The sequence below is a fragment of the Triticum aestivum genome, chromosome 6D, assembly GCF_018294505.1.
Source record: "Triticum aestivum cultivar Chinese Spring chromosome 6D, IWGSC CS RefSeq v2.1, whole genome shotgun sequence".
Lineage (NCBI taxonomy): Eukaryota > Viridiplantae > Streptophyta > Magnoliopsida > Poales > Poaceae > Triticum > Triticum aestivum.
Genome location: NC_057811.1, coordinates 216,915,022 through 216,987,110, shown reverse-complemented (window position 1 = coordinate 216,987,110; position 72,089 = coordinate 216,915,022). Strand labels below are relative to the sequence as shown.

At 45.2% G+C, this 72,089-nt stretch overlaps 1 protein-coding gene across 2 annotated transcripts; it reads left to right on the top strand.

The window, feature by feature from the left end:
* The first annotated feature begins 16,612 nt into the window (after nt 1-16,612).
* LOC123144492 (ubiquitin carboxyl-terminal hydrolase 15) lies at nt 16,613-25,579 on the top strand. Of its 2 annotated transcripts, XM_044563661.1 has the most exons (14): nt 16,613-16,869; nt 17,993-18,394; nt 18,966-19,356; nt 19,428-19,815; nt 19,898-20,052; nt 20,141-20,229; nt 20,869-20,954; nt 21,069-21,231; nt 22,640-22,763; nt 22,978-23,135; nt 23,213-23,297; nt 23,617-23,829; nt 24,503-24,564; nt 24,645-25,579. In XM_044563661.1, the coding sequence occupies exons 2-14, from the start codon at nt 18,072-18,074 to the stop codon at nt 25,339-25,341; spliced, it is 2,934 nt and encodes a 977-aa protein (XP_044419596.1). In that variant the 5' UTR covers nt 16,613-16,869; nt 17,993-18,071; the 3' UTR covers nt 25,342-25,579. The 2 variants fall into 2 exon arrangements, with proteins under 2 accessions (XP_044419596.1, XP_044419595.1); XM_044563660.1 differs by having other exon boundaries at nt 20,869-21,231.
* The last annotated feature ends 46,510 nt before the right edge of the window (nt 25,580-72,089 follow it).

Sequence of the window (72,089 nt, the reverse complement as noted above, 5' to 3'; positions counted from 1 at the left end):
AAATATGGAAAGTTACATCCGGGGTGTTACAGAAACTCAATGCTGATGGTACATATTGGAAGCCTGAGCAGTACCCCAAAACCTCATGGGTTGCGGCAAAGGGACCTCCAGTTGATCCATCTAATCTATCTGGCTTTACATGTGAATCTCCTCATTCTTTTGATGAGTCATTTGACTCCAGCTATAAACTGTTCAAAAATCAGAATGGTGAAGTATTTGCTAGATATGTTGGCACTAACTGCAGGAGCGGTTCCCCTATGAAGAAAATCTGGGTTCCCAAAAGATGCCTTGAAAGTCTTCAGGTGAACGTCCTCATGACACCACCTGTGAGAATAGGAACCCCAGATCAAATTCTTCATGTGGATCCAAGTCCTCATACGGACCAAATTCCTCACATGGATCAAATACCTCAAAAGGATCAAAGTCCTCATATGATTATCATCGTGCTAACAACTTTGTTTCACAGGGAAGAGCTAAGGGCTATGAATATGAGCATTATTCTTCTAACCATTATGTTCATAAGTCCTCGAAGAATTTCTCTACTTATTCATATGCTTATCCTAGCTCCTCTTATGTGAAACGAAATGGATTGGCTTCTATGCCGCCTTTCTCGTATGGAGCTCGCAGAGTGATGAACTCTTTGCCACCCCTTCAGATGTGGGTGGTGAAGAAAAAGAACTAATCTCTTATGCAAGGTTAGGTCTCCAGACGTGCGTAAACGTCTGAAGAATTTGCTGGAGACCTGAAAAGTGTGTGAAAGGACGCAGGCTAATCATGAAGAAATGAACTTTCATTTCTCACGTCCTCATACTGCTTTATCTGTTCTATTGCTTGATGAAATTGATCTGATGAATTGATGTCATATTCTTCACTGATGAAGTATATGAGTTCGTAAGCTGCACTAATTCATCTGCAGGATGATCAACCCAAAGCCATTGAGTGGGTCCTCGATAGTGGATGTACAAATCACATGACTGGTGACAAGAATCTATTGATGGATGCTCCCTTATCTCCATCGCATCTGAAGCATATCATCTTCGCTGACAAACGCAAAAGTCAGGTATTGGGTCTAGGTAAGGTTGCGATCTCAAAGGATCAACACATGGACAAAGTCATGCTTGTCGAGTCCTTAGGATACAACCTCATGTCTGTCTCAATGTTTTGCGATCTTGATATGGTTGTTGTCTTTGGCAAGTATCGTTGTGTTGTGATCATGGAAGCTGACAATTCCAAAGTCTTCAAAGGCTTTAGGAGAGGAGACTTGTATATTGTTGATTTCTCTACAGGACCACAACCGGCCGTGTGCCTACTTGCAAAAGCTTCAGAAGGCTGGCTATGGCATCGACGACTTGGTCATGCAGGCATGAGGAATTTGCACACGCTTGCGAAGAAGAAGCACGTCATTGGCATTGAGAATGTCAAATTCCTCAAGGATCACTTATGCGGAGCCTGTGAAGCTGGAAAGATGACAAAGGCTAAGCATCCAGCGAAGACCATTTGAATTGCTTCACATGGATCTCTTCGGTCCTAACCATTATTCTGCAGTTTCAAATGATGCATCTCAATATGGCTTTGTTATTGTTGGTGATTACTCTCGTTACACATGGGTACACATTGTTACTTACAAACATGAAGTGCAGGAAGTCTTCAAATGATTTTCCTCGAGGGCTTCAACCAACTTTGGTGTGAAGATCAAGCACATCAGAAGTGACAATGGAACTGAGTTCAAGAATTCTAGTCTTGATGACTATCTTGATGAACTTGGTATTACTCATGAGTTATCTCCTTCTTATACTCCTCAGCAGAATGGCGTCGCGGAGCGCAAGAACAGGACTCTTGCTGAGATGGCTCGCACTATGCTTGATGAATACAAAATGCCTCGTCGTTTCTGGATTGATGCAATTGATACTGCGTGCCACATCATCAACAGAGTATATCTTCACAAATTCTTCAAGAAGACTGCCTATGAACTCCTCACTGACAAGAAACCAAATGTGAGTTATTTCAAAGTCTTCGGTGCTAAATGTTGGATTAGAGATCCTCATCACAACTCAAAATTTGCACCGAAAGCACATGAAGGTTTTATGCTTGGTTACGGAAAGGACTCGCACACCTACAGAGTCTTCAACAACATTCTTCACAAGGTTGTTGAAACTGTAGATGTGCGGTTCGATGAAACTAATGGCTCGCAAAGAGAGCACCTACCTTCTGTGATAGATGAACCAGCACCTGAGGAAACTATCAAGTTCAAGGCTACTGAGGATGTCATTCCTACCGAAGAATCCGCTGAAGAATTCATTCCAGAACATGAAGAACGTCAAGCTAATGCACCTGAAGAAAATGCTGAAGAACATGGTGCTGAAGAAAATGCTGAGCAAATAACTCGACGACAACCAGCTCATCCTCGTGTTGCAAGAGAAGTGCAAATTGAGAAGATCATCGATGACATTGAAGCACCAGGTCCTCTCACACGCTCAAAAGCTTCACAGTTATCTAACTTTTGTGGGCACTTTGCTTTTGTCTCTATCACAGAGCCCGCTAAGGTAGATGAAGCATTTCTGGAACCTGAGTGGATTCAGGCTATGCAAGAAGAATTACATCAGTTCGAGCTCAACAACGTCTGGGAACTGGTCAAACATCTAGATCCTCGCAAGCACAATATCATTGGCACAAAGTGGATCTACCGCAACAAGCAAGATGAAAATGGCCTTATGGTGAGGAATAAGGCACGGCTTGTAGCTCAAGGCTACACACAGGTTGAAGGAATTGATTTCGATGAAACTTTTGCACCTGTTGCTAGACTTGAGGCTATTCGCATATTACTTGCTTATGCTAACCATCATGATATCACTATATATCAAATGGATGTGAAAAGTGCATTCCTCAATGGTAAGCTTGAGGAAGAAGTATATGTTGCTCAACCCCCAGGTTTTGAAGATCCAAAGCATCCTGACAAAGTCTTCAGACTCAATAAAGCCCTCTATGGCCTCAAGCAGGCCCCACGGGCATGGTATGATACTTTGAAGGAATTCCTCATGAAGAAAGGCTTCAAACCCGGTTCACTTGACCCTACCCTTTTCACTAAATCTTATGATGGTGAACTGTTTGTGTGCCAAATATAGGTTGATGATATTATCTTTGGTTGTACTGACCAACGTTATAGTGATGAATTTGCCTATATGATGAGTGAAGAATATCAAATGTCTATGATGGGAGAATTGAAATTCTTCTTAGGTCTTCAAATTCGTCAACAGCGCAATGGCATATTCATATCTCAGGAGAAATACCTCAAGGATGTACTGAGGAAATTCGGCATGCAAGATTGCAAAGGCGTCAAAATTCCTATGCCCACAAATGGCCATCTATGCACTGATGAAAATGGTATTGACTTCGATCAAAAGGTATACCGCTCCATGATTGGCTCTTTATTGTACTTATGTGCATCTAGGCCAGATATTATGCTTAGTGTTTGCATGTGTGCCCGATTTCAAGCTACTCCGAAGGAATCACACCATAAGGCTGTGAAGCATATTCTTCGATATCTAGCTCACACACCAACACTTGGATAATGGTACCCCAAGGGCTCGGCTTTTGATCTCATTGGATATTCTGACTCTGACTATGCTGGTGATCGTGTGGACCGCAAGTCAACATCTGGTATATGTCATTTCCTCGGACGATCTTTGGTCTGTTGGTCCTCAAAGAAACAGAACTGCGTATCACTGTCTACTGCTGAAGCTGAGTACATTGCTGCTGGTTCTTGTTGTGCTCAATTGCTGTGGATGAAGTACACTCTCAAGGACTACGGCGTCAATGTGAAGAATGTGCCTCTCTACTGTGACAATGAGAGTGCCATCAAGATTGCTCACAATCCAGTTCAGCACTCGAAGATAAAGCACATTCAGATTCGTCATCATTTTCTTCGTGTTCATGTGTTGAAGGGCGACATTTCTATTGAGCATGTGAAGACTGAAGAACAGCTAGCCGATATCTTCACAAAGCCCTTGGATGAGAAGAGATTTAGCAAGTTGCGGTGTGAGCTAAATATCCTAATATCTTCGAATGTTCTTTGAGAAGGACACTCATCCTAACACTTATGCAAAATTGATGACTTAGATGTGCAACACATGAAGAAACGTTTTTCTTCAATCAATGAAGACTAACACTCTAAGTGTGAAGAAATTAAAGAAGAATTTGATTCTCAGAACCCTACGACAATTGTACGCGGTGTCTGAAATCATCATTCTTATACGGTGGGTCATGCCACCACCAAAGTTGAAAATCTTCAATTTGAGTTTTTCCTCAGTTTTGAAATTCCTCAGTTGTTCATTTTCTTCAACTTTGCATTGTCTTCACCATTTTCGTCGTTTTTCTTCATTGGTTATATATATATATATATATATATATATATATATATATATATATGAGTTTATGTCCTCTACAACATTCACTTATTGCTATTTCTTCAATTGCTTATTCTGCTAAGTGAATGTGATCGGACCCTTCCCCCTCTATGCTAAACTCAACCCAATCTATTCACAAATTCTTCATGTGCGTTCTATTTGAAACTCATTCAAAATCTTCACTATGTCCTTGTCAGCTGAAGAATTTGCGAACGGAACTTTTAACTTATCTTATCCAAAATTTTCATTTTGCCGCTCAAACCGTTCCGCATCCCACGAAAATACTTATCTATTCACCCACGATCTCACATGATCTCCACTTCTCAGTACGTGGGTGACACATGTCAAGCGAATGAGAAGGGTCAGGGGCACGTTCGTCCAATTTCTCCGGGCGAACAGTTTTTCACCATGGCTATAAATACCCCTCCCCTTCCTCACTTCTCTTTTACTCCGCTCGACCTCACTCCAGCTTGAGCTTCTCAAACCCTAGCGCCGTCGCTACTTCATCGTCGCCGGTGAGCAAGAGCTTCACTGCCTCGACCTCGTCGTCGTCGTACTCGCGTCGGCAGCGGATTTCTTCCCTCCGCCCCCGTCGTAGCTGTCTTCCTTTGCCGAGTTAGGGCGTGGAAGATGTGCACTGACGAACTTCACATCTCCACATCCCAGTTCGTCGTGTTCTTCGTCAAGGGTAATTAAAAGTTACTTTTACTGCCCTCTTTGATTCAAATGATTTCTACAAAATCCTCAAAGGTGTTTATTCTTCAAATTCTTCACACACTAAACACCTCACATGTCATCTGTTCTTGATTCATTTCTCTAAGCTATATTTTTTCTTCAAGATTCCTCAATTGTGTGGATTTCTGATCTATACAACTTTGGAACCTAAGACAAAGAACGCTTAGTGAAATTCTTCAAGACTCATCTGGTCAAAATCCTCAAACTTGCTCTTTTTACAAAACCTTCTGAGAACGCATATGACCTCTCCAAATTCCTCGCAACTATACTTTGTTCACAGGTACACATGTCCGCTGCTGAATCACTAGGTTCTCATCAACTTAACTCATTTGCAGCGTTCCTCGAAGAAAAGTTGCATACTTCTTCAGAGAATTCCATTGTTTAAATTCCTCATCTGAAGAAAATGGCTGATGGAAAGAAGCCACAGAAGGGAGGAAAGAGGCCTGAAATCAATACTGTCTTTGAGATCCCCGATGACATATACAAAGATTGTTGCACTCCTGATGAGGCCAAGTTTGGAAAAGAGGACAAAAATCAGCGCAAGGTGCGTATACAGAGGATAGAAAGGAGATGGGCAAGAGAGTGGAGGGAGTACATATATGTTACTCCAAAATACATGAAGAAATTTGCACTCAATCCTCCATGCCCAAGACCTCCATTGGCACCTGGCCAAGAAGCTGATCCCACCAGCCTCAAGCGCGGTGAGGATTATCATGATGAATGGGCCAAGCGCCAGGCCAAGCTGGCCAGACAAGCCAGAGAAGCAGTGAGGAAATTCAACGAGGACTATGCTGCTGCTGCCTCTGCTGAGGCCTCTGCTATCAAGCCGAAGAATGCCATGGCAAAGAAGCCTGCGCATAAGCCAAGTGCTTCACCTTCAATGCCCTCAAGGCCAAGTTCCTCAGCAATGCCCTCACGGCCAGATTCCTCAAAGCCCTCACAACCAACTCCTCAAGCTGCTCCTGCTACTCCAAAGTCCTCAGCTCATCCGCTCAAGTCCTCAGCTGCTCTGACCAAATCCTCGGCACTTGTGCATCTTGCCACGTGCCAAAGGACGACAGGCATCTCTATTGCCTCAGGAGCTTCTGCTAGTTCCTCAGCTGCACCAAATTCTTCAACGGGACCCTCTCTGCTGAAGACAAAGGCCACTGCTGGACGAGGTTCTCGCCCAAGTCCTCACAAGAAGCAGGTCGCTTTCCAAGTGCCGTCTGATGAAGACAAAGCTGATGATGATGAACTTGCAGAAATCATCAGAGATAGGCAGGTCAAGGCCGCTAGAGCCAAGGGCACAAATATGCCTCTGCTTTTGGATCCAAAGTTGATCCTCGAATACATTGATCTCTGGCACAAGGACCCCAACACTCCTATGCCTGATTTCAAGCCGACTCCTGGCCAAAGTCATATGCTGACTGCCTTCATCCAAGAAGAAAAATGGAAATATGAGAAGGCCAGGCAGCTCAAGAAAGCACAATACAGGAAGGAGCGCCTCCTGAAGAAAAACGTTGTCTCTATGACAACTGAAGAACTTGTCACAATTCAATCTAAGATCAAGAAACTCAGTGATGAATTTGACGCATACCGTGCTGACTGGCTTGGAGCCAAAGTCAGATTTGTGAAATTGATTGATAAATTCACCTCCAATGTTGCAGCCCCAACGCAACAAGAAAATCCTCAGGCTGAAGCATCTGCTCAGCCTACTGAAGAAAATGCCAGCACCGCTGATGACAATCAGGCTGCTGAAGAAAATGTGAGTTCCAGGGCTGATGACTGCATTCCAGCTGCTGAAGATGTTACAAGGGCAACCTCTGGTGTTGCGGATGAAGAACAAGCCAGACCATCTGAAGGTTCAGTTGATGTGCCTGAAGAAACTGAAATTGCCAGGGCATCCACTAGTGGTGCGCCTGAAGAAAATGAAGAAGTCAGGGCAACTGCATCAGTTGTGCCTGAAGAAATTCAACCAAATTCCTCTGCTCCTCCTGCGCCTACCCCAACTTTGATCCTTCCATCTGCATCAGATGTGAAGAAGACCAAGGCTGCAGAGCGTGCAACAGTGAAGAAAAGGAAGGCATCAACTTCATCAGATTCTTCAGCCCCGAAGAAGATGAAGCCTTTGACTAGCTCGTTTGCAAACCCCATTGATGCTGTTCCTATCTCAACCATGCCATCAAAGGACCTTGTTCCTTATGATGAAGAATACGTGATTCCTAGCAAATTCGATGAAGACATTCCCTCTGCTGCTTCCTCAGAGCAGATGGATGAAGAAATTGAAGCGGGCGCAATCCCTTCAACTCCAATTGTCTCCTCGCCCATGCCTCAGTTCACTGCTGAAGAGGCTGGTGTTGAGGAATTGGATGAGCAAAATTCTGACGTGGACATTGGGAGTACTACTCCATTAATGAATGATGACTTTTGGGGAAGTCAGCACCCCAACTCTCCACTGTTCACACCGTTGCAACAAATTCCTCAGTCCCCAGTCACTACAGTACAAATGGGCTCTGATGAACCACATGCCACACCGTCTGTCCATGAAGAAATTTCAGCCACTAGTGCTGAAGAAAATGAAAATGAAGAATTGAAGACCCAAGCTGTCACTGAAGAAGAAGCTGAAATTCCTCAGCCTATGCAACATGAGATTGCGATTCCTGAGGTGATAATGCAATTGACTGACACTCCTCAGCCCAAGCCAAAGGATCCATTCTCAAAGAAGCAAAAATTCAAGGCTGATGATTTCTTCGGCGAGCCTCAGTTGCAGGGTTTGGTGGCCCGAAATTGACTTGGCTTCGCCAAAAGGCCTCATCTCCAAAGCCCGGCTACGTGTTCTTCACAGACTACAATCCCTATGATTCTGCTCGTCTTAGAAGGAAGCGCTTCTGGACCGCCAGCCAGGCCAACTTATATTCCTCAGTGCTCTTCAACAAGGACAAAGTCTTCGACCACGAGCATATTCCTCATGTGGACATGGAATCACTGCCATGCTTCACACCTGTCCTCAGTGTGCTTCATGACACAGGCCTCCTCAACTTTTGCACAGACATAGTTGATTGGAATGAAGAACTCATTCTTCAATTCTACGCAACACTGCACATCACAGGAGATGCTGATGATGTAAACTCCTGGGTTTTGGACTGGATGACCGAAAACACTCACTACAAAGCACCGGCCTCTGAATTACTTCACGCCATGCCCATCAGTCCTCCACCTGAAGGAGCCCATTGCCTGTACCAAGAGCCTGAGCTCACTGCTCATTATATGCAAGTTCTTATGAAGCCTCTGAAACCTAGTCAAGCCTCAAGGACCAAATTCCTCGTGAAGGAATTGCAGTATGTACCAAGGACAGTCTACCGCATTCTGACGAAGACTATGAGTCCAATCAAAGGCCACGACTCCTCTGATGAGGAAATTGTTGGCATCATGAAGAATCTGGTATTCAACATCATTCATGGCATCTCTGTCAACTATCATGATTTCTTCATGAGGACTCTGGCAAATGTTGCTCTTTCTCCATTTGAGCTGAAGCCTTATGCACCGTGGATTATGAGATTCCTCAGGACAAGGTCTTCACTCAACTACAGAGCTGATTTTCAGAATCACCTCAGCTACTTGCCCCCGATTGAAGTCCTCAAGCGGACCTATTCCTCGGCTGGTGAAAAGGGCAAGGCACCAACTGTTATTGATGAAGGCGTTCATCCATTGGATGGTCAATTTCGCAAAGCTACATCTTATTCCACCAATGATGACTCTGCCACTCATGATTCTGGTGCCCATGCATCCAAGCCAAATCCTCAAGCCACTGCTCCTCGTGTGATGACTGACCGTGAGCTTCTACTTAGTCTTCACCAGAAGGTGGATCGAAACCATAAATGGGTTAAGCGCCAGTTTGGTTCAATTCTTCATAACATGACTGCTACACACGATGCAGTGAAGAAAAACCATTACTACCTCCATGAGGTCTTCGGTCGCACCTGGGCTATTCTGTCACATGTATATGGTGAAGAAGAGCTGAAGAAGATGGGTCTCAAGGAAGATTTTGACTGGTCTGCACCTCCACCGAAGAAATATAAGAAGGTCAATGTTCCTTCCTTGGTGGCCAGCTCATATTCTTCATCGCGCGAAACCGACGAGCATGAAGACTTGGACGACACTACAGGAGGCCTTACATCGACAAACGACCCCAACAACGCTGGCGCTCCTTCATCAACTTGAGATTCTTCAGGGGCGTTAGTCCTCATTTTTCGATCCTTTTGGTCATTCGATGACAAAGGGGGAGACATTTGAGTTAGTCTTCAAGCGGGTCTACTTATATGGGCGTTTTTTCCTAAGTTACAACTCTCGTTCTTCTGATGACTTTGCTGGATCGAGTTGTAAACTTAAACTCTATGGTGGCATGATACTTTTGTTGTGGTTTTCTGCATGCTTATTCCTCATTAATGTTTATGCACGCATGCTGAATTACTTCAGTCACCATATTCCATCATGCATTTCAAATTCTTCATATTATATGTTAAATGCGTGTATGAATTACAAGATATAGGGGGAGATCTCCATGATTCAACTCTTCAAGTGTGCATTGCTTCAAAAGCAAATTCCTCACTATGCACATCTTCAGGGGGAGTTCTTATATATCTTGCAATCAAATTCCTCAATATCAGTATTTACACTTCATATGTTTATCCCCGTTGAAAACTTAACCTATGTTGTCATCAATCACCAAAAAGGGGGAGATTGTAAGTGCATCTAGTGCCCCTTAGTGATTTTGGTGTATTGAAGACTTGTAGGTTAAGGGACTAATGCGTTTGTGAGTGTACACGGGTCTATAAGTCTATGGGGAGTTTGATATTTACAGAGAAAGTCGACCCCTAAAAATGAAGTTCTTCGACTGAAGACTTTGGATTTCTGAAGACTTTCTGAAGACTTTGAAAGTGAAGAAATTGGTGTGACCTTGATGACTTGGTATTCATTCGAGGAACATGAAGTGTGAAGACTTTTGTTTTCGTAGTTTCATTTTCTCTTTCTTGAGTCATAGGAAACACCGTACTGTTAAACAGGGTCGAGGAAATACTAAGGAAAAATTTCCATGTGATGCTCAACTCAAAATCCTACACCTACCAATCCCTTTGAGTGAAGCCATTGGAAATCTCATACAGTTCAGTCATATTCTTCAGTGACAGAGATGAAGTTCTTCTGGTCTCTTAGGAATTTGTTCTGACTGAGGAGTTAGGAATTCGCCAGTGCGGATTGCCTACGCAGTGAGGAACATGATAGCCCTGAGGAATTTGAGCCTTAAATTTCTGACCGTTGTTGTGCCTTGTGCCAGCTGTCCCAAAATATCTACCCACCTAACGGTCATATCATTGAAGGGCATTTATGTCTTATCACGTCGGGCTGCTCCCTAGGCTATAAATAGCCGCCCCCTACAACCACTAGCTGGTTGGCTGCTCCGAGAGAAACTGACACTTGTCATTTGAGAGCATCCCATCCTCCGAGGACTTTGAGCGAAAATCATCGAGTGAGGAAAACCCAAACCCAAACACCTACAAACCCAAAGTGATTGAGCATCACTGAAGAGATTGATCCTGCGTGGATTCGACGCTTGTTACCTTTGAAGACTGTGCTTCTTCCAGACGGTTAGGCGTCATGGTCTAGAGCATCCAAGAGGAATTGTGGATCGCCGAGTGAGCGAGTTTGTGAAGGTTCGGAAGTCACCTGAAGACTTACCCCGAGTGATTGGGCGAGGTCTATGTGACCTTAGCTCAAGGAGAATACGATGAGGACTGTGTGTCCTCATGTTTAAATACCTAGCCGCTCCAACCAGATGTACAACTGAGATAGCAGTTGGATCTGGTCTACCAAATCATTGTCTTCACCAAGCTTACTAGTTCTATTTCCTCAACTCTTTCATTTCCTCATTACTGTTGTTGTGTCATTGTGTGCTTGTTCATATCTGTTTGAAGACTTTGACTGAAGACATTCTCAATTTCCTCAGTTCAATTTCTTCAGTCTGTTTTTCTTCATCCTGTGTTATCATGTGATTACGCTTTCTGTACTCTGTGCTTGTCTTCATTTCATCATGATGACCATGCTTGTGTTCTGTTATGTTTACTTTTGAGTACTTATTCCGCTGCTAGTAGTTCTTCGCTAAGGAATTTCCTCACCCGCAAATTCCTCAGTGAAGAATTCATAAAAATCGCCTATTCACCCCCCTCTAGTCGATATAACGCACTTTCACCACCCAAATCACCGACCCCTCCACCAAATAAGCGCCGGCCTAAGCCATGGTGCACGCAGTATAGCCAGGATCTCAAGGAGCATTTGGCAGCGGAGAAGCAAATCGCAGTCGCACGCGCGGATGAGGTCGCGATGGCTGCCATTCGTGCTGACCCCCGAATCTTGGAGGAGCACCTCGTCGTCGAGGCCACCAATGATGCCTCGTGCACCGATGCCCGACGCGGTTGGATGCTTTAAACGACAGTTCATGGCGTTTTCTTGAAGCCACCGTCGGTGCCTTTGTTGAAGACTACGAGGTGTTTTCTCAGCGTCCACGTGCTTACCTCATCTCGAGAGCCAGCAGGTTGGTGCCCGGAGCGGCTCAGGCAACTCACCACTACAACGAGGGCACCCACGATGCGAAGGCTTCACCCTCTTCCATGTCCAAGGAGCCAATCGTCATCGATATCTCCGACAATGAGGAGTAGTTTGTCTTATTAGCTCACTATAAGGACCCATGTTCAGTTTGCTAGCTACTGCCTTTCCTTAACAAATTCTAGTGAATTGTGCTATCTACTTTTACCATGCAATCTTCTGCTATAGTGTATATGTTCTATATGTCGTGCAATGTGGTGTTCAGTTAACTGCTTGGTTCAATCTGCAAATATGATGTTCAATTCTTCAGGGTGCAATATTTCCAAGTTGTTACGCATGCTTGGTTTGGTTAACTATCTGATCTTCTATTATGAGTATGCTATATTGTGCAATGTGGTGCTCAGTTAATGTTTGGTTCATTTGTTGTGGTGTTTAGTTAACTGCTTGGTTCAATTCTGCAATGCGATGTTCAATTGTTGTGGCTGCATTCTGTTATTGTAAACCATGTGAGAAATAAATCGAATTTGGCTGTACTAAATACATGAGAAACAAAACAATTGCTATATTTCCAAGTTGTTAAGCATGCTTGGTTTGGTTAACTGTCTGATCTTCTATTAGAAGTATGTTATATTGTGCAATGTGGTGCTCAGTTAACGTTTGGTTCATTTGTTGTGGTGTTTAGTTAACTGCTTGGTTCAATTCTGCAATGCGATGTTCAATTGATGTGGCTGCATTCTGTTATTGTATACCATGTAAGGAATAACTCGAATTTGGATGCACTTAATACATGAGAAACATATACAAGTGCTATATTTCCTAGTTCTTAATCATGCTTGGTTTGGATAAATGGGTTTTCCATGTGGCTTGAATAATCTGATGAATCTGCAATGTGCTTATTTTTCATCAACATATTTTACTGATAGCATGCGAACCCTTACTTAACCTGATGACTAACTACCTTATATGTGTTGCAGGGAAACAATGGGAAGCACTGAGGTTTACAAGATGGTACTAACTATTATACCTTGCCTTTTTTATTCCTTTGCCCCATTTCCAATATAGAGAAGATATTTATGCACATCCTTGTTTTCAGGGTTCACTGATGATTACCTCTCAAACCACCTCTGTGGTCAGGAGGCGAGGAAAGTTTTCATACAACACCCATGGTTCAATATTGAAGTGTTCCTGAAGAGGTCGAAGGATGGACGGTCAATCATCCACAGGCACTGGCCTAAAATTGCAAAGACCTTCAACATGAATGAAGGTTCAATATGCGCCTTCCGCTTCAGCAGTTTTTCAGATGAGATGCATCTCCCTATGTACCATCTATGATGCTAATTTCGAAAGGTTCTAGGTGTTGCATGTGAAACTTGCTGCTGGTGCAGTTGTGTAATGGGGTAGCTGGGTGCTGAAGCTATATCATGTTGTACTCTGATGTATTTCAATTATGAAATACTACTTCCTTAATATGGAAATGGAATATATTATGTGCTTAATATGAATGTCAATTAGATTAGTGAATGGATTATTAATAATAGGGCAATTAGCCCACTAATTGGCCAATTAGCTTGCTAATTGGGTTTTCCTATTGCAAACGACTATTGAGAAAACACCATGGACGATGACCTCAGGCAACGCACACAGATTCTAGGAATAAACCGTGTTGGATCAATGAACAATCACACACGACATTCTCTTGAAAACTGTTTGCTTACGCCACCTTGTGCAAACGTTTTCCTTGGAGTGACTGTGTGGTGTGTATATACGAACGGAAACATTTAGCGGTGACTGACTGTGTGGGATGTACTTACGACCGAAAATGATTTCGCATAGGGCTCGCCGGTCGCACACGACCTTATTTTGCCGAGCGTGTGTGCAAGGAGGGCATATCCCCGACGGTTTCCGGGTCGTGTGGGAAGGACCCCCCTATCGCCCACACTCACTAGGTGACGGTTCCGAACACCGTCGCGGAAAGGGGTTAAAAACCATTTGTATATCACCGACGTGTACCAGTGTTTGTCTGTTCAATTCTGAGATCTTTACTGCAATTGCAGAGAGCAGGGTAAAACCGTTAGTCAGGTTTTAGATAACAATGTGATAAAACTCACATTTAGAAGGGCTTTCTCCCCTTTGATGAATATGTGATATGAACTGGAAGTTGTGGCCTCGAGTATTACTTTTTCTGGTGATATAGATGCCCTGGTCTGGCAATACACTGCATCTGGGTCATATTCTACCAGTTCTCTATATACTATCATCAACTATAGAGGAGTAACTCCAAGTTTTATTCATGCTATCTGGAAATTGATTGTACCACCTAGGATTCACATCTTTCTATGGTTGTTTGCCTACAACAAACTTATGACCAGAGATAATCTGCTGAAAAGGAACTTACATAAATTCGTGGATTGTGTGTTCTATTCTAAGCTTGAAAGTATCCAACATCTTTTATTTGAGTGTGTGGTTGCCCAACATATTTGGCAGGAGATTAGCTCTTTCTTTAATATGCAGCTGGGAGATTCTGTCACTAGTATTTCCTCTCTTTGGGTGGTTGGAAAAAGATTAGATGCTTCAAATACTGTCTTTGTTGTTGCTCTTTGGGCTTTACGGAAGCACATAAACAGTTTGGTGTTTAATGGTGTGCCTTGGCTGTCTCTTGAACAGATTTGGTCGCTTCTTTCAAGAACAATCAAGAAATTGCGCGTGCTCTACAAGGATCACATGTTGAAGATGATAGACTCGTTCTGTCTCCACCTCCAAAATCTGCTGTGAGGGACAATGGTGATCAGGATGGGGTAGACACCTTCAAGGAGATCACGTCTCCACTCAAGCTGAGGGGAGGAGGTGTTGTTGCTGGGCAGAGCCCCGTCTCTGTTCTGGAGGTCCTGAGATCTCCAACATCCCTCCTATCATGAAAGTGAAAGTGGAAAGTGGTCCTATTAAGTTGTCACTTATCTCAATTTAATTGTCTTGTGGTGTCAGCCGTGAGGGTGCCTACTGTTATCAGCATTTTCGCTGTTTTAGCCATTACACTCTTTTCTTCTACTATCTTTTCATAATGTAGCAGACCTGTTTTTGCGGGCTTCTTTCTAAGTAATGGAGCCAGTGAACCCCTCTCAGTTGATCTAAGAAACCTAAATGCCCCTGACCCCGTACATATAGCGGCGGAGAGGCGCATATCCGGGTCCCTTCATATTTTTTTACACGACGACGAGCTTTTAGTGGATCTATTCGGACCGTAAAACAGTCAAAACCCGCATATTGTCTGAAAATTTCCGGACAGATGAACTTTTAGCGGATACTAACGGTAGAGATGCTCTTAATGAAAAAGCAGCAACTTGCCATGTTTCGTCAATTTTCTTTTCTACATCAAACATATTATCTTATATAAGAGTGTCTCCTAACTTCATGTTAAAAAAAGTCTCTTAATAAGCACCGTTCCTTATCTGATCGAACGATCAGAAGGAAAAACGCAGTCCATCCGTGGATCTAAATCCTGTTTTCGACGAGGGCCAAGGACGGGCCAGAAACAAACAACACATTTGGCAATATTTGGGAAGGGGATTGGAAGTTTAGCATAGGGAGTTATATTAAGATTAGACATGTGATGAGCCATTTTATTCCCAATCCCTATGTGGTGCATGATAGGAATTATGTGTGGAAATTTAAGGAGAATTTTTATTCCTTTGTTTGGTTCATGGGAATTGACGAGAGATTAGACCAGGGAAGTGAACATAAAGGAAAAACTAACGCCCACACGTGTGACATCTTGCATATCGCCCACACGCCTCCTTTACCACTCATTTTGCCACATTTGAACAGATGACATCAGCAGGAATCTTTTTTGTTTTCGGCTAAAAAATGTTTTATCTCCTAATTAAAAAATCAAATTAAAATCCGTTTTCATCATTAAATCTGTCTCGACGAGATCTTCAAAACTAGACCCCATGTTGATATGTTCCGACAAAATTTTTTTGCCCAAAAGTTGCCATAGTGGTTAAACTAAAGTTGCCATGTGGCAATTTTAGTTTGTAGAGCATGGCATTTTTAGCATTTTGATTATGGCAACTCCAGTACTTTGACCATGAGAATTATTTTTTGTATGAACCATGGCAATTTTAAGTGCATGTATCATGGCAATTTTAGTTTATGGTTCATGGCAAGTCTAGTTTTAATTCCTCGTTTTATAAATGTCAAAATTTACTTTTAAACGTAAAAGAAAATAGCTGAAATATATCATGACAACTCAGTGTAAACGCCATGGCAATTCATGTGCAATAGACATGACAACTTTTAAACAAAGAAATCGCTGAAATATATTGATATGAGATCTAGTTTCGAAGATCTCGTCGCGAGGGATTTAATGATGAAAATGGATCTTCAATCGGATTTTTCATTGAAGAGATAAAACATTTTAAAAACTGAAAATCCAAAAAAATTCGTACATGCATGCGGTGACGTGGCGCAGTCTCTGTGTTATAGGGCGTGTGGACGGGTTTCGCTCCACCGCATGTGTGGGCGTTAGCATTGTCCAACATAAATTATGACGAAGGGTTAAGATTGACTCACTAAAACGGTGAAAGCTGGAGTCTCAAATCCAATCCTATTCCTTTATAAATTTACAGCCCCCTAACCAAATACTCCCTCCGTTCGGAATTACTTGTCTCGGAAATGGATGTATTTAGAACTAAAATACATCTAGATACATCCATTTCTGGGACAAGGAAATCCGAACGGAGGGAGTAGTAATAATAGATTAACCAAATAGTAATAATAAATTTAAAGTCTCGTACCGCTTTAATTCCCATTCCGTCACTCTAATTGACCAAACCAATATTTTCAAAAAATAAATAAAATTTGACCAACCAAACACGCTGAAAAGAGCCAAGCTAACCGAGACCGAGCACAACCAAAGCAAAAACGCGCACACATGAGCAGAGCACAGTAGCCAAGCAACAGCGAGCGAGCCACGGTCACTCCCACCGCCGCTCCCGATTCCTTCAGCCGCCGGCACCGCTGCCATCCTCGGCTAGAGCTTCTCCATCCCCTACCCCTATATACCGCGATCTCCTCCAGAACCACCGGCCAGGACTGCTGCTCCGCTTGCTCGCCCCCGTTGGAGATCCGCCCGGAGCGACATTTGTCTTTCTGGGTAAACCCTAGTCTCAATTGATTTGTGTTTTTCTTTCGTCCGTTCTGCGAAAATTCGAGGCTTTTAGAAGCACTCCGTGCGCCTCTTACGCAGTCTGCTGTTCCTAGTGTCTGGGATTTTTTCCCGTCCGTGGACGTTTGTGTCGGTGCGACTGCCTCGGAAATTCGGCGGGCGCATTCACCGCTGGTTGTATGCTTGGGATCTCGGAGCTTGTAGGATTCTCATTTAGAGCTAGAGTTGGGCGCCGGATCCTTTTGTTTATTTATTATTATTTTGAGATGCGCCAGAGAACTATTTGATCTTGCTGCCCGGAATGTGCTGCCCATTGCTTTGTGGTATTTTTGGCGATGTGGATTTACTGCTTCTGTTGCCATCTCATACGCCCAATCTTTTGCGCCAAACATTTTCCTAAACTGGAGTGTAGTTTGTCGAGAATACAAAATACGTATGTCGGATAAGAGTTTGGACGCCATCCATGAGCTATGCCCAAAGGAGCCACATGCAAAGATTTTATTTAGTTTTGTTGCCCTCCATGCTGTTTCCGGTAGTCTAGTGGTTGATTTGCTGGAGGATTTGGATATAGTATAAAGAGGTGATGTGAGCCACAAAGTGAACTTATTTCTCTGGCCCTAACATTCGAAGGTAATTAATCATTTTGTGAAACCGTGTATCTCTAATTTCAGTGAATATAGTACTTCCTCCGTTCACAAATATAAGATGTTTTGGTTATTTTAGTATGGACTACATACAGACTGAAATGAGTGAACGAACACACTAATACATGTCTATATACATCCAATTCACAGAACATCTTATAAGTATTTGTGAACGGAGGGAGTAGTATGGTATGGTTGTGCTTGTAAGTTGAAGCCATGACAAGACAAGTGGGAGCTTCTTGATATTATCATATAAGTGTAAGCCAAATCCCAAGTGAACTGAAGCCCCAATGGGAGTGAGCTTCTAGGACATGTAAAAGGAAACTCCAGTGAGCTGGTTCGTTTGATATGCTTAATCCTGTCCTAGCCCCTTAAATGTTTGAACGCGATCATTTTCTCTTACCATGTTCCACTTCTGAGAGAGTGGAAACTGTGATACTTGTTTTCAGCTTTGCTGTTTTCTATAGGTAAATCAGTGATTTGGAATGTTTTTCCGAGCTGAAGCAGAGAAGTCTTGGAGCTGGGTAATAATAATCTTCTAGGGATATGCTCCAACCAAGGGAAGCTGATGTGCCTGCACTCTTTGTTGTATTTATCGTACTTCCGGTGATAGCATATTTTCTTCTTGGGAGATGGCATGATTCTGTAAGTAAGAAAACAAGAGTAGGTGTGCTTGGCCAGAAAGCTGCAGAAGAAGCCTTCAAAGTAGAAACAATGGCATGCCCAGATGTTATATTGCCAGGACCGTCTCTGAGACCCATGCCTTATTTGAGATCTGTTCCTTCTTTAAGGTCAGAATACCACGAGTGTGCTACTTGTCGTGGCCCTGCAAAGACTAGGTGCTCCAGGTGCAAATCTGTTAGATACTGGTAAGATTCTGACCTAGTATTCTCTGGTATGAACTTAAACTCCAAAAAGTCGTGTACACACAAATAGGTGTATGAATCTTACTTTATTGTCTGCTGTTTATTTATTATAATGATTTCATTTCTGAAAAAGAACTGTACCTCTATTATGTCACCAAAGTGGGCGAGTCACCTATTTCGTTTCATTGGTAACATATCAAATTTTAGTTAAGCTGGTAGGATTGAGCACTGGAAACAGCCTCTTGCAGAAATGTAGGGAAAGGCTGCGTACTATAGACCCAATGTGGTCGGACCCTTCCCCAGACCCTGTGCAAGTGGGAGCTACGTGCACCGGGATGCCCTTGTTTTTTCGTAGGATTGAGTACCCTGTCGCTGCATATAATCCAGCGCCTGATTGGAGCAAGCAACACATCTAATAACTCCAGTCTCTTAAAAATGCTGAATTTACAACTGATTTATCCCTGCACCATGACTCTGTTTGTCATGCGATGCTCTCTTGCTTGTGTGATGAATGTAAAAATTATATTGCTCTGTTGTTGTGGCCACTTTTAATGCCACTTTGAATGTTCCACAGCTCTGGAAAGTGTCAAATTATACACTGGAGGCAAGGGCATAAACAAACATGCCAGCAGTGGCATGTTAATGGTGGTAGCAACTCTGGTGGACTATCTCCGACGGAGAGTTCTGAACAAATGCCGTTCTTGACTAACCTGAATTCACCTCTTCCAGGGGGTGACAGTCACCTGCATGACATGAATTTTGACACAGTATCAGAGCCATCCTTTGCGACAACTGATAGCTATATTCTTGATACTGATCTATTCCTGACAGACAGAAGCAACATGAATGAATCAAATCAAAGTCTTCTTTCAAGAGTAAATAGCGCTTCTGTTGCATCTTGTGAAAAGAGCAATTACAGTGTTGATGAAGAAACCAACTCATCTGAGATTTTATCAGCAAATAAGGTAGCATATCTTCTAGTTCATTTTTTATTCTCCAAGTTTGTGTCATTCAGTTCTTTACCTTGCGCTTTCAGGTTTCAAACAACAGTTATGGTTGTTTGGATGAAAAGAATGGCAACCATGATTTTACTTATCCTCTCAATAATACGGTACAACAACCCAATAATTGTGCTCCTGAAACAACAAAATGTCCAAAAGCAAGCATCACAGTTTATGAACCCGACATGGGTGTCTATTTTACTTCTGATATGACGAGTTCTTGCGAGGGGCCATATTCTTCCGCAACAGAGTCACTACAGAGGAGCAAATCATCTGGAAAATATAGTGGGCGAGGAAATGCGATCTATATGAAGCCTCCTTATCCACCAGGTAAGGTGGCTTCATCACAAAAAACGCAGGAGGTGTTGGCATCATATCAATACAATGTCCATGAAAAGAACACTTCGTGCAAAAATGAGCAAAGTAATGTTTCTTCTCTCTTGAAGTGGGCTACCTTTTCCTTATATTTTTCTCTTTAATCTCACATATGTATTGTATCCTGTAGGATCTGCAAAATCAAGTGTTTCAACGAACAACAATTTACAAGGATGCACTGGAATCTCAAAATTAGGAGCATCCAAGGTTGAAGTCTTGAAGAAGCCCTCAAAATTTCTCAAAACCAGCCTGGTGGGTTTAATCAATGATAACAAGAGGAGTAAGGTTTGGAATCATCTATGATAACTCTTGTCTTCTAGTTACTGCGCTGTTTTGGTATGTAATGTTACTTTGTTCTAAATCGGAATTGCAGGTATTGTTTCACTATGAAGATCTTGTTAAGTTCTTCCAGTATGAAGTACGGGGTATTTCTCCCAGAGGTCTTTTCAACTGTGGGAACAGGTATTACCATTGTCTTTGTTAAACTGTCGTGCTGACTTAATTTGTTTTTGTTCTTATATGTGAATTTTGTAGAAGGGGGGCCTTGGCGCAGCGGTAAAGCTGTTGCCTTGTGACCATGAGGTCATGGGTTCGAGTCCTGGAAACAACCTCTTGTAGAAATGTAGGGAAAGGCTGCGTACAAAAGACACAAAGTTGTTGGACCCTTCCCTGGACCCTGCACAAGCGGGGGCTATGTGCATCGGGCTGCCCTTTTTTTGTGCAAATTTTGTAGAAGATGAACAACATGCAATATGTTCTGGAAATAACCAATCTAAGAATCTTAACAGGAGGGGTGAAACTGAACTTCCAGTAGGAGGTGATTCACAAGTATCAAACACATAGATTGGTAAATCAGCAAATTTTAAAAATGGTGCAGCAATATAATTAAATCATACTGTACGTGCAACTAAATAAAATTAAGATAATTCCTGTGTACCAAAACTATTACAAAAGAATTAATTTAAATAAGGTGTACTTTATTTAGTCAAGCAAATTGCGAGCCAAATGTTGCTTCTTCTGTTTCTGCAAATTGAACATTTAATTAGTTAAATTGTAGCTTGTCATGGGTTATATGTAATGACTATTGTCCTTTTTTTGCAGCTGCTATGCTAATGCTGTTCTACAATGCCTCATGTGCACAAAACCCCTGATGATCCACCTGCTTCTGAGATTGCATTCTAAAGACTGTAATACTAAGCCCATAGCATTTGCCCCTTCCGTACTGTTGTCTGCACAGGGTAAAAGTAATAATACAGTTGTCTACTCCTGTCTGTCTCACACTCTTTGTTATCTTCGTATAGGTTGCTCAAAGAACTGGTGTCTTATGTGCGAACTTGAGCAATATGCTTCAACTTTACGTGAAAGTGGTGGACCTGTGTCTCCAAGCAGAATCCTTTCGAATCTAAGGAACATTGGATGTCGCTTGGGTGGTGGAAGTCAGGAAGATGCTCATGAATTTTTAAGGTAGTTTAGCTGACATGTTAGATTTAATTCCTCTTATTCTATTTTTTCATTCCTCTTTTTTCTCACTATTTCCTGTTGATTCTAACAAGGGTGGTCTCTGATTTAGATGAAACTGATTCTAACAAGGGTGGCCTCTGATTTAGATGAAACCAAAGTTTCGGTGTTTCACTTTTAACATATTCTGTTAGTCACAACACAATCAAAAATCTGTTCCAAATATTGCGGAGTGACTACTAATAGAAAGTTAGAACTGTGGAGACAGACTTCGTAATCTAGATTTTAGGCTCAGTAGAACTAAAACTGAGTAAGTTGGGGTGCGGTTTCAGTACATGGGGTGCCTTGATGGGCAGGTGGTACCTCAGAAGGACACCTTTCAATATTTGGGGTCGATGCTGCAGAAGGATGGTGATATCGATGAAGATGTGTGCCATCAAATCAAAGCCAGATAGATGAAGTGGCACAAAGCTTCTGGCGTCCTCTGTCATAAGTGTCACAAAAGCTAAAAGGCAGGTTCTATAGGATGGCAATTCAACCTGCGTTGTTGTATGGCGCAAAATGTTGGCCAACTAAAAGATGACATGTCCAACAGTTAGATGTAGTAGAGATGCACATGCTGAGATGGATGTGTCCACACATGAAAGGATCGGGTCTAGAATGATGATATACATGAGAGTTGGGGTAGCACCAATTGAAGAGAAGTTTGTCCAACATTGTCTGAGGTAGATATAGTTGGGGTAGCACCAATTGAAGTGAAGCTTGTCCAACATCGTCTGAGATAGTTTGGTCATATACAACGTAGGCATCTAGAAGTGCCGGTGCATAGAGGAAGATTAAAGTGTGTTGTTAATGTCAAGACAGGTCGGGGTAGACCAAGATTGACATGGGAGTAGTCCGTAAAAAGAGACCTGAAGGACTGGAATATCACCAAAGAACTAGCCTACCCCAACTTGTTTGTAGAAGTTAGCTATCCACGTGCCAAAACCATGACTAGGTCTCGAGATCTTATGGATTTCAACTCTAGCCTACCCTAACTTGTTTGGGACTGAAAGGCTTTGTTATTGTTGCTTGTTGCTTTTAACTGACGATTGACTGATAATCCGGTTTAATTGAAACAGAAAATAAGAAAGATCATCAGTCCAAGAAGGCAACAACTAATCTCTCCCTAGTCTCCTGGAACAGACTAGTCTTTTAATTTGTTGATGTATTCTGAATATTTAAGAGGCTTTAAATATGTCCTTTTCTTATATTCTCATGGTCTCTTATGTCAACACTATCAAGTGGGTTGGGGAAAATGGGAAGGGGAGAATGACAATTGTTGCTCTAAACCTGTCAGACCTACTCTATCCCTTTTGTATTGATCATGTATTAACATTTTGTTCATAATGTGCTTGATTTTCAATACAACCAGGCATCTTGTGATGTCTATGCAAGCAGCGTGCCTGGATGGACTGGGTGGTGAGAAGCAAGTAGAACAAAGCTTGCAGGAAACTACACTGATACAACAGATGTTTGGTGGACGCCTTAAATCAAAGGTAACTTGTAATTTTCTGACTTGATTTCATTTTTAGTGCTGCAAATTTCCTTAATCGTGTGCTCAAGTTGTTACAGTTTATATCGAATATCCTTTTGCGTGTGTGCATAAGTTGCAGATTCGTTCCTTGTATTTTCTTTTCTGCTGGCTCTCTAGCTAGTTAGTTAAGCACTATTTTTCTATCATATACTAACTAATTTAGTAAATGAAACAAGGTTAAGTGCCTCAGATGCCATCATGAATCTGAAAGATACGAGAATATAATGGATCTTACTTTGGAGATTCATGGTTGGGTGGAGTCCTTGCAAGATGCTTTGACACAGTTCACTGCTCCTGAAGATTTAGATGGGGATAATATGTATAAATGTGGAAGGTACTGTGGCAAACTAACAATCTTCTCATCATTTTGATTGGACCACAGCATATTGAAGCTTGTTAATTTTACTGCAGGTGTTGTGCTTATGTTAAAGCTAGAAAACAGCTAAGCGTGCATGAAGTGCCAAACATATTAACAGTAGTTTTAAAAAGATTCCAGGTATTATGTATTTCATCTCTGTATGCAATATTGATCTGGCCCAGTATCTTTGTATTATCTCTAATTTTCAGCTGCATGTTTCGAAGTATAGTAATACTTGTGTGCAGTTATCATAGAGTATGCATTTGTCAGTATGATATTAATGACTAATTTATGTAGAATTTCATGATGTTGTGTTTTACATCTTCAAATTGCAACCAAACCCCTCTAAAACTAAATGAAGCTCATTTTGAAGAAGTTTCCTTAGCACACTAATATAATTGTTTGTTTGATTGCTTATTAAGATTAGTTTATTGAGCTAATTTTGTTCGTGCTTCAGACAGGAAAGTATGGCAAGATTAACAAATGTGTCACTTTTCCTGATATGTTGGACATGGTTCCTTTTGTGACTGGGGCTGGTGATCACCCGCCTCTTTACTTCTTGTATGCTGTGGTTGTACATGTGGATACAGAAAATGCATCATTCTCTGGTCACTACATATCGTATGTCAAAGATATGCAGGGAACATGGTTAAGAATTGATGACTCAGAGGTATTCGTAAATTTCCTTGAAGTAGATTAAGAACTTCTGTATGTGTTGCTTTTAGAAGTTATTCTAGACTAGTGAATCACATAGATATGTATTTCTTTTAAAGAAGCAAACATAATCACGAGTTTAGAAAACTAGCAGCTCATAGTATACTCTTTTGAAATGCAATTACTACCTCCGTCTAGGTGTGCAAGTCATCTTACGTTGTGCACCGTGACCAAGGCGGAGAGGAAAACGAGAAAACTTAATGTCCTTTTGCTAATTAATAGCATTGCATGCAATGAACTAACCACTGCATGTCATGTTTGGTAGTCCCAAGTCATTGAAAGCATGCACGGCCCACATCTCTTATTGGTTGATATGTCACAAAACAAGAAATGAGGAGGGAGTTAATGTACAGTGCCTAAGTGTTTTGGGATTATTTGGTTTTCGTAAGGTGACTTACACACCTAGACGGGGGGAGTATGTTGTAATCTTACTGTTTTAGTGCTTATGGAACTTGCAATGAATTGAAGTCTGCTTGTGCTTTGTGACGGCGAACAATCAAATAGTCACACTTATTTCATGTGATGTCTTTTCTGTAGTCATATTTTTATACGGTCGTGTATGTTCACAAAATATAAAATCTGGGAATTTGTATGAGCTGATGTGGCTACTTGTTTCTTGTTATACGAAGGTCAAGGCTGTATCATTGAATCAAGTTATGTCAGAAGGTGCATATATGCTATTCTACTTGAGGTACAGCCAGCCTATGATATTTGCCATCTAATATTCGAGTTATTTCCTTGTCTTCACTAGTCTTAACATTTATCATTTAGATCTTTTCCTCGCCCTCCGAGGATATACATTGAGAAAGGCCTATTGCCTGATCCATCATCTTCATATCGTCACTCATCAAAATCCTCCAAGGGCTCTTCTAAACAAGAGCAGAAGCAGACAGAATCACTCTTTACTTCTGATGATCAAATCCGTGGTATTTATGATTTTAGACCAGAGGAGGAAGGTTACAGGCAAGATCAGCATGCCAAGTTGAGGTCCCAAAATTTATATCACACCGATGATGCTTTTGCCGATTCGGTTAGCACAGACTTCTCGGACGCTACATCAAGTGAATGGTCCCTGTTTACCAGCTCTGATGAATCTTCGTTTACCACGGAAAGCACTAGAGATTCATTCAGTGTTGTGGATTATGGTGACAATGCTGGCCTTGATCCAATCACCTCAATTTTTGGGCCATATTATGCTCCTGACCATCCTCTTGGCAACTTTGTCTCATGTACAAGGCTCTCGCCTTCCAATCCGCAAACAAGGTACTTCCCGGAAAGCATGGGTTTTGTCTCAGATTCTTCCTTGCCAACTCACCCCTACGGCAATGTACATAGAGGAAGATATCCAGACAGGGCTTGCGCGTCTTCAGCCGAACCTCTTGCTTCAGCAAACCAGCGAAGCTTGTATGGTAGGTATAACCATAGTAGAGATGGTTTTGTTCAAACATCTGGGTTTTGTCATATGTAATGGTCTACATCTGATAGTTTTAGCTGGAGCTGGGCTGATATGGTTAGCAGTGCTGTTAATATCGCCTCATGTTCTTTTATTTCAGATGAGGCATATTTAATTGTAGCTGCATATTCTAGATGTAGTTCACTCAGTGTAGTGAAGTAACTAGATCTGTCTAGATGCCTAGCTTTTGGGTTGACATGTTAGAACTCAGGGACTGGCTTTGTGAAAGCAAAGATGGCCAAGCATTTGTTTACTGTGTGCGAAAAGCTTCCATTTGCTTCCAGATTTCTATCATTTCTTGGCCAAAGAGTAAGAGCTGACCAGTGGCCAGTAGGATACTGCTGATTTGAGCCTATGGGGGCATCTCTTCACTGAAACGAAGTTTTGTTAAATTCCTATATTTGCTTGAAGAGGTAAGCTTTTCTGTATGGCCGATGCTAGGCGTCATCCGGCTGATCTTTGGCAAAGATCAGCCGGCTCCGCAGCCGTCTGATCTGTCCATATCTGAAGTTTCTCGCACCAAGTTGCAGCGAGCAGCACGGAACTAGCTCTCGTGAGCGTTGTCTCTAGACGTCTGATCCGTCCATTCAACCGGCTGCTCCCGGCCTTCTCCCCTTACATGGGCCCCATGAATCGTACACACTATATCTAGGTGTATAAGTCAACCAAATAATCCCAAAATACTTAGGCGCGGTGCATTAACTCTCACCTTGTTTTTTGTTTCTTAACATATCAACCAATAAGAGATGTAGGGTGTGCATGTTTTCAATGACTCGAGACTACTAAACATGACATACAGCGGTTAGTTCATTGCATGCAATGCTATTAATTAGCAAATAAACATTAAGTTCTTTCGTTTTCTCCATCTTCTTGGTCATGATGCACAATCTAAGATGACTTATTCACCTGACGAAGGGAGTATTTACTAGCCACTATAGTTTTGCTTCACGTACCTACACGCTGGTAGCAAACAAACCACAAAGTACATCAGGACTAGTCCACATGCAAGGTAAATTAGCCTACCCGATAACTGCAAAAAAAAAGAAAAACGATCATGAGTTGGCCAAAGATTATGTCGCGCACGCCAAATCATTCGATCAGACGCATCGAGTGGTTTCAACATCGCCTTCGCTTTGTGCATACCCCTTCCAACCAGCGGCCTGGTCGCGGCATTCGCCCTGTACCCTACTAGTCCTTGCTTCGCATTAACATCGCAACACCGTCGCCGTAACATCGCAACATCATCGACTGCCGTTGTAACATCCCAACATCAACCATGTCTGTAACATTGCAACACCATCGACCACCATCGTAACATCACCACACCGTCGACCGTTGTCGTAACATCACAACACCATCGACCACCGTCGACTGCCGTCTTAGCATCGCAACACCATCGACCACCGTCATAGCATCGCAACACTGTTGACAGCCGTCATAGCATCACAACACCGTCGACCGCTGTCTTAGCATCGCAAGATATCCCAACACATCTCTGCTCTCGTAACATTGCAACACCGTCGACCGTCGCCTTAACACTGTAACACTGTCGTGACATTGCAACAACATCGACTGCTGTCGTAACATCGCTACAACATCGACTGCCGTCGTAACATCGCAACACCGCCGGCCGTCATCATAACAATGTCGGACACCCCATGCACTAACCACAATAGCGGTGATGCACCCGCAAATGGTCACATCATTGACGATGCTTCTGACACAACCGCAACACCGACACACTAGGCGAAGCTCCCATAGCGGTCGTAACACCCGTGATGGTGTCGACAGTTGCAGCATCGCGCGACCTACTTTGCAAAAACAAGTGTGAGCGGCTTGCAACGGAGATGGCCGACCTTGCATCGACGTATGCCTAGCTTGCAACATTTAGAGCCGGCTTGCAACAACACTAGTCGCCCCATGCAGCGCCGTGTGGCTTGCTTTGCCGCGTCACATGGTTATGTAGCACGACAGTCCAGCTGTTGTAGCAACAAAAAAGCTTCTGTCATTATTGCATCCGGCTTGGAGTAGTGTTGACCAGCTTTGCACATCGTTTAATTTTTACAACACGACTACTACGACATCGTAGCAAAATAAATATGGCTGCCAGATTTGAAGCGTCACGCGTCCAGCCGGAACCACCATCAGTCGGCTTTGCATCGTCGCCCAGGTTTTACAACATGGCGACGCGGGCATGCAGCTTTGCAGCAAAACAAATGCGGCGTCCAGACTTGCATCATACATGCCCGGCATGCGGCAACAACAATCGGTCTCTCGCTTGAATTTGACCAACTTTATATTGTCGCGCGTGCGAATTGCAGCAGCGCCAACCGTCCTTGTAGCCCTGGCATGGCCGACTTTCATACGCAATAAAATATCGTTTGGTTCCCCACAAAAATAATATCATTTGGTTACAGCAAAAACATCAGGAAACAAATTGAATATATCATGAGGAGCTAGCATAGGGAAACACTTGCGGCATGTGATTGAGCAAACGCTCAAGAAACATCGTAGCATGTCGTCCACTCGTCCATGACAATGTATCCATACATGGGAGTCGGAGTAGTCCGCGCCAATAATAGTCCGCGCGCGAGGAAAGAAATTAAACCAAACCTCAACGTGGTCCACCAAGGACACGTGGTTGGCTAGCAATGCGGCTGATGCGCGTGCCTGTAATCATCCGGCTGATTCTAAGAGTTTTCCTGGCCGATGCTAGGCATCATCCGGCCAAAGATCAGCCGGGTCCGCAGCCGTCTGATCCGTCCGTATCTGAAGTTTCTCGCACCAAGTTGCAGTGAGCAGCACGGAACTAGCTCTCGTGAGCGTTGTTTCTAGCCGTCTGATCCGTCCATTCAACCGGCTGCTCCTGGCCTTCTCCACTTACATGGGCCCCATAAACCATACACACTATATCTATCTACTAGCTACTACAGTTTTGCTTCACGTACCTACACGCTGGTAGCAAACAAACCACAAAGTACATCATGACTAGTCCACATGCAAGGTAAATTAGCCTATCCGATAATTGCAAAAAAGAGAAGAAAATCAATCATGACTTGGTCAAAGATTATGTCGCGCACGCCAAATCATTTGATTGGACGCATCGAGCGGTTCCAACATCGCCTTCGCTTTGTGCATACCCCTTGCAACCAGCGGTCTGGTCGCGACATTCGCCGTGTACCCCACTAGTCCTCGCTTCGCAATAACATCGCAACACCGTCAACCGTCGCCGTAACTTCGCAACATCATCAACTGCCATCATAACATCCCAACATCAACCACGTCCATAACATTGCAACACCATTGACCACCATCGTAACATCACCACACCGTTGACCGTTGTCGTAACCTCACAACACCATCGACCACTGTCGACCGCCGTCTTAGCATCACAACACCATCGACCACCGTCGTAGCATCGCAACACTATTGACAGCTGATGTCTACTACACAACCTTCTTCTTGTAGACGTTGTTGGACCTTCAAGTGCAGAGGTTTGTAGGACAGTAGCAAATTTCCCTCAAGTGGATGACCTAAGGTTTATCAATCCGTGGGACGTAAGATGAAGATGGTCTCTCTCAAACAACCCTGCAACCAAATAACAAAGAGTCTCTTGTGTCCCCAACACACCCAATACAATGGTAAATTGTGTAGGCGCACTAGTTCGGCGAAGAGATGGTGATACAAGTGCAATATGGATGGTAGATATAGGTTTTTGTAATATGAAAATATAAAAACAGCAAGGTAGCAAGCGATAAAAGTGAGCACAAACGGTATTGCAATGCTAGGAAACAAGGCCTAGGGTTTCTCTCAACAATGATAACATAATTAGATCACATAACAATGCCTCAACATGCAACAAAGAGTCACTCTAAAGTCACTAATAGCGGAGAACAAACGAAGATATTATTGTAGGGTACGAAACCACCTCAAAGTTATCCTTTCTGATCGATCTATTCAAGAGTCCGTAGTAAAATAACACGAAGCTATTCTTTCCGTTCGATCTATCCTAGAGTTCGTACTAGAATAACACCTTAAGACACAAATCAACCAAAACCCTAATGTCACCTAGATACTCCAATGTCACCTCAAGTATCCGTGGGTATGATTATACGATATGCATCACACAATCTCAGATTCATCTATTCAACCAACACAAAAAACTTCAAAGAGTGCCCCAAAATCTCTACCGAAGAGTCAAGACGAAAACGTGTGCCAACCCCTATGCATAAATTCCCAAGGTCACGGAACCCGCAAGTTGATCATCAAAACATACATCAAGTGAATCAATAGAATACCCCATTGTCACCACGGGTATCCCACGCAAGACATGCATCAAGTGTTCTCAAATCCTTAAAGACTCAATCCGATAAGATAACTTCAAAGGGAAAACTCAATCCATTACAAGAGAGTAGAGGGGGAGAAACATCATAAGAACCAACTATAATAGCAAAGCTCGCGATACATCAAGATCGTGCCAAATCAAGAACACGAGAGAGAGATATCAAACACATAGCTACTGGTACATACCCTCAGCCCCAAGGGTGAACTACTCCGTTCTCGTCATGGAGAGCGCCGGGATGATGAAGATGGCCACCGGTGAGGGATCCCCCCTTCGTCAGGGTGTCGGAACAGGGTCCCGATTGGTTTTTGGTGGCTACAGAGGCTTGCGGCGGCGGAACTCCCGATCTAGGTTATGTTCTGGAAGTTTGGGTATATATAAGAGGTGTTGGCGTCGGGAACAAGTCAGGGGGGGTCTCCGAGGCGACTACGAGGTAGGGGCGCGCCCAGGGGGGTAGAGCGCGCCCCCACCCTCATGGGTGCCTCGGGACTCTTCTGGCCCATCTCCGATACTCCGTGGGCTTCTTCTGGTCCAAAAATAATCTCCGTGAATTTTCAGGTCAATTGGACTCCGTTTGGTTTTCCTTTTCTGCGATACTCAAAAACAAGGAAAAACAGAAACTGGCACTGGGCTCTGGGTTAATAGGTTAGTCCCAAAAATCATATAAAATAGCATATAAATGCATATAAAACATCCTAGATGGATAATATAATAGCATGGAACAATAAAAAATTATAGATACGTTGGAGACGTATCAAGCATCCCCAAGCTTAATTCCTGCTAGTCCTCGAGTAGGTAAATGATAAAAACAGATTTTTTGATATGGAATGCTACCTAACATATTTATCAATGTAATCTTGTTTATTGTGACAAGAATATTCGATCCATAAGATTCAAGACAAAAGTTTAATATTGACATAAAAATAATAATACTTCAAGCATACTAACCAAGCAATTATGTCTTCTCAAAATATCATAGCCAAAGAAAGCTCATCCCTACAAAATCATATATTTTGGCCATGCTTCATTTTCGTCACACAAAATGCTCACATCATGCACAACCCCGATGACAAGCCAAGCAATTGTTTCATACTTTAGTATTCTCAAACTTTTTCAACTTTCACGCAATACATGAGCGCGAGCCATGGACATAGCACTATGGGTGGAATAGAATATGATGATGGAGGTTGTGTGGAGAAGACAAAAAAGGAGAAAGTCTCACATTGACGCGGCTAATCAACGGGCTATGGAGGTGCCCATCAATTGATGTCAATGCGAGGAGTAGGGATTGCCATGCAACGGATGCAATAGAGCTATAAATGTATGAAAGCTCAACAAAAGAAACTAAGTGGGTGTGCATCCAACTTGCTTGCTCACGAAGACCTAGGGCATTTGAGGAAGCCCATTGTTGGAATATACAAGCCAAGTTCTATAATTAAAAATTCCCACTAGTGTATGAAAGTGACAAAATAAGAGACTCTCTATCATGAAGATCATGGTGCTACTTTGAAGCACAAGTGTGGAAAAAGGATAGTAACATTGTCCCTTCTCTCTTTTTCTCTCATTTTTTTGGGCCTTCCTTTTTTTATTTGGCCTTTCTCTTTTTTTTGCCTTTCTTTTTTTTTCCTCACACGGGACAATGCTCTAATAATGATGATCATCACACTTCTATTTATTTACAACTCAATGATTACAACTCGATACTAGAACAAAATATGACTCTATATGAGTGCCTCCGGCGGTGTACCGGGATGGGCAATGAATCAAGAGTGACATGTATGAAAAATTATGCATGGTGGCCTTGCCAAAAATACGATGTCAACTACATGATCATGCAAGGCAATATGACAATGATAAGCGTGTCATAATAAACGGAACGGTGGAAAGTTGCATGGCAATATATCTCGGAATGGCTATGGAAATGCCATAATAGGTAGGTATGGTGGCTGTTTTGAGGAAGATATAAGGAGGCTTATGTGTGATAGAGCGTATCATATCACAGGTTTCGGATGCACCGACGAAGTTTGCACCAACTCTCGAGGTGAGAAAGGGCAATGCATGGTACCGAAGAGGCTAGCAATGATGGAAGGGTGAGAGTGCGTATAATCCATGGACTCAACATTAGTCATAAAGAACTCACATACTTATTGAAAAAATCTACAAGTCATCAAAACCAAGCACTACGCGCATGCTCCTAGGGGGATAGACTGGTAGAAAAAGACCATTGCTCGTCCCCGACCGCCACTCATAAGGAAGGCAATCAAAGAACACCTCATGCTTCAAATTTGTCACACAACGGTTACCATACATGCATGCTACGGGACTTGCAAACCTCAACACAAGTATTTCTCAAATTCACAATTACTCAACTAGCACGACTCTAATATCACCATCTTCATATCTCAAAACAATCATCAAGTATCAAACTTCTCATAGTATTCAATGCACTCCATATGGAAGTTTTTATTATACCCATCTTGGATGCCCATCATATTAGGACTAATTTTATGACCAAAGCAAATTACCATGCTGTTCTAAAAGACTCTCAAAATAATATAAGTGAAGCATGAGAGATCAATAATTTCTATAAAATAAAACCACCCCCGTGCTCTAAAAAGATATAAGTGAAGCATTAGAGCAAAATGACAAACTACTCCAAAAAATATAAGTGAAGATCAATGAGTAGTCGAATAATTATGTAGCTATGTGAAGACTCTATAACATTTAGGAATTTCAGATCTTGGTATTTTCTTCAAACAACAAGCAAAACAAAATAAAATAAAATGACGCTCCAAGCAAAACACATATCATGTGGTGAATAAAAATATAGCTCCCAGTAAATTTACCGATGAACGAAGACGAAAGAGGAGATGCCATCCGGGGCATCCCCAAGCTTAGGCTCTTGGTTGTCATTGAATATTACCTTGGGAAGCCTTGGGCATCCCCAAGATTAGGCTCTTGCCACTCCTCATTCCATAGTCCATCGAATCTTTACCCAAAACTTGAAAACTTCACAACACAAACTCAACAGAAAACTCGTAAGCTCCGTTAGTATATGAAAATAAATCACCACTTTTGGTACTGTTGTGAACTCATTCTAAATTCATATTGGTGTAATATCTACTGTATTCCAACTTCTCTATGGTTCATACCCTGTGATACTACTCATAGATTCATCAAAATAAGCAAACAACACACGAAAAACAGAATCTGTCAAAAACAGAACAATCTGTAGCAATCTAATTTGTTCGAATACTTCTCGAACTCCAAAAATTCTGAAAAAATAGGACAACCTGGATAATTTGTGTATTGGTCTTATGCAAAAATAATCAACCTAAAAGCACTCTCCAGTAAAAAATGGCAGCTAATCTCGTGAGCACAAAAGTTTTTGTTTTTTACAGCAAGATCGCAAAGACTTCACCCAAGTCTTCCCAAAGGTTCTACTTGGCACAAATACTAATTAAAACATAAAACCACATCTAAACAGAGGCTAGATGAATTATTTATTACTAAATAGGAGCAAAAGGCAAATAACAAAAATAAAATTGGGTTGCCTCCCAACAAGCGCTAACGTTTAACGCCCCTAGCTAGGCATGATGATTTCAATGATGATCACATAAAATATAATAATTGAAACATAAAGAGAGTATCATGAAGAATATGACTAGAACATTTAAGTCTAACCCACTTCCTATGCATATGGATTTTGTGAGCAAACAACTTATGGGAACATTAATCAACTAGCATAGGAAGGCAAAACAAGCATAACTTCAAGATTTTCAACACATAGAGAGGAAACTTGATATAATTGCAATTCCTACAAGCATATATTCCTCCCTCATAATAATTTTCAGTAGCATCATGAATGAATTCAACAATATAACCATCACATAAAGCATTCTTTTCATGATCCACAAGCATAGAAATTTTATTACTCTCCACATAAGCAAATTTGTTCTCATGAATAGTAGTGGGAGCAAACTCAACAAAATAACTATCATGTGAAACATAATCCAATTGAAAATTAAAATAATGTTGATAATTTTCATGGTTATCTTTATTCTTTATAGCATACGTGTCATCACAATAATCATTATAAATAGGAGGCATGCTTTCATCATAATAAATTTGCTCATCAAAACTTGGGGGACTAAACATATCATCTTCATCAAACATAGCATCCCCAAGCTTGTGGCTTTGCATATCATTAGCATCATGGGTATTCAAAGAATTCATACTAACAACATTGCAATCATGCTCATCATTCTCATATTTTATGCCAAGCATTCTATGTAATTCTTCTTCTAGTACTTGAGCACAATTTTCCTTCCCATCATTTTCGCGGAAGACATTAAAAAGATGAAGCATATGCGGCAACCTTAATTCCATTTTTTGTAGTTTTCTTTTATAGACTAAACTAGTGATAAAACAAGAAACAAAAAGATTCGATTGCAAGATCTAAAGATATACCTTCAAGCATTCACCTCCCCGGCAACGGCGCCAGAAATTGCTTGATGTCTACTACACAACCTTCTTGTAGACGTTGTTGGGCCTCCAAGTGCAGAGGTTTGTAGGACAGTAGCAAATTTCCCTCAAGTGGATGACCTAAGGTTTATCAATCCGTGGGAGGTGTAGGATGAAGATGGTCTCTCTCAAACAACCCTGCAACCAAATAACAAAGATTCTCTTGTGTCTCCAACACACCCAATACAATGGTAAATTGTATAGGTGCACTAGTTCGGCGAAGAGATGGTGATACAAGTGCAATATGGATGGTAGATATTGGTTTTTGTAATCTGAAAATATAAAAACAGCAAGGTAGCAAGCGATAAAAGTGAGCACAAACGGTATTGCAATGCTAGGAAACAAGGCCTAGGGTTCATACTTTCACTAGTGCAAGTTCTCTCAATAATGATAACATAATTAGATCATACAACAAGCCCTCAACATGCAACAAAGAGTCACTCCAAAGTCACTAATACCGGAGAACGAACGAAGAGATTATTGTAGGGTACGAAACCACCTCAAAGTTATCCTTTCTGATCGATCTATTCAAGAGTCCGTAGTAAAATAACACGAAGCTATTCTTTCCGTTAGATCTATCCTAGAGTTCGTACTAGAATAACACCTTAAGACACAAATCAACCAAAACCCTAATGTCACCTAGATACTCCAATGTCACCTCAAGTATCCATGGGTATGATTATAAGATATGCATCACACAATCTCAGATTCATCTATTCAACCAACACAAAGAACTTCAAAGATTGCCCCAAAGTTTCTACTGGAGAGTCAAGACGAAAACGTGTGCCAACCCCTATGCATAGATTCCCAAGGTCACGGAACCCGCAAGTTGATCATCAAAATATACATCAAGTGAATCAATAGAATACCCCATTGTCAGCACGGGTATCCCACGCAAGACATACATCAAGTGTTCTCAAATCCTTATAGACTCAATCCGATAAGATAACTTCAAAGGGAAAACTCAATCCATTACAAGAGAGTAGAGGGGGAGAAACATCATAAGATCCAACTATAATAGCAAAGCTCACGATACATCAAGATCGTGCCAAATCAAGAACACGAGAGAGAGAGAGAGAGATCATACACATAGCTACTGGCACATACCCTCAGCCCCGAGGGTGAACTACTCCCTCCTCGTCATGGAGAGCGCCGAGATGATGAAGATGGCCACCGGTGAGGGATCCCCCCCTCCGGCAGGGCGCCGGAACAAGGTCCCGATTGGTTTTTGGTTGCTACAGAGGCTTGCGGCGGCGGAACTCCTGATCTAGGTTATGTTCAGGAAGTTTGGGTATATATAAGAGGTGTTGGCGTCGGGAACAAGTCAGGGGGGTCTCCGAGGCAGCCACGAGGTAAGGGGGCGCGCCCAGGGGGTAGGGCGCGCCCCCACCCCCGTGGGTGCCTCGGGACTCTTCTGGCCCATCTCCGATACTGCGTGGGCTTCTTCTTGTCCAAAAATAATCTTCGTGAATTTTCAGGTCAATTGGACTCCGTTTGGTTTTCCTTTTCTGCGATACTCAAAAACAAGAAAAAAACAGAAACTGGCACTGGGCTCTGGGTTAATAAGTTAGTCCCAAAAATTATATAAAATAGCATATAAATGCATATAAAATATTCTAGATGGATAATATAATAGCATGGAACAATCAAAAATTATAGATACGTTGGAGACGTATCAACAGCCGTCATAGCATCACAACACCGTCGACCGCGGTTGTAGCATTGCAACATATCCCAACACATCTCTGCTATCGTAACATTGCAACACCGTCGACCTTTGCCTTAACACTGCAACACTGTCGTGACATTGCAACAACATCGACTGCTGTCGTAACATCGCAACAACATCAACTGCCGTCGTACATCGCAACACCGTCGGCCGTCATCATAACAATGTCGGACACCCCGTGCACTAACCACAATAGCGGTGATGCACCCGCAAATGGTCACATCATTGACGATGCTTCCGAAACAGCTGCAACACCGACACACTAGGCGAAGCTCCCGTAGCGGCCGTAACACCCATGAAGGTGTCGACAGTTGCAGCATCGCGCGACCTGCTTTGCAAAAAAAAAAGTGTGAGCGGCTTGCAACGGAGATGGCTGACCTTGCATCGACATATGCCTAGCTTGCAACATTTAGAGCTAGCTTGCAACAACACTAGTCGCGCCTTGCAGCACCGTGTGACTTGCTTTGCCGCGTCACATGGTTATGTAGCATGAAAGTCTAGTTGTTGTAGCAACAAAAAAGCTTTTGTCATTATTGAATCCGGCTTGGAGTAGTGTTGACCAGCTTTGCACATCGTTTAATTTTTGCAACACGACTACTAGGACATCGTAGCAAAAAAATAAATATGGCTGCCAGACTTGAAGCGTCACGCGTCCAGCCGGAACCACCATCAGTTAGCTTTGCAGCGCCGCCCAGGTTTTGCAACATGGCGACGCAGGCATGCAGCTTTGCAGCAAAAACAAATGCGGCGTCGAGACTTGCAGCATACATGCCCGGCTTCCAGCAACAACAATCGGTCTCTCGCTTGAATTTGACCAACTTTATATTGTTGCGCATGCGAATTGCAGCAGCGCCAATCGTCCTTGTAGCTCTGGCATGGCCGACTTTCGTACGCAATAAAATATCGTTTGGTTCCCCACAAAAAATAATATCATTTGGTTGCAGCAAAAACATCAGGAAAAAATTGAATATATCATGAGGAGCATGCACAGGGAAACACTTGCGGCACCTGATTGTAGAAAACTCTCAAGAAACATCATAGCATGTCGTCCACTCGTCCATGACAATGTATCCATACATGGGAGACGGAGTAGTCCGCGCCAATAGTAGTCCGCGCGCGAGGAAAGAAATTAAACCAAACCTAAGCGTGGTCCATGAAGGACACGTGGCTGGCTAGCAACGCGGCTGATGCGCGTGCCTATAATCATCCGACTGATTCTAAGAGTTTTCCTTAATGAAGGTATTGTCTTTGGGGCTTAAAATTTCTGAACGAGGTATTGAGGTGGATAAAGCTAAAGTTGATGCAATTGAGAAAATGCCATGTCCTAAAGATATTAAAGGTATTCGTAGTTTCCTTGGTCATGCTGGTTTCTATAGGAGATTTATTAAAGACTTCTCTAAAATTTCTAGGCCTCTTACAAATGTTTTACAAAAGGATGTTCCATATTTTTTGAGGACGATTGTGTAAAAGCCTTTGAAACACTAAACAAAGCCTTAACTCCTCCACCTATTGTTCAACCACCTAATTGGAACTCGCCTTTTGAAATTATGTGTGATGCTAGTGATTATGCTGTTGGTGTTTGATACGTCTCCAATGTATCTATAATTTATGAAGTATTCATGCTATTATATTATCCATCTTGGATGTTTTATGGGCTTTACTATGCACTTCTATATTAATTTTGGGACTAACCTATTGACCCAGAGCCCAGTGCTAGTTTCTGTTTTTTTCCCTTGTTTCAGTGTTTCGCAGAAAAGGAATATCAAACGGAGTCCAAACGGAATGAAACCTTCGGGAGAGTTATTTTTGGAACGGAAGCAATCCAGAAGACTTGGGATGTACGTAAGGGAAGCAACGAGGAAGGCATGAGGCAGGGGGGCGCGCCCACCCCCTGGGCGCGCCCTCCACCCTCGTGGGCCCCTCGTGCCCCCCCGACGTATTTCTTCCTCCTATATATACCAATATACCCTAAAACCTTCGGGGAACAGAAGAGATCGGGAGTTTCGCCGCCGCAAGCCTCCGTAGCCACCAGAAACCAATCGGGACCCTGTTCCGACACCCTGCCGGAGGGGGGATCCCTCACCGGTGGCCATCTTCATCATCCCGTCGCTCTCCATGATGAGGAGGGAGTAGTTCACCCTCGGGGCTGAGGGTATGTACCAGTAGCTATGTGTTTGATCTCTCTCTCGTGTTCTTGATTTTGCACGATCTTGATGTATCGCGAGCTTTGCTATTTGTAGTTGGATCTTATGATGTTTCTCCCCCTCTACTCTCTTGTAATGGATTGAGTTTTCCCTTTGAAGTTATGTTATCGGATTGAGTCTTTAATGATTTGAGAACACTTGATGTATGTCTTGCGTGGGATAACCGTGGTGACAATGGGTTATTCTATTGATTCACTTGATGTATGTTTTGGTGATCAACTTGCGGGTTCCGCCCATGAACCTATGCATAGGGGTTGGCACACGTTTTGTCTTGACTCTCCGGTAGAAACTTTGGGGCACTCTTTGAGGTTCTATGTGTTGGTTGAATAGATGAATCTGAGATTGTGTGATGCATATCGTATAATCATACCCATGGATACTTGAGGTGACATTGGAGTATCTAGGTGACATTAGGGTTTTGGTTGATGTGTGTCTTAAGGTGTTATTTTACTACGAACTCTAGGGCTGTTTGTGACACTTATAGGAATAGCCCAAATGGATTGATCGGAAAGAATAACTTTGAGGTGGTTTCATACCCTACCATAATCTCTTCGTTTGTTCTCCGCTATTAGTAACTTTGGAGTGACTCTTTGTTGCATGTTGAGGGATATTTATATGATATAATTATGTTATTATTGTTGAGAGAACTTGCACTAGTGAAAGTATGAACCCTAGGCCTTGTTTCCTAGCATTGCAATACCGTTTGTGCTCACTTTTATCATTAGTTACATTGCTGTTTTTATATTTTCAGATTACAAAAACCTATATCTACCATACATATTGCAGTTGTATCACCATCTCTTCGCCGAACTAGTGCACCTATACAATTTACCATTGTATTGGGTGTGTTGGAGACACAAGAGAATCTTTGTTATTTGGTTGAAGGGTTGTTTGAGAGAGACCATCTTCATCCTACGCCTCCCACAGATTGATAAACCTTAGGTCATCCACTTGAGGGAAATTTGCTACTGTCCTACAAACCTCTGCACTTGGAGGCCCAACAACGTCTACAAGAAGAAGGTTGTGTAGTAGACATCAAGCAATTTCTGGCGCCGTTGCCGGGGTGGTGAATGCTTGAAGGTATATCTTTAGATCTTGCAATAGAATCTTTTGTTTCTTGTTTTATCACTAGTTTAGTCTATAAAAGAAAACTACAAAAAATGGAATTAAGGTTGCCGCATATGCTTCATCTTTTTAATGTCTTCCGTGAAAATGATGGGAAGGAAAATTGTGCTCAAGTACTAGAAGAAGAATTACATAGAATGCTTGGCATAAAATATGAGAATGATGAGCATGATTGCAATGTTGTTAGTATGAATTCTTTGAATACCCATGATGCTAATGATATGCAAAGCCACAAGCTTGGGGATGCTATGTTTGATGAAGATGACATGTTTAGTCCCCCAAGTTTTGATGAGCAAACTTATTTTGATGAAAGCATGCCTCCTATATATGATGATTATTGTGATGACACATATGCTATAAAGAATAAATATAACCATGAAACTTGTCATCAAGATTTTAGTTTTCAATTGGATTATGCTTCACATGATAGTTATTTTGTTGAGTTTGCTCCCACTATTATTCATGAGAAGAAATTTGCTTATGTGGAGAGTAATAAAAATTCTATGCTTGTAGATCATGAAAAGAATGCTTTATTCATGATGCTACTGAAAATTATTATGAGGGAGGAGCATATGCTTGTAGGAATTGCAATAATATCAAGTTTCCTCTCTCTATGTGCTTAAAGTTTTGAAGTTATGCTTGTTTTGCCTTCCTATGCAAGTTGATTCTTGTTCCCATACGTTGTTTGCTCACAAAATCCCTATTCATAGGAAGTGGGTTAGACTTAAATGTGCTAGTCATATTCTTCATGATGCTCTCTTTATGTTTCAATTCTTATCTTTTATGTGAGCATCGTTGAAATCGTCATGCCTAGCTAGGGGCGTTAAACGATAGCGCTTGTTGGGAGGCAACCCAATTTTATTTTAGTTTCTTGATTTTGGTGCTGTTTAGTAATAAATAATCCATCTAGCTTCTGTTTAGATGTGGTTTTATGTTTTAATTAGTGTTTGTGCCAAGTAGAACCTTTGGGAAGACTTGGGTGAAGTCTTTTTGATCATGCTGTAAAAAACAGAAACTTTAGCGCTCACGAGATTAGCTAAAACTTTTTACTCGAGAGTGATATTTAGTTGATTCGTTTTGCAGATGATTACTAGACAAATTATTAAGGTACACCAATTTATTTTAGAATTTTTGGAGTTCCAGAAGTATACGTTTGATACAGATTACTACAGACTGTTCTGTTTTTGACAGATTCTGTTTTCATTGTGTTGCTTGCTTATTTTGATGAATCTATGGCTAGTAAAATATTTTATAAACCATAGATAAGTTGGAATACAGTAGGTTTAACACCAATATAAATAAATAATGAGTTCAATACAGTACCTTGAAGTGATGTTTTCTTTTCTTTCGCTAACGGAGCTCACGAGTTTTCTGTTAAGTTTTGTGTTGTGAAGTTTTCAAGTTTTGGGTAAAGATTAGATGGATTATGGAATAAGGAGTGGCAAGAGCCTAAGCTTGGGGATGCCCAAGGCACCCCAAGGTAATATACAAGGACAACCAAGAGCCTAAGCTTGGGGATGCCCCGGATGGCATCCCCTCTTTCGTCTTCGTCCATCGGTAACTTTACTTGGAGCTATATTTTTATTCACCACATGATATGTGTTTTGCTTGGAGCGTCATTTTATTTTCTTTAGCTTTGCTTGCTGTTTGAATAAAATAACAAGATATGAAATTCTTAAATGAGAGAGAGTCTTCACATAGCTACATAATTATTTAACTACTCATTGATCTTCACTTATATCTTTTTTAAGTAGTTTGTCATTTGCTCGTGTGCTTCACTTATATCCTATGAGTAAATGTTTGAATGAATTGAATATCATAAATCTGAAATTATATATGTTTCATATGCTTATCCCATGGGGAGTAATGCCTTCACATATGAGAAGTAGAGGTGGTAAATTTATTGAAGGTTAGCAAACATTGTATTGGTCACTTGAACAATTCATGAAAGAATATTGAAGGAAGAGAGATTTCACATATAAATATACTATCTTGGACATCTTCTATGATTGTGAGCCCCATTAATTATTTTCACACCTCAGCAAATTAGTTGAAGTTGGACAAGGAAGACAACATAATGAGTTATGCTTGGGTATATTTGTATAGAATTTATATTGTTATGGATCCTCTAACATGTGGTGCTTGCTATTTAGAATCCTTTGCTAGCCAAAATATCTGTACTAAGCGGGAATACTGCTTGTGCATCCAAACTCCTTGAACCAAGTTTCTTCCATGAGTGTCCACCATATCTACCTATATGCGGTATTTACCTGCCGTTCCAAGTAAATTTGCATGTGCCAAACTCTAAACCTTCAAATAATAATCTGTTTTGTATGCCTGAATCGCTCATGTAGCGACTAGGGGCTAGCAGTATCTTCCATGCTAGGTGGGTTATTCTCACGATGAGTGGACTCCGCTCATCATTCACGAGAAAATGGCTGGTAACTGGGATGCCCAGTCCCATGATCAAAAGATCAAAATCAAATCAAAAATAATTGCAAACAAAACTCCCCCAGGTTTGATGTTAGTTGGAGGCACCCGTTGTTTCGGGCAAGCCATGGATTGATGATTGTTGGTGGAGGGGGAGTAAAAATCTTTACCTTTCTGTTTGGGAACTGCCTATAATGTATGTAGTATGGAAGATATTGGGAACTCTTGGTCATTATGTTGACAATGAAAGCATACCTCTCAAAATTATTTTCATCTTCGTTTTTGCTTCGAGCTCTGGCACCTCTGCAAATCCCTGCTTCCCTCTGCGAAGGGCCTATCTTTTACTTTTATGCAAGAGTCAGTAGTATTCCTTCTCATTCCAACCTACTCTTTAGTTGGCAAGCATCATGTGGTGGAGAAAGATCTAAGCATATATGGCCATTCAAATATATTTGGTCATGAATTATTATTATTGACAATTATCTATATGATAAATAAGTTGGGAGGCGAAACATTAAGCCCATATCTTTCTCTGTGTTCGATGGATGCTATTTGTTCTAAAAATATGCTTTGAGTGGTAGCAATCATGGAAGACTAAATGATAGTTGAGTATGTGAAGTTTGCTGAATCAAAGCTCTGACATACACTCTTCCTGAAAATAAGATGAATTGTAATTGTTTGATTACTAATAACACGGTTTGTTAGTTTTCAAGAAAGTTTATGATCTATACTTTAACATGTGAATAGCTTGTTACTTGACCATGAAAAGTTCTATGAGTTGAACTACTGTTATGACATATAATGATGCTAGAAAAGGTGATTGAAATTATCATTGATCAAACTTATGCACCTGCTAGCATTCACACTTCATAAATTCTTTCTTTTATCATTTACCTACTCGAGGACGAGCAGGAATTAAGCTTGGGGATGCTGATACGTCTCCAACGTATCTATAATTTATGAAGTATTCATGCTATTATATTATCCATCTTGGATGTTTTATGGGCTTTACTATGCACTTTTATATTAATTTAGGGACTAACCTATTGACCCAGAGCCCAGTGCTAGTTTCTGTTTTTTCCCCTTGTTTCAGTGTTTCGCAGAAAAGGAATATCAAACGGAGCCCAAACGGAATGAAACCTTCGGGAGAGTTATTTTTGGAACGGAAGCAATCCAGAAGACTTGGGATGTACGTAAGGGAAGCAACGAGGAAGGCACGAGGCAGGGGGGCGCGCCCACCCCCTGGGCGCGCCCTCCACCCTCGTGGGCCCCTCATGGCTCCCCTGACGTAATTCTTCCTCCTATATATACCAATATACCCTAAAACCTTCGGGGAACAGAAGAGATCGGGAGTTTCGCCGCCGCAAGCCTCTGTAGCCACCAAAAAACCAATCGGGACCCTGTTCCGACACCCTGCCGGAGGGGGGATCCCTCACCGGTGGCCATATTCATCATCCTGGCACTCTCCATGACGAGGAGGGAGTAGTTCACCCTCGGGGCTGAGGGTATGTACCAGTAGCTATGTGTTTGATCTCTCTCTCTCTCTCTCTCTCTCTCTCTCTCTCTCTCGTGTTCTTGATTTGGCACGATCTTGATGTATCGCGAGCTTTGCTATTGTAGTTGGATCTTATGATGTTTCTCCCCCTCTACTCTCTTGTAATGGATTGAGTTTTCCCTTTGAAGTTATCTTATCGGATTGAGTCTTTAATGATTTGAGAACACTTGATGTATGTCTTGCGTGGGATAACCGTGGTGACAATGGGTTATTCTATTGATTCACTTGATGTATGTTTTGGTGATCAACTTGCGGGTTCCGCCCATGAACCTATGCATAGGGGTTGGCACACGTTTTCATCTTGACTCTCTGGTAGAAACTTTGGGGCACTCTTTGAGGTTCTATGTGTTGGTTGAATAGATGAATCTGAGATTGTGTGATGCATATCGTATAATCATACCCACAGATACTTGAGGTGACATTGGAGTATCTAGGTGACATTAGGGTTTTGGTTGATGTGTGTCTTAAGGTGTTATTTTACTACGAACTCTAGGGCTATTTGTGACACTTATAGGAATAGCCCAATGGATTGACCGGAAAGAATAACTTTGAGGTGGTTTCGTACCCTACCATAATCTCTTCGTTTGTTCTCCGCTATTAGTAACTTTGGAGTGACTCTTTGTTGCATGTTGAGGGATATTTACATGATCCATTTATGTTATTTTTGTTGAGAGAACTTGCACTAGTGAAAGTATGAACCCTAGGCCTTGTTTCCTAGCATTGCAATACCGTTTGTGCTCACTTTTATCATTAGTTACCTTGCTGTTTTTATATTTTCAGATTACAAAAACCTATATCTACCATACATATTGCACTTGTATCACCATCTCTTCGCCGAACTAGTGCACCTATACAATTTACCATTGTATTGGGTGTGTTGGGGACACAAGAGACTCTTTGTTATTTGGGTGCAGGGTTGTTTGAGAGAGACCATCTTCATCCTACGCCTCCCACGGATTGATAAACCTTAGGTCATCCACTTGAGGGAAATTTGCTACTGTCCTACAAACCTCTGCACTTGGAGGCCCAACAACGTCTACAAGAAGAAGGTTGTGTAGTAGACATGAGTGTTGTTCTAGGACAAAGAGTTTCTAGGAAATTAAATGTTATTCATTATGCTAGCAAAACTCTAGACAGTGCCCAAAGAAATTATGCTACTACTGAAAAAGAATTTTAGCAGTTGTGTTTGCTTGTGACAAATTCAGATCCTATATTGTTGATTCTAAAGTAATTGTTCACACTGATCATGCTGCTATTAAATATCATATGAAAAAGAAAGATGCTAAACCTAGACTCATTAGGTGGGTTCTTTTGCTACAAGAATTTGATTTACATATTACTGATAGAAAAGGAGCTGAGAACCCCGTAGCTGATAACTTGTCTAGGTTAGAGAATATTCTTGATGACCCACTACCTATTGATGATACCTTTCCCGATGAACAACTAGTTGTAACAAATGTGTCTCATAATACTCCTTGGTATGCTTACTATGCTAATTATATTGTTGCTAAATACATACCACCTAGTTTCACGTACCGACAAAAGAAAAAAATTATTCGATGATCTAAGACATTAGGATGGCCCGCATATTTATAAAGAAGGAGTAGGTAGTATTATTAGACGTTGTGTACCTGAGCATGAACAGGAACAAATCCTACGGAAATGTCAGTCCGAAGCTTATGGAGGGCATCATGCGGGAGATAGCACTGCTCACAAGGTATTGCAATCTAGTTTTTATTGGCCTACTCTCTTCAAGGATGCCCGTAAGTTTGTTTTATATTGTGATGAATGTCCAAGAATTGGTAATATCGGTAAACGCCAAGAAATTCCTATGAATTATTCACTTGTTGTTGAACCATTTGATGTTTGGGGTTTTGATTATATGGGACCTTTTCCTTCGTCTAATGGGTATACCCATATTTTGGTTGATGTTGATTATGTTACTAAGTGGGCATAAGCTATTCCAACTAGTAGTGCTGATCATAACACTTCCATTAAAATGCTTAAAGAAGTTATTTTCCCAAGGTTTGGAGTCCCTAGATATTTAATGACTGATGGTGGTTCACACTTTATTCATGGTGCTTTCCGTAAAATGCTTGCTAAATATGATGTTAACCATATAATTGCATCACCCTATCATCCTCAATCTAGTGGTAAAGTTGAACTTAGCAATAGAGAAATAAAGGTAATATTACAAAAAACTGTTAATAGGTCCCGAAAGAATTGGTCTAAGAAATTGGATGCTGCGCTTTGGGCCTACAGAACAACATATACAAATCCTATGGGTATGTCTCCTAAATGATGTCTAAACTAAGCAGATGGCATTTAATATGTGTATATGATGTAAAAACTAAGCATTGCAAGACAACATATGCATGATATGAGTAATATAACCCTGCCAAGTTTGAGCATACACCTCAGGGGGGAAATAGGACTTGTCATCTGTCTCTGAATCCTCCTCTGAGGAGCAATTTGTAACCAACAAGATATCCGCTTCAGCAGGTAGCATTGTCTGCTCTGAAGAACTTGTTTTCACTTCAGATATTGCCATCGTCGATTCAAATGGCTGATGCACAGGAAGAGTAGTTGAATATACAAACATTGTCGACAAATGGAATATGTAATACAAAAACATGATGGCATGATATAATTCACATATATGATGCTTGGCTAAATAGCATGGCATTGCATAATTCACATATATAATGCCTTGCAACAAGATAGCATTGCATAATTCACATATATAATATCTTGCAACAAGATGGCATTGCATAATTCATATATATATGGTAATTAGACACTAAACTTGTGGCATTCACACAAAGGATGTCTAAACTAAGCAAATGACATAGCAATGGAAGACACCATATGCACGATATGAGCAATATAACCCTGCCAAGTTACAGCATGCACCTCAGGGGGGATAGGACTGGTCATCTGTCTCTGAATCCTCCTCCGAGGAGCTATCCGTAACCAACAAGATATGCGCTTCGTCAGATAGCATTGTGTGCTCTAAAGACCTTGTTTTCACTCCAGATTTTTCCATGACCGTGTCAAATGGTTGATGCACATGAAGAGTAGTTGAATGTACTAACATTGTTGACAAATGTAGTACGTAATAAAAAAAGTATGGCATGATATAATTCACATATAAGATGACTGGCTAAGCAGGATGGCATTGCAAAATTCACATATATGATGCCTGGCTAAACAAGATGGCATTGCATAATTCAAATATATGATATAGAAACTAAACAGATGGCATTCACGCAAAGCATGTCTAAACTAAGCAGATGACATATTTGATGTATAAAGTAAGCAATAAAAGGCGGCATATGCATTGTATGACCAACATCAGCACGCCAATTTAGAGCAAAGACCTCAGGGAGTAAATAGGAGTGGTCTGCTCCCTCTAAATCCCCCTCTAAACAATTATCTTCCTCTTGATTACAATCTAGAATGGGGGAGGGGGCTTGCTTTTGCGCCCACCATGGAGTGACGTCTGCATGAAATTTTATTGCCACACATGGCTCGTCTCTTTTACTCTACATGTTCAGTACCATTGTGTACCATAAACTGAACATAGGAATAAAACATAGTGAAATTATGTAAGGAGTGCATGCAGAAATCTAGAGTGAAGGTAGCAGCATGTGAGTAGACCCAAAACCAATGATAGCAGGTAGATAATAGCTTCAGTTAAAAAATACAGATAATGGCTCTTTTATTGTTTGCTTCCCACCCAACGTGAAACTCATAGTAGACGCCCGAGATTAACTAGATAGTAGACAGATACTATTGATTGCTGCCCCAATATGTACCCCACAACCATTTAAAAACTCAAGTTTGAGCATTAGTTTGGACCTAACTCGGAGTCTAAGAGGTGAACAGGACAATAAAGTAGCATGTAATATTAAGCGATGCATAGCGTTAGCAGACACGAAAGAGTGTGACCTCTCTCGCGGAGCCGTGTAGTCCTCAAGGTCATCTTCTCAGTTGATGATGGTAATGAAGTTGTTGTGGCTGCCGGTGGCGGGGAAGAAGATCCGAGGCGGCGAAAGACAGTCTGGAGAGCGGATCCCTGCCATGATGGACACTTCCATCGTTGGAGCAGTTGAGGTGGGGTGGACGACGACACAGCAGGAGCGGGACAAACCACACAAGGTTTTTTTCGACACCTATCTATAATAGAAGTAATTCTATAAGGGCTCATTCGAACTGGAGGATTCTAGCAACGCATGGATAGGAAATACACAGGAATATGATAGGAATGCACGTGCAAAACAGAGAATTTAAAAATACAAGATTTCTGTCAATCTGGTTGTTTGGTTCACAGGAATTGGAAGATCATAGGAATGCAAAGAAGCATGGTCAAATTAAGTCAAACCACAAGAAAATGTACAGTTATAATGCCATTATGCTACTATCACTTAGTCTTGTTCTTCATGAATAGGAATTTGAAAAGGAGGGCCAAGTGGAAATTAAAATTCATACGGTTTTTCTTTGAAAGAGACACTAAAGGAACAAATCCTACAGTTTTCCTTTGCTCAATTCCTGTTGGGGATATAACCCCACGACATAACCCGCCATGATTGGGTTGGGTCATCAAGGTGGCGGCTTGGGAGTGATACTCAAGATGGGCCGATGCCCCCAGGTGCAGGACCAGTTGGGCGGCTCACACAGTCACTACTGGAATCAGCTAATTTGCCATCTGCCAGCTCTTTGCCGTCTGCTAGCTGACGGCAAAGAAGCTCTTTGCCATCAGCTACCCAAAAGCAGACGGCAAAGAAAGGGCAGACGGCAAAGAAGCTCTTTGCCGTCTGCCAGCTCTTTGCCGTCGGCCAGCGGACGGCAAAGAGTGAGGTGGCCCCCACCCCCCGCCCGTTTTTGAAAAACTTAACGGGCCACCTCTTTGCCGTCCGCTAGCAGACGTCAAAGAGGCAAAAAAGCGGACGGCAAAGGGGGGCGGACGGCAAAGAGCCTACTACCTAACGGCCCGTACCCCCCGCCCGTTACTCACTTCTTCCCTCTCCCTCGCCGTTTCTCTCCTCCCACGCCGCCGCCCGCCGCGCGCCGCCGCCGCCCCGTCGCCCCCGCCGCCCCGGCTCGCCGCCGCCCCGGGGCCCCGTCGCCCTCACCGCCCCGGCCCCCCGCCGCCCCGCGCCCCACCGCCCGGGCCCGGCCCCCCGCCGCCCCAGGCCCGCCCCCTGCCGCCCCAGGCCCGGCCCCCCGCCGCCCCAGGCCGCCTCCTCCACCGCCCCGCCCCCTCCTCCACCGGCCTCCTCCACCCCCCAGGTGAGCCCCCCATTTTTCAGTTTTTTTTTCTTTTTTTTTTCCTTTTTAGTTTTAGTTTTAGTTTAGATTTAGTTTTAGTTGTAGTTTTAGGTTTAGTTTTAGGTTTAGGTTTAGTTGTAGGCTTAGTTTAGTTTGAGGAAAGAAGAAGAAGAAGAGAAAAAGAGGAGATGAGGAGAAGAAGAAGAGGAAAAAGGAAAGGAAGAAGAAGAAGAGGAGGAGGAGAAGAAAAAAGAAGAAGAGGAAGAAGAAGAAGAGAAAAAGAGGAGAGGAGGAGAAGAAGAAGAGGAAAAAGGAAAGGAAGAAGAAGAAGAGGAGGAGGAGAAGAAAAAAGAAGAAGAGGAAGAAGAAGAAGAAAAAAGAGGAGAGGAGGAGAAGAAGAAGAGGAAAAAGGAAAGGAAGAAGAAGAAGAGGAGGAGGAGAAGAAAAAAGAAGAAGAGGAAGAAGAAGAAGAAAAAGAGGAGAGGAGGAGAAGAAGAAGAGGAAAAAGGAAAGGAAGAAGAAGAAGAGGAGGAGGAGAAGAAAAAAGAAGAAGAGGAAGAAGAAGAAGAAAAAAGAGGAGAGGAGGAGAAGAAGAAGAGGAAAAGGAAAGGAAGAAGAAGAAGAGGAGGAGGAGAAGAAAAAAGAAGAAGAGGAAGAAAAGGAAGAATAGGAAGAAGAAGAAAAGGAAAAAAGAGGAAAAAACCCCGACCCGACACGGCACCCCGACCCCGACCCGGCACCCCGACACGACACCCCGACCCCTAGACCCCGACCCCGACACCCCGACCCCGAGCCTGACCCGACACCCCGACCCCGACACCGACACGGCACCCCGACCCCGACCCCGACCCCGACACCCCGACCCCGACCCCGACACCCCGACCCCGAGCCTGACCCGACACCCCGACCCTGACACCGACACGGCACCCCGACCCCGACCCGGCACCCCGACCCGACCCCGACCCCGAGACCCCGACCCCGACACCGACACGACACCCCGACACCGACACCCTGACACCACACCCACCCTTACCCCGACACCGACACGGCACCCCGACCCCGACCCGGCACCCCGACCCCGAGACGGCACCCCGACCCGACACCCCGACCCGGCACCCCGACCCGAGACCCCGACCCCGAGACCCCGACCCCGAGCCTGACCCGACACCCCGACCCCGACACCGACACGGCACCCCGACCCCGACCCGGCACCCCGACAAGACACCCCGACCCCGAGCCTGACCCGACACCCCGACCCCGACACCGACACGGCACCCCGACCCCGACCCGGCACCCCGACCCCGAGACCCCGACCACGATACCCCGACCCGGACCCCGACCCCGACACCCCGACCCCGAGCCTGACCCGACACCCCGACCCCGACACCGACACGGCACACCGACCCCGACCCGGCACCCCGACCCGACACCCCGACCCGACACCCCGACCCCGAGACCCCGACCCGACCCCGACACGGCACCCCGAGACCGACACGACACCCCGACCCCCGACACCTCCCGAAAAGGTGTTCTTTGGCCTTCCAGAAGCCGACGGGGTCATATATTTGTGAATTATTAGTTAGGTCATATATCTTTCGATTTTGTTATGAAAAACATCATATATAATTGTGTTGATCGGGTAGTTTTAAATGTGCAGTTGTTTCATCGCTGCGAGGTTTGGTGTTCGACGACCTCGCCGTGCGTTTGACGAGCTCTGCCCCTTCGTTCGTGGGTGAGCACAAATGACATGTCCTCCTCCCCCATTAATTATTTGATCTATTCCGATGAAACTTGATAGCTAGATATATATGTGTCTTGAATCATCAGTATGCGTAACCAATATGTGTCTCCCGTTCGAAAGCGTCATAGTTATAAATATGCATGCATTTGCATATTTATAACCTTGATTCTTTCGAATTGTCCAACGCTATCCATGGACAGCCCGAGTATGTTTAGATTGGGTTCGTTTTCCCATATGCTTTGCTCCGGATCCGACGCATAAATTTCGTCAGTGCCTCCCCTGTTGTTCTCCGGGTACACATCCTCCCTGTTTATTGCAGAGACGTGTATCAGGAGAACAGCGGGGAGGTGCTGCCGAAATTTTGCGTAGGATCCGGGGCATAGCATGGGAAAATGAACCCAATCTAAACATACTCGGGTGGGATTAGGACCTATCATTACCTATTAGAGTGTAGGTTGCATGGACGTAATAAAATTGACAAAGTAGATCAACTGATGAATACATACATGCTGAATTATATATATATATATATATATATATTTGTTGTGTGTCTAGTAGCTCTGAAAGTCAAGATGAGTGATCGTGCGTGGATGTACACCGGTCACACTGGTCAGAACAAATGGAGCACTGAATGGTTCACAAAAACCAAGGGGTTTGTGCGAGCCGCATTTGCAAATGGCCAGAGGAAAACCTGGTGCCCCTGTTTACGGTGCGGCAATTGGGAAAAGAGGACAGAGGCTGAAATGGGCAAACACCTGCAGAAGAGTGGTTTTACGCCCGATTATACGGTGTGGACATTTCATGGTGAGTCTGCCCAACGTGACCGAGCTGAGGTGGATCGTCGTCGCACCGACGAGCATGGTACCGGGATGGAAAACATGGTGCAAGACTTTGATGATGCTCGGGATTCGGACGAGGAGATGGAGGAATCTGCAAAGGCCTTCAATGAAATGTTGGAGTCTTCAAAACGTCCGCTCCATGAGCACACTGAGCTTTGTCAGTTGGATGCCATCTCACAAGTAATGGCTCTGAAGGCTCAGTTCAACTTGGGCAGAGAATGCTACGATGCAATGATGACAGTATTTGGACGCTTTCTACCCAAAGGCCATGTAATGCCTGCAAACCTATACCAGTCGGACAAAATCCTCCGTGCACTGAAGATGCCCTATGATAAGATACATGCCTGTGAGAAAGGATGTGTCTTGTTTAGGCTTGACTATGCGGACTTGAACTATTGTCCCATTTGCAAGTCTTCCAGGTATGTTGTGGTAGACAACGGTATGGGTGAGAAGACACAGACCAAAATCCCCGTTAGTGTTCTTCGGTATATGCCAATCGTACCAAGACTTCAACGTCTTTTCATGGTCGAAGAGACGGCCAGACAGATGACATGGCACAAAACGGGCAAAAGAACCGAACTAGATGCAGATGGGAATCTGATGATTGTACACACATCGGATGGTGTTGCGTGGAAAAAGTTTGATGAATTACATGGTGACAAAGCGGCAGATCCGAGGCATCCTCGAGTCGGCATCAGCACGGATGGGTTCAGTGTGTTTGGTATGACGGCAGCCCAATACAGTTGTTGGCCCGTATTTGTCTTTCCACTCAATCTCCCCCCCGGACAGATTATGCAAAGAAAGAACATTTTCCTGACGTTGATAATTCCAGGGCCCAACTATCCGGGGAAAAATATGAATGTGTACATGCAACCGCTTAAGGACGAATTGCAAGAAGCCTGGGATAATGGGTTCAAGACATACGATGCCTATAGCAAACGGAACTTCATAATGCGTGTCTGGTACATGTACTCGACGCATGACTTGCCGGCGTATGCGCTATTCGTTGGCTGGTGTGTGCATGGAAGGTTCCCGTGCCCCACATGCAAGGGAGCTCTTGAGTTTCGTTGGCTTCAGGCCGGTCGCAAGTTTTCTTGCTTCGACATGCATAGAGAGTTCCTGAATCCTCGCCATAAGTTCAGGAAAGACAAGAAGAACTTCATCAGAGGTAGAGTTGTCAAAAACTCTGCACCACATGCATTGACAGGCCAACAGACCCTGGATCAGTTAAACGCTCTCGAGCCAGATCCCGAGCGTCCAGGGTACTTCAAGGGGTATAATTCTAAGCACGCCTGGACTCACAAAACATGCTTATGGGATCTGCCTTACTTCAAAGACCTCCTTTGCCCACACAACATCGACGTGATGCACACTGAGAAGAATATCGCCGAGGCACTTTTTGGTACATTGTTCGGCATAGATGGGAAGTCAAAGGATAATACTAAGGCTAGAGTCGATCTGGAGGCGCTATGTGATAGGCCGTTACAAAACATGAAAGAACCGAAAGGAAAGCAGAACTGGACGAAGCCAAAGGCATGGTTCAATCTTGGAAGGCCGGCTATGAGGGAAATTATCTTGTGGGTGAAAATGCAGTTGATGTTCCCCGATGGGTATGCAGCGAATCTACAGAGGGGAGCCAGTCTTGATAAATTGAAGATATTTGGTCTCAAGAGTCATGATTGGCACATATGGATTGAGCGGGTAATGCCGGTGATGTTGCGTGGCTTCATCCCTGAGGATGAATGGCTAGTACTGGCAGAACTCAGCTATTTCTTCCGTGTTCTTTGTGCGAAAGAACTATCGCCTGGCGTGCTAGAAGAAATGGAAGAGTTGGCGCCGGAGTTGATCTGCAAGTTAGAGAAGATCTTTCCACCGGGCTTCTTTAATCCAATGCAACATTTGATTTTGCATCTCCCGACCGAGGCAAGATTGGGGGGGCCCGTGCAAAATCGTTGGTGCTACCCAACTGAGAGGATGCAGAAGACGCTTCGACAAAAATGTAAAAATAAACGTAGAATTGAAGCATCGATGGCTGAGGCATTCATCACTGAGGAGGCGGCAAACTTCGTGACAGCACACTACGAAGCCAAAAATCGTCATTTGCATAATCCGAAGCCTCGGTACAATGCTGACGACCCTAAAAAGGGTGGATCCAACCTCAGCCTATTCAAAGGGAATCTCGCACCAGCCAGTGTTTCAAATCCAGTATCTTTGGATAACGAACAATGGCGGACCATTTCGTTGTATATCTTCAACAACCTGATAGAAGTGCGGCCGTACATCGAGTAAGTTCTCGGTACATAGTTTCGCAACTTCTATTTCCTTTGAACTGCTCTTATTCCTGGATATTTCATACAGTCGATACGTCGCCTTATTCTCGTATGGAGCGGTGATCCAAAAGGATTCTGTCGAAGAGTATGAGCTTCTCGCAAAGCAAGGAGGCGGCTATCCCGGTTTCATCTCTTGGTTCAAACAAACGGTAATTTCTATTAGACTTGTAGGCTAATTTGTAGGCGGCTATCCCGGTTTCATTCGCTAATTTGTGCGTAATGCAACAATCCTTTCATATTAAACTTGTAGGCTAATTCAGAGTCTATGGACGCCGAATTGAGACAAGTCGCTAATGGTTTTGACTATAAGGTCCGTTCATTTGACAAATACGACATCAACGGGTATCGCTTTCGTACCTATGGCAAAGAGCTATCTATGGCCGACCGAAAGTCTACAAATTGTTGTGTATCTGCTATCGGCGAAGGAGGTACCGAGTATTATGGGAGAGTTGAAGCAATTTATGAACTTCTATTCTATGGTGAAAACCCACCGAATGTCGTAGTCTTCAAATGTTATTGGTTTCAGCCGAAGGAGACTAGAAGGACTCATGAACATATAGGGCTAGTTGAAATCAACCAAAGCACCCATTTAGATGTTCCTGATGTCTATATTACGGCTCAACAGGCGACCCAAGTATTCTATCTACCGTGGGCCTGCCAAACTAATCCAAATCTGAAAGGTTGGGATGTCGTTTATGAAGTGCCGCCACGTGCTAGACTATCTCCCCCAAAGGAAGAGGATTATGAACCTCACATTAACCCAGACACATATGAAGGAGAATTCTTCCAAGAGACACGTCTTTCCAAAAAGCGTTTCAAGAACCGCTATACTTCACCCCAAAACATTGAAGTAGACAGCGACAGTGAATCCGACATCACCCCAGAGGAGGAACAAGAAGAGCCGGAACAAGAAGAGCCGGAACAAGAAGAGGTTACTGCTGCGGATGACCTGTCATTGCTTCACCGATTACGTCAAGGTGGCCTTGCACATGTTGATGCCACTGAACCCTATGAGCCCGTCATTGATTATAGTGATGATGATGATTATGCATTTATTGATGATACTGATCGAGATTATTAGTAGTGTCAGGTATTAAAATTTTTAATGTTGTACTTGATGATGATACACTTAAGTGATACACATATTATTATTCATGTCGGTCTTTTTTTTATGTTGTACTAATTTCGTTTACTGTTTGTCATGGCAGGTGTTGAAAGATGGTGGGCGCTGGTCGGGAGCGCGCCAAGGCCCCTTCTTCGTCGGCGCGTGGTCTGAGGTCTTCGATTCCAGACGTACCTCTCCGCCGAGCGTTGCTGGACAGTATGTCCACACCGCCGGGCCCTTCTTCGTCGACCGCGGTGCCCAGCAGGGGACGAGGTAGGAAGAGAGGAGGTGGGGCACGTGGTCGCGGGAGAGGAGGTAGGGTGACTGCTAGGGCACCTTCCTCGCCGCCACCCCCAGCTGTTTCACCCGAGCACGTGACTGCTAGGGTGGACTCGTCCGAGGAGGAGGCTACACGGACTCCGGTCCACGAGCCTCCGGTCCACGGGTCTTGGGCCCACGAGCCTCGGGTCGACTGGCCTTCGGCCCACGAGAGTTCGGCCCACGAGACCCCGGAGGAGCACACGTCCGGATGGGGTACCTGGCCGGATCAGCCCGAGGAGCCGAGTGGCCATGCTGGTGATGGCGGGGAGCCGACTGATCTTGAGGAGGAGGGTGGCACCGTGTACCAGCGTGGTGCTACACGGCTCCCGTCCGTGCCGGCGACCCGCGAGCAGAGGTGGTTGATCTTCCCTGATGGGGAGAGGTACGTAAGTGCATTTAATATTTTTGTACCTTCTGCATTCACGTTTCTTCAAATAACTAATGCGTTGGCCTTGTCATGCTGCAGGGGTTGGGACCACCATCATAGTGTCCGCCGGCCCAACTCCGTCCTTGGAGTTCTTTGCCGGCAAAACTTCCCGGGGTTTGTCACGTTGCCTGGTGAGGGTCGGCTTCCAGAGCTTGGGTTGAGCTGGGAGCACTACGTGGCTGCCCCGGCCCCGCCGGATGTCATTATCGACGGTGTCGTGTGCGACACGAGGGCAGACATGGTGATCAGGACGTTCTGGGTAATTTCTCCTTTACACATTTCAAAATCTTCAACTAGCTAGTTATTAATTGTACTAATCAATATTGTCTCATTTGATTGCAGACATTCTACAGGTGTGAGGAGGGATACGAGGAGGACTGCGCAAATGTTATCCAGAACGTCTGCAAGCGCCTACTCCAGAACTTACGGCACGAGGCTCGGGTGCAGGCTGTTCGAGACTACTACGCCTTGCGTGGTATCAAGAAGACCAAGCCGGCGTGCCGCGATAAGTTCCTGAGTAAGGAGCAGTACATGAAGGTAATTCTTAAGGCCTTCTACTTAAGTTCCTTCATTTAGTAATTCTTAGCCGTAGCGCTCAAGTTTCTATTTGCTAACTTAGGCGCCTCCGAGATGGTGTGCGGATCGGATGGATTGTTGGGAGGTGTTGGTCGATGAGTGGTGCTCACAAGAATGGCTAGCCCTCCACAACCAGGCCAAGGACAAACGTGCCCAAATGGAAGGTGTGCCACACCATCAAGGCAGCTCCAACTTATATCAGTTCGGGCGCAACTGGGTATGTGGTTTGCTTCATGATTCATGCAATTCATTCATCATGCTAGCTTGAGCCCTTTAATTACTAATTTTCATTGTTTCTCTCTTTCAGGCACGCCACAATAAGGCGGATAAGGTGCCAGAGGTGTACGACCTGTATGCCATGGCCCACACTGGCTCTTACAAGAAAGTCAAGGCTTTCTCTCAGTCTGACCTCGATGATGCAAACAACTTCACCAACATCTCCTCCCACAACAAGCTCGTGAGATATAGAGATGAGGGGAAGGCGAGGAAAGGGGAGGACTTTAACCCGAGCCAGGGTCCCATTGATCCAGAGCTGGTGATGATATCTGGTGGCGGGAGGTCCCATGGCTCCATAGCCATTGGAGATGGACTTATCCGTTGTCCTAGCACTCTCCCGGAGATCAAGGCGCGCCAGTCGAGCTCCGCTCCTGAGATAAGGCCTCGTGAACGGCCAGTGCAACTCGCCATCAAGGTTAGTGATACGTACTCAGTTATCTTTCTCCATTACATTGTGTGCGCTTCCATCAATGATTACAAATGGTCATGTGAGTGGTGTTGCAGGCTGCTATACAGACTGAGAGAGATAGAACGGAGAAACTTCTGGCGGAGGCGGCGGAGAGGCAGCGGGAGATGGAGGAGAGGACGAGAAAGATGATGGAGGAGGAGAGGGCACGGAATGACATGCAGGCAAGGGCCATGTACGAGCTCCTTGTGGTAAGTTTCTTCTGCAGATTACTTGCTAGTCTTAACATTTGAGTCTCATTACTAACTAGTATGACTCTGTTCTGAAAACCAAATGTGCAGTCTGTGTGCGAGAAGTCCGGTCAGCCCGCTCCGCCGATGCCAGTGATTGCTCCTGGGAGCACGGTGAGTTTAGTTTGAATGGACATTACTTGGTAGTCTTAACATTTGAGTGTCGTAATGCTAACGAGACATTGGAAATGATCTTTGGTGCAGCTTAACTCCAGAAACGCATCGCACGATCCTTCTCCAGGTAGCGGCACTAGCCACCCCGCTCCTACACCTCCCTGATCACGGTAAGTTTCTCTAGTGTTTTGCTTAACAAATGCATAAAGACCTAGACTTAGCTTTATTTCCTCCAATATGCTTACCATAATGACCTAGAGTTAGCTTATTTTCCTCCAAAATGACCCATTTTACCTAGGTTAGCTTATAAATGATGCAGTTCATCCAAGTTAGCTCAAAAATGACCCATTTTACCTACATTAGCTCCTAAATGATCCATTTTACCTACGTTAGCTTTAAAATGGCCCATTTCACCTAGGTTAACTCCAAAATGACCCATCTTACCTAGGTTATCTCATAAACGATCCATTTCAACTAATTTAGCTCATAAACGATCCATTTGACCTAAGTGAGCTAAAAAACGATCCATTTCACCTAAATTAGCTCTTAAATGATCCATTTCACCTAAGTTAGCTCAAAAAGATCCATTTCAACTAAATTAGCTCTAAAATGACCCATTTTACGTAGATGAGCTCCTAAATGATCCATTTTACCTACGTTAGCTTTAAAATGACCCATTTCACCTAGGTTAGCTCCAAAATGACCCATTTCACCTAGGTTAGCTCCAAAATGACCCATTTCACCTTACTTAGCTCAAAAACGATGCCCTTCACCTTAGTTAGCTCATAAACGACCCATTTCAACTAAGTTAGCTCATAAATGATCCATTTCAACTAAGTTAGCTCATAAACAACCCATTTCAACTTAGTTAGCTCATATATGATCCATTTCACCTAAGTTAGCTCATAAATGACATATACTTCTTGTTCTAGTCTTCTTCTTGTTCTAGTCTTCTTCTTGTTCTAGTCACCTATTTCTAACTTTCTTATTTACCATTTTCCAGATTTCATTCACTTGATGGAAGCTAGCTTGCTATGATGGAGTGCTTGCTTTTCCTTTGATGAAACTTTGCATTGTATCTAGCTTGCTATCTTCATGACACTTTGCATTGTAATATATATATGGATGGAACAATGTGTATGGATGGAACTTCCTTATGTATGAACAATGTGTATGGATGAAACTGATGTGATATGTGATATGAAACTTATGTGCTAGATATGTGTTGGATATGTGCTGGATATGAAACTTATATATGTGATATGTGCTGCAAATTGTGGGATTTAATAAAAAACAGAAAAAACAGACAATATGCAGGCTCTTTGCCGTCTGCCACCGACGGCAAAGAGCTCTTTGCCGTCTGCCGCGGACGGCAAAGAAGCCACGTGGCAGCCAACTGTGCTTCCTGGGAGCTGACCCATTTGGTCAGTTTGCCTACAGTGGCAGACGGCAAAGACTTTGCCGTCCGTGGCAGACGGCAAAGAACCTGCACTTTGCCATCGGTGGCAGACGGCAAAGAACCTGCCATCTAGTGACGTGTAGATGACATCATAAGGCGGACGGCAAAGACCAAAGGCTCTTTGCCGTCTGCGGCGGACGGCAAAGGTCTGCCGTTAGCCACTTAACGGACTGACAGCGCAATTATTGCCGTCCGCCCTCTTTGCCGTCCGCCGCAGACGGCAAAGAGCCTTTGCCGTCCGCCGCCAGGAAGCAGACGGCAAAGCAGCTGTTTACCGTAGCCTTCTTTGCCGGAGCCTTTTGCCGTCCGCGGCTGACGGCAAAGGTCTTTGCCGTCCGCCTTTCGAGCCTTTGCCGTCCGCCATGGCAGACGGCAAAGTAGCTGTTTCCTGTAGTGAGTGGGCCGACTGAGGGCCCAATGTCCGAAGACGGCGGCTCATAGTTTCGAAGTCCAAGTCGCCAAGAGTTTCCTTACTTAGGAGACAACTTAGAAACATACTAAGTCATGGATTGTAGTACGACCCGGATTCTTGTAAGCCCCGAGTCTCAACCTGTATATAAAGGCGAGTCCCGGAGGCAGATCGGGCTAAGTTACAATCGATCAATAGCTAGGTCAAGCAATCGGCTCCCTTGTATTGATCTCCAAAGCAATAAGCAAACAAGGAGGAAGTAGGCTATTACCTCGATCGTGAGGAGCCGAACCTGGGTAAACTCGTGTCTCTAGATTCCGCTCAACCCCGACAAGTTAACCTCCTAATTGCGATGGCCTCACGATTAAGTCCTCACACTAGGACATCTACCGTGACAAAACTGTTGGGGATATAACCCCACGATATGACCTGCTATATAAGGGATGGGTCATGTTACCGGCGACTCTTGGAGCAGACTTCAGATGGGACAAAGCGATCAAGACGTAAGGCTGTAGGGGCGGCTCACGAGATGGGCCGGCTTAGGGCCCGGAACAAGGAGATGGTGGTTGGCCCAGAGGCGCAAGCCGCCATATAGTATCTTGCTGTAGAAGGCAAGGTGACTTAGAGTTAGACTCGGTCACGGGTCTAAACATGATCCGGACTCTTGTAAGCCAGAGGCCTCCACCTGTATATAAAGGCGAGTCCCCGACACAGAAAGGTGAGGTTACAATCAATCGATAGCTAGGTCAAGCGAATCCACTCCCTTGTAATCGATACTCAAGCAATAAGCAGAAAAGCAAGAGTAGGCTTTTACCTCCACCGCGAGGGGCCGAACCTGGGTAAACTTGTGTCTCTCGTCGCTCTCAACCCCGACAAGCTAATCACCTAGTTGTGATGGCCTCATGTGTAAGTCCTCACACTAGGACATCTATCGTGACAAATCCACGACAGTTGGCGCCCACCGTGGGGCTAGCGCATGGTGATTTTGAGTTCTTGAAGGGCTCTTTCCCAGGGATCGAGGGATACGCCGTCGGCAGGATGACCAAGAGTCACCGCGGCAAGCTCTACATCGACGATGCCGCCTGGGGCCCCGAGGCCGAGTCAATCGAGTATGGGTACCGGGTCCCTTTTGTCGGAATCCACGTCTTCATCAGCAAGATCGGCGGATATGAGCCCAGGCCAGACATCTGCACCAATATCATCGAGCCGGCTCAGCGTGCGCAACCCGCCTGGATTCAAGCCGGTCGGAAGCATGTCTTCATTGGTTTCACGCAAGGCGCGGAACTCACGGAAAATTCCGTGTCTGGGGGAGACCCTCTCGTTTACTCTGATGGCGAGTCTTTAACCGAAGAGACGGAGTCAATCTACCAACTTCAGAGTGGCGGGCTTGGGGGCTGTTCCAATGGCAACAGTATTCCGGACCCCTACGAGCCGGCGTGCCGAGCCACCATCTTCATGGCAGGGACGGCACCGACTCTCAACACCACCATAGCCAGAGTAGCAGCAGGGACTGACCCGTCAGGATCCGGCTCAGTCAGGCCATCGGCCCAGGTTTTATCTGAATTGATGAACAACCTAATAAACCTACGGGCGACCGAGGTCACAACAACAAACCAAGCAGAGCGTAATGCAGAGATCGCAAAGCTTTGAGAGCAGATGAGCAAGGCCCAGGAGGATATCAACGTAGAGAACGCCTAGGAAGCTGAGCTGCAAGCACAAATTAATGCAGAATCAGAGCGTTTGAAGACACAGGCTTGGCAACTAAACCTTGAGCAGTGTGCTTATAATATAGTTCATCAACGGAGGTACCGGAGTCGCCTGCCTCCGAGCTATGAGCCGGTACGATTGTTTAATACGCCAGGAGCAGGTCGAAGCACGTCAGGAGCGCCGATTATACCCCAATTGACCCTTAATGCACCTGGGAGCGGGGCGGTGGCTCAGCCACTCCGGTTTGAGCTGACCTGAAGAGAGGATCCGGTGGTTCACCCTCATCTCGGTTGGACACCACCGCCTCACTTCCAGACTCCGTCGGTTCACTTCTCCAACCCGGTGGATAACATGCTAGCGGCGGCAACCCGGCTTACTGCAATTCCTGTGACAGGCGAGTCACCAGCTGCGGTGGAAACCCGGAACGCCATTGACCTATTGGAGACATCGATTGCTCAGCAAGCTAATTACTCTTACCGTCGGGACCGTGTACATTATACACCATTACCGAGTCGATGCTACAACCGGCATGCTGAGTCGCTGGCAGTATCAAGCAGTGAACGTCGCCGTAACCCACTCCAGGTTAACCTGCCTCTTAATCTGAGGGCTGATGCTCAGGCAATTATGGACGATGCAAGATGTCGGTGCAACAAACCCTGGGTCCGTTGCCCAGACTGTGCACATGCCTAAGGACAAGATTGCAGCACCCAAGATCAGACCAAGCACTAAAGACCAGTCCTTTGAAGGATCAAAGTGAAGATCAAGAAGACCAAGTCAAACCAGAGAAGCAAGATATCACTAAGGTAAAAACCTCCCTTGTCGGGCAGGCGAGTCTGTGGAGGACGAGGATTGCATCGAAGACAAGCCACCAGACCGCCCGGCAGGCTTGCCGGGCACATCAAGGGCGGACTTGAAGGCGGTCTTCCAGTCATTCATCGTTGTTGCCTTGTCATCTGCTTGCGTGTCACATCTTGCCATGTCATCATGTGCATCTCATTTGCATTCATGTTCGTCTTTTGCATCCGGTCACTTTCTCCGTTGTCCATCTCGCCATCCGACTCTCTCACAAGCACCCGTTTCCCCTCTCAGATTTTGTTTCGTGAGCGGGAGTAAAACGTTCTCCGAATGGACCGAGATTTGTCGAGTGGCCTTGATATATCACCAATAGACCGCCTTCAAATTTCGTTCTATTTGGAGGTCGTTTGATGCCCCAACGGTTAACCGCGTTAACCGGAACCCTCCTTCTCTTTGCAGCCCAGCACACCCTTCATAACAGCCCACTAGCCCATCTAAACCCCCTCCATGCTCTCCGTCGTTCGATCACGATCGTGTGGGCGAAAACCACTCTGAAAAACTCCTCTCCTAGCTCCCGGAATCTATATAAATACCTCCCCCGTCCAAATCTGAGAGAAAACTACCCTAACCCTAATCTTCCTCGAAAACCATGCAAACCCTCATCTCCTCCCACCTCCAGCCACCGTGGCCCGCCCAGGCCCGCGCAGGGCCCACCCGAGCCCATCTGGGCCCGAGCACGCCACCGCCCGTGCCCGCCCGCCGGAGCCTCGCCGGACTCCAGCACCGGCTTCGCCACCGCTGCCTCGGCATCCGCGCGCGTCACCCTGCTCGCGCCCCCGCACCCGTGAGCCGCGCCGCCGTCGCCCTCGCGCACCAGCGCCTCGCCGCCCGTCGCGCCCCGCGTCACAGCTCGCCGGCTGCCGAGCTCGCCGCCCTACGCCGCCTCCTCCTCCGTCGCCGTCGCGCCACCGCACCACTGGAGTCGCCCCCCTCCGCCGGATCCGCCCTCCCCAAGCCTCTCCGGCGCCGCCCCGCTGCCACGTCGCCGGAGCCGAGCTCCTGGCCGCGCCGGCACTGCCCGTCGTCTTCGCGAGCGCCTCGCCTCCGCTCGATCTCCTCGTGGGCCGGCCGGTCACACGAGGCCCAGCCGGCCCAAGCCTCGCCGGCCTGCCAAGCCTCTCCGCCGACTGGGCCTCGGCCCAGGGTAAGAACCCACTAAAACCCGCACGTGCGTCTTTTGGCTATCTCGCGCTCACTGGTTTTTTCCTGATACGGCCAAGTCCCTGAATATCAACATCATGCATGCATCTTCATCATGTTGTATCTATGTGCATGGTTGCCCGATTTTGATAATCTTGATATCGAAAAGTTCGACTCGTGATGCTCTTCACGCTAGTGTCATTTGTATGCATGTTACTATCTGTATTGATGACCTAAACTTCGTTGCAAAAGTGATATATGATGTTGTCTGCTGGAATTCATCATAACTTGCTGTGTTGTCTTTTTCATTGCATTTTATGTGTGCATCCTATGAGCATGATGTCTACATGTTTTAGGAGCATACCCATGCCATCTTTACAATGGTACAAGCCTTGTAGTTTTTTGAGATCTGTGGTGACTAGAACAAGCATGCAAAGTAGGTCACTTGATGTTGCTGATTTCAGACACTTAGTATTTCTGCTAAGTCATTTCCTGTTACATTATGTTGCTACGTAAACTTGTTGCCAAAAGTAGATCCATGCATAGTTTTAGGTAGTTTAGTAAGAGTGTTTTGAAGATATGGTTATGTGCATCCGTTCATATCTCCGGTTGTAATTATGGAGTGGTGTAGCTTGTTATTACCATGCTCTACGTTTGCTAAATATTGTTCCTGACAGTTTGTTAACAGGAAATTCATTTTTTCCATGTGTTTTTCTAGCTATCCATCCATGCTATGCACTTTATCTTGACATGTTTAGCTTTATAAATGTGTCTTCTTACTGTTGGTTACCTTGTGATGCCATGAAATGCTTGGTGGTGAGTAGCATGAGCTTGCAAAGTTGCTATCATGAATCTGTTTCTGCCATGCCATGTTTTTCTACTAAGTCTGAAACTGTCCATATGACTTGCCATGTTTGCATTGATGCTACCATCAATTCCATGAATAATCTGGAGGTGCCACCTTGAGATGTTTCGATGTACATGTTAGGCTCTATCATTCCATGCCTCCTGATGCCTCTTATATGTTCTGTATCAATGTTTTCATTGCCATGAACATGCCTAAATGATATTCCAGTTTTCTGTTAACTTCATGATGCCATGTTGTGAGCTTGTTATCGATTGATACATGCCTTTTTTGAAGTTTCTCCAATTACATGATTTGAAGTAGGTTATGAGTAATTTGTCCACATGCTAAGTTTGTTAATTTTAGACTTCCTATGACCTCTGTTCCAAGCTTGTAAACATGCTATGTTGATGCTGCTGTTTTGCATTCCCAGATTTCCCGAGTCTGAGAATCAGCTTATATCATGTTGCATCTTGTCTTGTTGTTTTCCATTGATCTATGGGTCATATGGAGATGTTAGTAATCATGTTGTGCCATGTGTTACGTGTACTTTAATGCCATGCTTTTGATTGTTATGTTTTTACACTATATCATCTTTGTTTCATGCCTCCAACATGGCAACATATTATTCCTGCTCACATGTATGCTCTGTTTTCACTGTCATAATCTGTGTTATTAAGTTGCCTTTTGCATTGATCATCTTGGATTAATCCTGATGCCTACGAACCTGAACCTTAATGTTATTTGAAGCATGTTGTCTGTACTTTCAGTGCATGTCAAGTTTGTGCCCTTATGATTCCTGTAGCATGTTGTTTCCTTGATTGCAAAGTGCTTAGTTGCTGTTTTGGGCAGATTGTGAGTGAAACTTGTTTGGAGTGTATGTGTTGAACCGTGGCTCCGTTTTGTGCATGCTCTATATGAAACTTACTTAGTTTTGCATGTAGTTTCATGTTACCTTGTTGCATCCATGTTTTTGAGTGTTGTGATGTTGTTTTGATTGCATTTGCATCAATGCCATGTTTAACTTGTTTTGCTCATATCTTCTAGGCCGTAGCTCCGAATTAAACAAACTTTATATGTAACTGGACTAGAAAACCGTGTACATCATCATGGTGCATCTTAACTTGCTGTTTAACAACTTCAACATTGTGTTCTAATCAGATCTCGACCAATTTAGAAATTTGCATATGAGGACTACCGGAATTGCTATATGTTGTTTCCGGCCTCATTTAAACTTGCTTTGATGTGTTGCTCTTGTATGCATCATCTCTTGCCATGAGTAGCCTCATGTAGTCTTGTCATGCATCATACTTGGTTGAGCATCATGTCTTGTTCATGCTTGTGTGTTTACCCTGTTGTTTGCTTCTTTCCGGTTGTGCTCCTTCTCGATAGTTCCTGTTTCGTTGCGATTGTGAGGATTCGTTCGTCTACGCTTGGTTCGTCTATGCGGCTTTATCTTCTTCATGGACTCGTTCTTCTTCCTAGCGAGATTTCATGCAAGATGACCGTCACCTTGGATCTCACTACTATCTTTGCTATGTGAGTTGTCTCGATGCTATCGCTATGTCGCGCTACCTACCACCTGTTTCTCAAGCCTCCCAAATTGCCATGATAGCCTCTAACCTTTTTCACCCTTCCTAGCAAACCGTTGTTTGGCTATGTTACCGCTTGCTCAGCCCCTCTTATAGCGTTGCTAGTTGCAGGTGCAGTTGCAGGTTGTATGGATTTCATGGGATATCGCAATATCTCTTATTTAATTAATGCATCCATATACTTGGTAAAGGGTGGAAGGCTCGGCCTTATGCCTGGTGTTTTGTTCCACTCTTGCCGCCCTAGTTTCCGTCATACGGTGTTATGTTCTTTGATTTTGCGTCCCTAACACGATGAGGGGTATGGGACCCTCTCGACGTTTCGCTTTGAATAAAACTCTTTCAGCAAGGCCCAACATTGGTTTTACATTTGCCATAATAATACTTGAACCTAATAATTAATTGGCATAGGGCGTCGCAAACCTCTACATACAGGGCGGGGCCAGTGCCGATGGTGCTGGTCCCAACTAGAGCACCGTGCGGGACCGCCCCTAGGCAACTTGGGGTATCTGGATCCTGTACGCTTCGCTCATCCGGATTTGTCCTGAGACGAGATACGTGCGGCTACTATCAGGGTGTCGGCACGTCGAGTGGTCTTGCTGGACTTGTTTTACCATTGTCGAAATGTCTTGTGCACCGGGATTCCGAGTCTGATCGGAGGTTCCCGCGATGGAGGATTGCCTCCGCGGATCATGAGCTTGTCATGGGCTAAGTTGGGACACCCCTGCAGGGTTTAATCTTTCGAAAGCCGTGCCCGCGGTTATGTGGCAGATGGGAATTTGTTAATATCCGGTTGTAGAGGACTTGAAGTAAACTTAATTAAAATACACCAACCGCGATGCATAGCCGTGATTGTCTCTTTTCGGGGAAGTTCGAGAGGAGAACATGGTTGGGTTATGTTTGAACGTAAGTAGTTCAGGATCACTTAGTGATCAATACTAGTTTGCGACCGCTTACGTAGATTCTCATCTTACTCTTGTACTCACAAGTTAGCCACCATACATTGCTTAGTCGCTGCTGCAACCTCACCACTTATCCTTTCCATACCCATTAAGCTTTGCTAGTCTTGATACCCATTGTAATGGGATTGCTGAGTCCTCGTGGCTCACAGTTTACTACAACACCAGTTCTAGGTACAGGTAAGGCGATGATCATGACGCGAGAGCGATGTTTGCCCATTTTGGGTTCTTCTTCTTCTTCTTCGTCGATCTTGGGTTAGGTTCCTGGTCGGCAGCCTGGGCTAGCAGGGTGGATGTCGTTTGAGATTTTGTTTGTGTTTCATCCGTAGCCCGATGTTCTCATGTATTGATGTATTCTTGCGTCATTTGTATGCCTTGTATGTATCCCCAACTATGTATGTAATGGATCGATGTAATGATATCCACCTTGCGAAAGCGTGTCAATATGCGGTTCTATCCTTGGTGGGACCTTCGAGTCTCTTTAGGATAGTGTCGCATATTGGGTGTGACACCGTCAAAGCTTCACCGCTCCACCTCACAACGATGCAAGTCATCGATCAGTGCGGTGTTAAGCCCCTAAGTGACTAAGTGGCTGCTTCCTGCCACATGGCAGCCACTTCCGACGGAAAACACCTCCAAATGACACCAGTCGTGAGACGTGTCAAGCAAGCAGGCGCGAAGCTGGCAAAACTGCCCGACAAGGCTTGTCGGGCACGCTGTGATGTGACATTAAGCGGCGCATTTAATGTGCTCTATCCATTTGCAGAGTTAGGTATGATAGAACTGTTTGCTATCTAATCAGTGTGTAAGAGACTGATTTGCCACTATGGTGACCCCTTTATCTATAAAAGGAGGCCCATGGCAACCGTAGAGAGGATTCAAACCCTCGCATATTCATACGCGCGTAGCCACTCTTGCCCCGAGGCAACCCTGCCAGGCAAGAGCGCCGCGTTCTCCACCATTATCCACCATCAATCTACCAAAGCAGGAGTAGGGTTTTACGCCTCACGGCGGTCCGAACCTGGGTAAAACTGCCCGTGTGATCTCTGCCGCGTTGTGTTACGCTTCTCCGCTCTTTGTGCAACGTGCCCATCCCCCCGCTGAACCAAAAGGGGCTCATGGCCCGAAAGGTGGCCCTGGTTTCCCACGACATCTTTGGCGTGCCAGGTAGGGGGAGTCACTTGCGCGAACCCAAGAGCGTAAGCAGCACGTCATCTTCATTGCCATTTTCGTCATCGACGGCTCCATCAACCATGGCACCCAAGAAGACAGTGCCACAGCTCACCCGTCCACCTCGAAGGCCCCACCGCCCGCGACCGCCGACGCCGCGGGAAATGCGGGGACGCATGAGGATGTGGATGCTACTGGGGACGTGGTCAGCGCAGGCAGCATTGTTACCACCTCCCCCGCGTCCGAAGCAGGAGCGGGAGGCACCGGAGAAGGACAACACCAACAACATCCCGGCGACCACGCTCCGTGAGGTACGGGTAGAGATATTATTCCTTCTGCACCTCTCTGCTCGGCTGAGGGGCACAACCACGGTGGAACACTCACTCTGGGGCGGATCGCAATCCCCCGGCCGCCCCCGCCGCGGGCGCGGTCGTAGGACATGCACCACCCCTGAAGCAAGCTGGCCCAACCATGCTCCGAATGGAGCCATGGGTCCACACGCGCCACCACCTCGTCACCATGTCATCCAAGCGACTGGCTCCCGACGGCGGGAGCCCGGCGCAGCCACTGCCGGCACCGCCAGGAGCCGAGTGGCACTGCCATCTACATCATCATCACCTATGCCAAGCACCACTTCGGAGGCCATGGTGCGGGTCCAGCTGTTGCTGAGATTTCCGCCAGCGGCTAATCAGATGGATGAGTGGAGAGCCACCATTCAGAGCCTGATTTGATTTGCCGAGGCTGGAGGATCACAACGAGCTGGCCCACCACAGCCTCCCCATACGACGACGGCGGCCCGCTGTTGGTGTACAAAAGCAGGGGCTCTCCTTTTTTACCCCTCTACTTGTGGACGGGTAGTCAGAGCCACGCCTGCGCCACACTTAGCAGGGCAAGGGGAGGGAGCAGAAGCGCAAGAACACCAGAAAGCGCTCCGGCCAAAAGCACAAGACGGGCAAAGCAACGATAAGACCAAGAAACACAAAGAGCAAGAGGGCGAGGTGGACTCCCCCGGCAAGAGCCTTGCCGGGGCAACTTGCCCGACGCCAGCAGAGCGTGCCACCCTTGAGCCCAAGGGTTCCAACAGCACCAACAACCACATTGGAACCAAGGCTTGGGAGGCACCTCCATGGTGGCATGCAGATCTTTGTGAAGATCATAAGGACTCAAGATCAGATGAGGACCAGAAGACGACGATCCTTGGCAAGATCCTCGCCGAGGAAATCCACGAGACCCCTGGCAAGATCCTCGCCGGGGACGACTGCGATGCCGCGGCAAGACCCTTGCCGGGGCCCCGGCAAGGGCACCTGCGAGGCCACAATCAGGCCCGCGTCTGCCAAGACTCCACCGCCATTCCCATACAGCTGCCAGCCCAACCAGCTGGGCAGGCACCTGCGTGGCAACGTGCGGCTTCCAGGCCAGCTCAGCAAGCACCTGCGTGGTGGCATGCAGATCTTCGTGAAGACCCTACCACCACGCCATCTCAGCAGCCAGCCAGCCTACATGGTGCTGCATGCATCATCGCCTGGACACGTGTCGGAGCAAGGCGGGGCGGCGACGGACGGGACGAGCCTCGTTGCCATCCCCAATAAAGCAACGGGACACCTAAGGGGGCGCATTTAATGCGTCTTGTCCCATAATGACAGGCGATAAGCTTGCGCACTGTACGCCTTTCGACCTCCTGTGTGCCACTTTGGCGACCCCTTTTGTGTATAAAAGGAGGCCCGAGGCGTCCAGGAGAAGGATTCGGATCTTTTGGGCTACACACGCACCGTAGCTAGCTCTAGAACTCAAGAACACTCAAATACATACACCAAAACAGGACTAGGGTATTACGCATCTTTGCGGCCCAAACCTAGGTAAACGATCCTTGTGCTGACTGCCAGACCCGCTCTTTGCACAACCCCGCGCCCGCCAATCATAGAAGGGATCCAAATGATCCCATAGGTGTCGTTCCCACCGACATCTTTGGCGCGCGAGGTAGGATGTGGCGCAGTTGTGAAAATCCGGTCTGGTTGAAGCAGAGATTTCATCATGGTCGTCACTCCAAGGGAGAAGACGACCAAACGGGCGGCGTCATTCACGGATGCGGTGGACACCCACGCAACGACAAAAAAGCTTAGTCATGCAAGACTTTGAGCAATTCCTTTTTATATATATGGTTATCGTCCTCGAAGATCTTGCCCTGTGTATGGAAAACTAGCACGCGATGGGGCCCTGCCACTATTGGCAACGCCCTTGCCCTGTTTTGAGTCTGCTCAACAGTTCGAGCGGCCGCGTCGAGAACGGCAGGGTGACCTTCTGCAATTGGCAACGCTCTTGTTCTGTCTCGAGTCCGCTCGACGGTTCGAGTGACCGCATTAAGAGCAGCGAGATGGTTTACCTGGCAGCAAGCACACCCGGCAGGCTATTGGGGATCCGTCCTCAAGGCGCCGCGGCCTGGGTTTATGCGCCGGCAAGCCTACCCGATTAACGTAGGGTGAACATACAAAGGGGGATCAAACGGGAAAATAACATGCATCGGTTCGAATTACTGTAGAGTTATATTACATCAATTGTTGCCGCGGTTCTAACTAAAGATAAAAATTGTCTTGCTCGTGAACCTGCAGCGGAAATAAGAAACGGGGTGCCTAGTCCTGGCGTTGGCCTTCTATCCTCCAAACTCCGTCGATGCGGCTGATGACGGGCTTGATACGCTCCTCGAGCGTCGTGAGGTCCACGGCCTCCGGCAAGCTCTCCAGCGCGGCGTTGAAGTCGAGGTCAGGGTTCCAGTACGCCACCTTGGTGAGGACCTTTGTCATGGCACCCCGGCAGAGCCTTCGAGCCTCATCGGCCAGAGAGGCCGCCCTGTTGGAGCGGAACTGCTCCAGGGCCCCGAGAACACCCTCGAAGAACAGGGTCAGCTTGGCATTGGGACTCACGCTCGGCTCCGGGACGTACCTCACGTTTGGCATCCCCATGGTGGCCACCTGCGTGGTGATCCTGCCGGCGACACCGGCGAGGCGGCTGATCCAGAGGTTCTCGCCCTTCACAAAATCCTCGTGGTTGGCGGTTTCGTTCTTCCGCAGCTGCCTCTCCTTCTCCAGATTCTTGGTCAGGGTCTCCTCCCGGGCCTTGACCTCCGACAGCGTCCCCTCAAGACCCTCCAACTTCAGCTTCAGGTCTTTGATGGAGTCGTTGGCCTTGGAGAGCTGCTCAGCCTTGCCGAGGACCGCGCCCTGCACCTCCACCAGAGCACCGTTGAGCGTGTCTTTCTCCTTTGCCAACTTCAGGGCCTGATCCTTCAGCCCGTCCCGCTCCACCTCCAGCTCTTTCACCTTGCTGGCATGGACCAGAGCTTGGGCATTGAGTGCCTCCTCGTGCCTCTGCTCCAGCTCCTGGGTCCGCTGCATGACGAGCTTCTCCACCTCCTCATCCTCGCCGCGGAGTGTTGCGACAAGCTTCTCCTGACCAGCTCCTAGGAGTTTAGCGCGGCCTGGTGCTGGTGCCAAGCAGCCTCATCCTTAGTAGCCTGCTCCTGGGCCTTCTTGATGTCGGCCTGCTTCATGACAAGCTCCAGCTTGCGCTCAGCCAGCACATCCTGGGCGGCCTTCAGGTCCTTGTGGACCTGGCGGAACCAAGCCTGCGCCTTGGCGATGCGCTCCTCGAGGTCCGCCTCCGCCTTGTCCACCACCGCCATCCTGGACCTGGCCTTGTCCAGGCGGACACGGTGAAGCGCCTGGAGCTTCTGGAAGTTGGCCTCATGGCCTGGAGGAGCCGCTCTTCCTAGGAACCACCACCACCGGCGCTCGGTTCGTCGACAACCTCGAGCTCGGCGGTGGCGAGCACCTCGTCATCAAACACCTCCCCCTCGGTGGGCGCCCCGGTGCTCGCCGTCCCTGGGAGGTGGACGAACAGGTCGTCGCTCACCTTCCGGTACCGGCCCGAGCCAGAGGCAGCGGAAGAGGAAGGTTGGTCGTCAACCGCCCCCTCCTGGGCAGCGGCCTTGCCGGCCTCCCCAGCAGGCCCCTTGCCGGTCTCCTCAGCAGCGGCCTTGCCGGTCTCCCCGGCCGGCTCCTTGGCGGCCTCCTCGGCGGCGATCTTGTTGGCCTCGGCCTCAGCATCCCTGGCGACCTCCTCGATGAAAGTATCGATGTTCTCCTGGTCCGCCGAGGGAGCGACTAGATGCCAAGAAGGGGGATGAGGTAGAGCCGAATCAAAGTTCAAAAAGAAAAAAAGAACGAACAGGGACAGAAGGCAAATAACTCACCCGTGCCGGGCTCGGAAGAAGTGGCCCCCTCCCCACCAAGATTCGGTGCCGGGACGGAGCCACCGGCGCCCGGGTACACCTCCTCCTCCATGTGCATGGGCTCGGTGCTTGGCGCCCTTGCCTGGGACACCCCTCTGGGTGGCGTGGTTGATGTGGGCGGCGTGCTGGGGGTGGCCCTCAGTGGCTCCTCCTGCTGCCGTCCTCCTCCTGCAACCACGGAAAGGTCAGCGCCAAGAGATAATACCCCAACGCACGTCGATAGGGAGCGAGTGATGAACGCACGCTAGGGGCTGTGCCGGTGGCTGCTATCCGGGCTGCTCTCCACCAGCAACGGCGTGCCCGAGGTACCCGCCGGGGGCTGGCTGCCCGTCGAGTCCCTGACCCTCTTCGCCATCCTCTGGGCCAGTGTCTCGACATCCCTGCAAAAATAAAAACAAGTCAGGAAAAGCGGCGTGATCTGAGGGGATGGAGATGACAGAAGACATAATGCTTACTCATCCTCCGCCTCCTCTTCCGCTGCCTTCCTCTTCCTCCTCGGGCTCAGAGACCCAAGGTCGAAGACGACCTCCGTGTCGACATCCGCGCGAGGAGGGGAAGCGGGTGGGGTCCAAGGACGCTTGGACGAAGAAGATGCGGACGCTTTCCTCTTCGCCACCGCGGCCTTCACCACTTTCTTTACTGCCGCGGCCCTCGTCAGGCGCACGGACTCCCCTGGGTCTCTTGCGGCTGCTCGGTCCTGCCGGGCCGGACCGGCTCGCCAGAGGTGGCCCGCCACAGGAC

Excerpts from the sequence above, each read along its gene's own strand:
- LOC123144492 (XM_044563660.1), top strand. The coding sequence starts at position 18,072 with ATGCTCCAACCAAGGGAAGCTGATGTGCCTGCACTCTTTGTTGTATTT. Across the intron at positions 19,357-19,427 it reads AGATTTTATCAGCAAATAAG|GTTTCAAACAACAGTTATGG; the intron begins GTAGCATATCTT and ends TTGCGCTTTCAG. Across the intron at positions 20,230-20,868 it reads CTTTTCAACTGTGGGAACAG|CTGCTATGCTAATGCTGTTC; the intron begins GTATTACCATTG and ends CTTTTTTTGCAG.